At 44.4% G+C, this 72,089-nt stretch overlaps 2 protein-coding genes across 2 annotated transcripts in view; both read left to right on the forward strand.

Annotated features, from left to right (window-relative positions):
* Positions 1-1,787: 1,787 nt before the first annotated feature.
* On the forward strand, positions 1,788-56,818 carry pfkmb (phosphofructokinase, muscle b). The gene is made up of 23 exons (XM_039746725.1): positions 1,788-1,937; positions 6,986-7,087; positions 24,048-24,121; positions 24,208-24,285; positions 27,064-27,253; positions 27,351-27,516; positions 35,701-35,745; positions 35,889-35,997; positions 36,099-36,194; positions 36,636-36,728; positions 36,871-36,996; positions 37,828-37,892; positions 39,471-39,534; positions 39,613-39,759; positions 39,850-39,920; positions 40,013-40,100; positions 42,093-42,245; positions 42,339-42,503; positions 42,923-42,984; positions 47,908-48,019; positions 54,421-54,520; positions 56,188-56,293; positions 56,429-56,818. Exons 1-23 carry the CDS (start codon positions 1,802-1,804, stop codon positions 56,568-56,570), a joined length of 2,490 nt encoding a protein of 829 aa, XP_039602659.1. The 5' UTR covers positions 1,788-1,801; the 3' UTR covers positions 56,571-56,818.
* Positions 56,819-65,207: 8,389 nt separating this feature from the next.
* Positions 65,208-72,089, forward strand: part of endou (endonuclease, polyU-specific) — a 12,658-nt gene continuing 5,776 nt past the window's right edge. Inside the window, exon 1 of the mRNA XM_039749893.1 lies at positions 65,208-65,427. Coding sequence (XP_039605827.1) covers positions 65,367-65,427 — 61 coding nt within the window. The 5' untranslated portion in view covers positions 65,208-65,366. The remainder of the gene's footprint in view (positions 65,428-72,089) is intronic.

Consider the following 72,089-nt stretch of genomic DNA (forward strand, 5'->3'; position numbering starts at 1 on the left):
CCCGTTGCAAGACTGCACTCGGGTCCCAATCCGGGTAGTTTGTCGTGTGGTGCGAGTGCGGCAACGCTCTGTAAAATCAGCGCATCCTCTCAACCGCTCTCTCCTTTCTATTACAGACAGGTGAAGTGACTTACTCATTGTCACACAGTGCTAGATGGAGGATTTGAACCCACAACGTAAAGATTTGACTTCCAGCGCCGTAATGACTACTTTGCGCTCATTTGTCGCATACGTATTTTTTTACACAATCAAAAAGTGATATCTGTATCTCTCTCTCTCTCTCTCTATTATATATATACATACATATATATACAGTATATGTACTGTACAGTATAAATATATATACAGTATATATACTGTACAGTATATGTATATATGAGAGAGAGAGAGAGAGATATCAATAGATAGATGCTTTATTAATCCCAAGGGGAAATTCACAGATTGAAACATTATCCATATATAAAGTGATGTATATGATATAAACGTAAGATAAGATATTTATAAGCAAGAGCAAAGGGACTCGACTATTTAAAGCTCGCATGTTGACTCATCGTCCTGTAATTTCAGAGTGCTGTTTTTTTGAACCGCGCTTGACTCCTACAGCTGGTGCGTCCCGGACTTGAACCCGGGGCCGGTGAAGGTTAAAGAGAACTGTAAGCCCGGAGCGCGCGCCCCTTCGTCCATATGCAGCGAACTTTAAAGGAACGCGCGCACTTTTACTTAAATAAACGGCGCCCAGCCACTAACAGCGTCCACTCGGTATCGTCAGAAATCGATGTCTTTTGGGCGTGGGTGAGGACCCCCCTCGGTGTCCGGAGTATGCGCCCCTTAACTTTTAAATAATGGCGTCCTTCAGATGGTGACGACCGATATATCTCCTAATGGATTGACCGGCTTGAACAGCTCTCGTCATGTACACGTCTAAGTTCCCCAGGTTAAACTAAATGCTGCGTCGGGGACTTAAGCCACTGATCTACACTCTTAAAATGGTCTCCTTAATGGCATTTTGCTAGGCGATGTGGTTCCTCGTATTGGTCCTTTGTGACAAAGAACCATTTCAAACTGGAAAGACTTCCTCATATGAAGTTGGTTCTTAGATCGTTGAAAAAGCTCCAAATATGTGAAGAAAAGAGTATAACGTATAGTAGGCGATCAGATCTAGAAAACCTGATGTGAACTTGTGTTATTTCATATAGCGAAAACATAAGCACCCCACTGATATTGTAGAAGTATGGTATCATAGTTTATTATGTTAATTGGTTCTTTCTGGAACCAAAAATGGTTCTCTTTTGGCATCGCCCATTACAAACCGCTTTGGCATTTTTTTTAAGAGTCTAGTGGCAAGCCCCAGATCTTATTTTATATCATATGCACTATAGCCCCCCACCACCCCATCCCGGTTACGTACGACTCCCCGGTCTTCATGTTTTTATCCCCATGTTTAACAGCACGCGACAGCCACAGGAACAGCTAAGGTCCTGATTCTGGCAAATCCCACAAATGCCCCTGGCTCTAAACCGATCCACTATTTAAAGTGTTATTGCGCCGGCGTCCCGTCTAAGGTTCCTGACTTTTCTAGCCTTTAATCCTGAGATGGATAAAACCAAAAAAGTCTCTCGTTCGTGATGACGAGTATCTTTGCACCAGATTGAGTTCAGGAGAGGACAGCCGTCTTCTTGGATGAGAAACTCTACCAACCTTTAGCGGGACACTTGCTGGCGCTTCGCCGGAGGGGCGGGGACTGCCGACGTAAGCAACCCTTGGGGGTGATGGGAGAGCGCCCGTGGACCGGCTCCTCTTGATGTGGGATCCCGGGCAGGTCGCGCTCTCTGTCGGTCTTGTGCTCTTCGCAGCTCTCGCCGCCGGTTTCGCGCTCCACTTCTTTGCGGGACTCTTTCGCTCGAGGAGGAAGCCGGCACTTCTGGATCCGCCAGCAGGTGGGTGGCTTTATCAGAGGGGGCGCGTGAACTGCTTTAAAGTCACTGAGCAGTCCGACTGTTGCCGGTGCCGGGCGTGGAACTAACTGTTCAAACTGACGGGAGATTAGAGGGGCTGATGGGAGACACCTGTCCAAATGAGCGCTCTGAAAGGACATTTGTGGGTCAGGTGAGCAATGACCCACCCCACCTTCTGGAGGTCAAATGAGACCCCAGCCGAAATGTCTACATTTCGAGGCACTACCAGCTCTTGATTTGTGATTTTAGCTGCCTTTACTGAACTTCAATTCACTTAAAAGCAAAGATCTGTCCAGGTTTAATTGAACCCGGGACCCCGGCTATAGCCCACCTTTCTAGAGGTCGACTTACGAGAATATATAAGACATACAAACAAACACCGTCCTGGGGCGGCGAGTAATAAGAGCCATAAGCTGGGGGGTTCTCTCTAATGGCGGGGACTCACAGAAGCGTCTTGCGGTAAAATGCGTAGCAGTTCTTACTGCGCAAAGCGGACTTGAACCTTTCACTGCATTACCGCCCCCCACCTCAGTCTGGGGGGCGCTATTCAAACAAGGATATGTGTCTGAACTGCGAAGTACCGTTAAATGTCACGACAGTACTGGCTGTGAGAGGCGCTGTAAAACAATGATTAATATATTTAGAAAAACTTATTTTTTTAAAAAATAAAATCAGATTGGATAGCCATATATAATTCTACCTATCTTGCTCTCTCCATAGCTTATAGTGCCTTTTATGTCAATCTGTCTATCTGATCTACCAAATACATAGCGCCATTCAAGTTCAAGTTCAAAGTTTATTGTCATGTACAATGAAATTCTTTCTTTGCTGTCCACACCAAATGACAAAACCAACGTATAAAGATAAACATAAATAATAAGTAGCAGATAGATAATAAGTAACAGAGGCAGCATAAAGTATAAAAACAGAATAGAAGTATAAAGTGTAATTGTGCAGCTAGGTGTGTGATGGACAAGTCAAATACAGTTGTGTGAGGTAAACAGAATGAGGTGAACCATGATTGTAAACTCCAGTCAGTTTTTTAGGAGTCTAGTGGCCTTGGGAAAGAAAGAGTCCTTTAGCCTGGAAGTCCTGCATTTCATACTCCTATACCTCCTGCCTAATTGTAGAAGTGTGAACAGTTCGTGTTGGAGGTTTGGTGGGGTCCCTCCCTGAGGATTGAGGCAGTTCTCCTGTGGACTCTGCAGTCTTCTGAGCAGTCTTTCCCACCATCTGCAGGCGTTTGCGGTCCATCACAGTAGTGTTGCCGTACCACACGGTGATGCAGCTGGTCAAGATGCTCCTGACAATGCAGCTGTTAAAGTTGCCCAGGATCTTAGTCAACATACCAAACTTCCTCAGCCTCCTCAGAAAGTACTGCCGCTGTGGAGCCCTCTTGACCAGCTGTGTGGTGTTAAGTGCCCATCTGAGGTCCTCACTGATGTAGACACCCAGGTATTTAATGTTGCTCACCCTCTCCACTTCAAGCCCTCGGTTGAGCAGTGGCCGGTGAGGTCTCCTCTCCTTTCTCATGTCCACTATCATCTCCTTTGTCTTGTCTGTGTTGAGGGTGAGGTTGTTGTCCTCACACCATGACGCCAGACTGTCTACCTCCCTCCTGTAGGACACCTCATCCCCACCAGTGATGCGTCCAATCACTGCGGTGACATCTGCAAACTTTAGGATGATGTTATATTTGTGGGAAGTGACACAGTCCTGGGTGAACAGGGTGTAGAGGATGGGGCTGTGGACGCATCCCTGTAGGGTGCCTGTGTTTGTGATAATGGTGGCTGAAATCCTATTACCAATCCTGACAGACTGGGGCCTACCAGTCAGAAAGTCTAGGAGCCAGTCAGAGAGGGTGGGGTGCAGGCCAAGTGCAGACAGTCTGTGGGGGATAACCGTGTTAAAGGCGGAGCTGTAGTCAACAAAGAGCAACTTGATGTAGGAGTCTTTGTTCTCCAGATGGGAGAGGGAATAATGTAATGCGTCCACGATGGCATCTGAGGTGGACCTGTTGGGCCGGTATAGTGCCATATCTATTATATAGTGCCTTTCATATTAGCTCACCTATCTATCTGATATAATGCAATATCTTTTATATTGTGCCTTTCATTTCTATTTATCTGATACAGTATACAGAATAATGCCGTATATTCGATATAATGCCGTTCATATCTGCGTTGCATTTGTCATTCCAACAGATGGAACATTACAAACATTTGTAGTAATAAAGGGCATTGAATTGAAGTTGTGCAAGCCACATCAGCCGACCTCTTAATGGCATACAAGGGGTTAAAGTTACTGCTTTTCACAAAAATAAAAAAAATGACTGGTAATATTGACATGTGGAGGGTTGTTTTATGCTATTTTGAGGTTGATGATCACATTTTTGATATCTGACAGTTTACTGGTGGTCCTAGCCCCTCTAAGAGCCTCTGAGAGAAGGTTAAAAATGACAACGTTCAGACCTAGGCATGTGGGGTGTCGTTTGAGACAGTTTCAAGGTCACTGATTACTTTTTGTGACATTATTTTGGACTGTTGATCCTTTACTAGTCCTCTATGGACTTGTCAGAGGGTGAAACATGAATTTCTGTTAGAACTGAGAATATTTCAACTGTAAACATTTCAATTGAAGCTCACACTTTAACATTTTAAATATTGCATGTAACTCTACTTGTTGATGATTTACACCTTCCTCATGAGGTGCATCATCACCTTTCTTATGAACACCCCGAGTTAGGGGGGCCTATACTAAATCAGACATTTTGTTTTGGCATTGGTTACCTGTGGTTGACTTTCCAGTTTGAAACTGTAGTTTAGTTCGTGCGCCATCTGTTGGAATCTATTTTGTAATGCATGGAATAATAAAATGCATTGCATTTGTCATTCCAACAGATGATGCACTACAAACATTTCTAGTAATACATTTAATTGCTACACATGTTTGTGATGTGCCATCTTTTGGAATGATAGATGCAATACCTTTCATCACTACATATGTTTGTGATGTGCCATCTGTTGAAATGCAAACTGCAATGCTTTTTATTACTGTAAATGTTTGTGATAGGCCATTTGTTGGAATTACAAATGCAGTGCTGTTATTAAAAATGTTTGTAATAATGCGCCATCTGTTGGAACGACAAACACAATGTATTTTAGTACTACAAATGTTTTTGCCATCTGTTGGAATAACATTTCATCACTACACATGTTTGTGATGTGCCATCTGTTGGAATGATAGATGCAATGCCTTTCATCACTACACATGTTTGTGATGTGCCATCTGTTGGAATGCAAACTGCAATGCTTTTTATTACTGTAAATGTTTGTGAGGCCATTTGTTGGAATTACAAATGCAGTGCTGTTATTAAAAATGTTTGTAATAATGCGCCATCTGTTGGAACGACAAACACAATGTATTTTAGTACTACAAATGTTTTTGCCATCTGTTGGAATAACATTTCATCACTACACATGTTTGTGATGTGCCATCTGTTGGAATATTAAATGCAATACAGTTGACTTCCCAGTTTGAAACTTTGGCCTTTAGTTTTCTTCTTTTCCCCTGGTTACTCATAAATGTTTCTTGCTAGTGTTTCTACCATAGCAGGGTGTTCTGAAATATTGGATTCTAACAGCTCAGTGTTAATTTAAATTGGTGCAGTTGTACGGTGTAGCATTTGCCCATGAGCGCCTTGGCCAAAACCCGGATTTGTGGAACAAAGAGCCTTGAACACGTGAGGCAAAAATAAAGTTGTTTGGCCACAGCACAGGAAGACCAGCAAGGTGGACCTCTAAAGACAGAACTTGACCCCAGCTATGAAGCTCATTGGTGGTGGAGATGTTCTGGTTTGGGGCTGCCATGCTACATTACATCAGGGCCTGGTCAGCTCACCATCATAAAATCCACTAGGAATTCTTCCGTGCACTAGAAGGGGGCTTGAGGATAATGTGAGACCACCTGTCAGAAGACTGAAGCCCACTTGAGAGTCGGCCTTGCTGCATGGTAATGAACTTAAACGCAAAATCCACCATGGAGTGGCTGAAAAGGAAGAGATGGAAGGTTCTGGAAAGGTCAAGTTACAGCCCAGATTTGACATGCTGGTGGTTGCGGGGGCTGAAATGAGTTATTCACCCAAGACCCCCATCAAAGCATCACACAGCTCAAAGAAGTCTGCGTGGAGGTGTGTGGAAAATTGGCAACCAGTCGATGTCAAAGACTGCAAGATGGTGAAACACCAATTTGAGGGGGCATTGCCAGCTGTTTAGAGCCGGACAAGGGGTGCACTTTTTCCACAGATCCAAATGTATGTCAATTCATTGTTGTTATTGCGGAGTTTTTTGTTCACCTTTATCTAAAGATCCCATTTAAATGAGGATCAGATCTCAATATGTCCACATGCCGTTTGCTGGAAAACGTTTCATGGGATGCACTTACTTTTTCACACGGCTGTAAATGTTTACTCCGTTCCTTTTTGTTTACTGCTTTGTTGAAAGAGCTGAAGCCATTTATTGTGACAAACATACAAAAGGGGAGTCGGTTGAGACTTTTTCACAGCACTGCCCCGAATCCCAATGGCCAGCAGATTCCACCACTTTGCTGTGAGAATCACTTACTGACTTGTAAAATGGATCTGCCAGCAGGTGGCTTGGCACACTAAAGGCATGAAGGGCAGGTTTGGCTGCCATGGTGGTTGACGTCCATAATCTACCCAGAAGCCTCTGTGGACTGGCATCAAGATGTGCCACTTAGTAAGCAACACTTTCTGTGGTGATTTGGGTGCGAGTCGTTCGTATTCGAGAGTCCAAACTGGCACTGCAGCCATAATGTGTGTTTTGCGGAGGCCGGCGTGACAGTCGGATTAATTTTAGTTCCTGAAAGCAGATACCCTTGTGGCGTGACCACCCCCTGAACACGTACACACACACCACGTCTGTTTCCCAGATTGCAAGTGGTCAACGTGCAGCCGGCAGCTCCTCTCTGCCCCGTCTCACTCTCGGCTGCCTTTCTGCTTTGTCTTGCAGGTGCTGCCAACATGTCGAACCCCAGCGAGAAGCAGCAGGATGCCACCACCCTCGGGGTGGGCAGGGCCATCGCGGTGCTGACCTCTGGAGGAGATGCACAAGGTGAGGAAAGTTTTATTGTTTCAAATTGTGGGCTTTTGATGATGTGGTGGGTGCTGTTTATGGCTATATAGCACCTTTCACTGACAAGGCAATGAAGTGATGGGCGATAGGAGGATTACTCTAACAACAGTGTGGACAGCCAGCAACACAATGGCCTCTACGGGCCTGGGACTCCTGCAAAGGGAGGGCACCGTGACTGGGCATGGGCAAGGCTTTCATGTTGTGGGCAAAAGTGAGCCCACAACCCCCCCACCCCCTCCCTCCACCTTTCTTCTTGTGGACCTGCCATCGCCTTCGACTCGGTGTGTGTTTCTCTTGGCCGCCTTTGCGCTGTGACCTTCTGCTCTTTGCCTCTAATTTTAGCCGTGCTGACCTTTTAGCTGGTATGAGGGTTTATTTGACAAATCTATGCCAGGCACCCAGCTGTTGGCTCGACTGAAATAGACTCAGTGTGACGGGCCGCTCAACCGCCACAGGCTAGCACTGAGAACTTGAGTGACCCAGGTGGGTGGCAGCCACCATTTTGACAGGCAAATGTCATTCACTCGGGCATGTGATTAGAAGCAATGCCAGCGTGCCACATGCACACCTACCCAGAATCCAATAAACTGAGTCATTCTTGGAAATAACAGGAAGCTCCCCATAATCCACCAATACAAAAAAACCCCAAAAAAACTACCCCTTCCCCCTCCTCGAAGTGCTAAAATGAATTGAGGCTAGCAACACTAGTCCCCCTCTACCTAACATGCACAGGTGGTCATAATGCTACATTAAATAAAAAAGCCCCCAGTGTCAAAGTGCCTAATGGCAGCAGTCAGAGAAGACCAGCAAAGGCGCTTTAAATCAAATAACACCATAGAGGAGTGAGCCTGTAGCTAATAGTGCTCCATGACAACGCCCTCTGGTGGGGAAGAGCGGCATTGTTCATGACTCCATCTACCTATCTATTTATCTAGCTATCTATCATATAGTGCCTTTCACATCTATCTATCTATCTATCTATCTATCTATCTATCTATCAATTATATAGTGCCTTTCATATCTATCTATCTATCTATCTATCTATTATATAGTGCCTTTCATCATATCTATCTATCTATCTATCTATCTATCAATTATATAGTGCCTTTCATATCTATCTATCTATATCTATCTATCTATCTATCTATCTATCTATCTATCAATTATATAGTGCCTTTCATATCTATCTATCTATCTATCTATCTATCTATCTATCAATTATATAGTGCCTTTCATATCTATCTATCTATCTATCTTTCTATCTATCTATCTATCTATCTATCTTTCAATTATATAGTGCCTTTCATATCTATCTATCTATCTATCTATCTATCTATCTATCTATCTATCTATCTATTAATTATATAGTGCCTTTCATATCTATCTATTATTATATAGTGCCTTTCATATCTATCTATCCTATCTATATCTATTATATAGTGCCTTTCATATCTATCTATCTATCTATCTATCTATCTATCTATCTATCTATCTATCTATCTATCTATCTATCTATCTATTATATAGTGCCTTTCATATCTATCTATCTATCTATCTATCTATCTATCTATCTATCTATCTATCTATCTATCTATCATATAGTGCCTTTCTGTTCTATTGATTTCATGCCCTTTTGTCACTAGTAGTCAGTGGCTCTTATTTAGTTGTCATTCGGAGCTCTGATGTCTGTTTCATGTTTTCTGTGTTTTGTCCTAAAGGGCAGTCAGGCACCTTTCATCTTGCAGGATGGTTTCAAACTGCTGAGGTGCAGGATGAGCAGAGCAGCTGGGTTTTGTTTAGTATTCAGTTTCACAATTGCAAAATTTATAGATTTGTTTTAAGCCAGTGGTGAAGACTTTACACATTTATGTTGTTTTAATACTTAATAATAATAATAATAATAATATCTTTATTTATATAGCAGCTTATCATACATATACATGCACCTCCAGGTGCTTTCCACAGATTAATCAGATATACCACATTTACTTGGATTATCATCATTAAATACTATGATAATTTCTAATAAATGTGTGTGTATGACATATCAATATATATATATATCATATAAGAGTTCATGTTACGGACCCTCCTGAGTTCTCTGCTGGTATCGATGTCCTCCAGTGCTGGAGTTCTGTTCAAATGAAATTTTGTGCTGATTTTACCAGCCGCTGTAGAGCCTTGCGGTCCCGTGCTGTGCTGTTCCTAAAGCAGACTGTGACGATTCTCTCAATTGTGTATCTGTTGGAGTTGCTGAGGATGTTGCCTGATGTGCTAAACGTCCTCGGCCTTCTCAGAAAATACAAAAGCTGCCAAGCTTTTCCCGCCACGTGTGAGATGTAGTTGGCCCAAGTGAAGATCCTCAGAGATGCTAATGCCAAGAAATTGAAATGTGGCCGCTCTCTCCACCTTCGTCTCTCCAGTGCACAGTATTGGGTGCTGACCTGTCTTCCTCCATGAGTCAATCGTCATCTTTTTTTCATTTTGCTGGTGTTAAGAAAGAGATTACTGTCCTGACGCCACATCACAAGGCCTGCCACCTCCATCCTGTACGCTGATTCATCACCCCCAGAAATCAGTCCAGTGACAGTGGTATTGTCCGCAAATTTAATGATGCTGTTGTTATGCTGGGAAGTGAGACAGTCGGGAAGTGAGACAGTCACGAGTTGAAGACATTTTGCATTGTATATGGTGATCTTAGGCTCAGCCATGGAAACCCATTTGACAGCGCTCCTGATGCAAAGTTACTTTGGAGAGGCTATTTGGAAGTCTGTTTTGGCGGATGCCACAGAGGAGCAGCCATTGTTATGCCCTTGAGCACTTGGAGGCCCCTTTCTGTGAGTACCCCCAGATATTGGTAACATTTATGAAAGTAAAGGGGCACATGCTATGAATGGCAAGGAGAAAAGATCTTTGAAGTCTAAAAATACCGACTATGGACAATGAGGGGCGATGTCCATCAGCCCCACCTCAGGCTGCAAAAGGGCTTTGATTGGCACATTTTAGTCATATTCAGAAATAAGAGCCTGAATAGACTGTAATGGCACCTACTAGTAGTGTCCATACAATGTTGTACAATATGAAGTGTCTGACATTGCTTCCCTAGACAGACGATTCCAACTCAAGTGAGGAACAGTTGCAAGAAAATGTTAGTGAGCCCTTTGGAATTCCCAAGATTTCTGTGTGGAATTCTAGTAAAAAGTTAGTGACCCCTTTGGAATTCCCAAGATTTCTGCTTGGATTCCTAATAAAAAGTGATCCATTTGGAATTTCCAAGATTTCTGCATGGATTCCTAATAAAAAGTTAGTGACCCCTTTGGAATATCCAAGATTTATGCTTGGATTCCTAATAAAAAGTGAGTGAGCCCTTTGGAATTCCAAAGATTTCTGCATGGATTCCTAATAAAAAGTGAGCCCTTTGGAACTCCCAAGATTTCTGTAAGGATTCCTAATAAAACATCAATGTTCTCAAGGCATTCAGAGGTTCTGAGGCAGCAGGGCAGGTCTAAACCAAGATGCTCCGTCCACATTGCTTCACAGTTGGGTTGGTGTCCTTTGCTCCTTTTTCGTCCTAATGTAATGTTGTGCATTCCCAAAATAGTTCAGCTTTTCTCTGGTTGGTCTGCAGAATGTTTTCCCAGCAGTCTTCAGCAAACGGGGTGCTATAATATTTTTATGCTGTTGTGATAGCAGTGACTTCCTTCCTGGTGTCTTTCCATGAACACCATTCTTGTTCAGTGTTGTTCCAATGGTGGACACGTGAAGACGGACTGTCACACTGTGCTGACTTTTCTGGGGGGGTCTTTTGCTGCTACCCTTGGGTTCTTTTGCCCCTCTTTCAACCTTGTCCTTTGTGTTTCTGGAGTGACCTTCACAGGACGCCCAATCCTCAGTAGGGTAGTTCATACAGTTGTGAGTTTTCTCCACTCGTCTGACTGTGAATCGATGAAGACTCGGGTCTGCAGCAAAGCCTTTGCAGTGATTTCCAGCTTCGTGCTTCTCTTTCATGCATCTCTTCTAGAGTCCAGTGACGGATGTTTGGATGGAGATATGGGCCACACTAAGCAGCCTTCTTTGAGGAGATGAGATTTTTCAGCACCCTGGGCTGAGCGCGCCTCCATTTAAAGTGTCTCATCTCCTTCATTGAGATGCCTTTGTCCGAAGAGAAGCCATAAATCCTAAGGGTCACTTCCTGTGAGTGTTGACTCCACATTCTCCATAAAGACCTGAGAAGTCCTAAATGATGTGCGTGTCCTTCGTTTAGTCAGGTTGAGTTTACCCAGAGTTGTGTCTTGCCTGACGGTCAGATCACATTTTTGGTAGGAATCCATGCAGAAATCCGGGGAAGTCCAATCCGGGAGAATTCCAAAGGCTTCACATACTTTTTCTTGTGTGACGTTCTTAGCTGCTGGACGTGGAGGTCTGTAGCTAATTGGAGTTCATGATGGAGATTTGACGTCCGTGCTGAAGTTTCAAGCTAAACTTGCTGGCTGCGTCCGAACATAACAGATCGCGGATCACCGTTGCACTTTGGCAATGAAATACTGAGTCACTCGTGAAACGTGCGAAACCCCGGTCCTAAATAAAATGCAAATGACAAATAAGTTAAAGAGAAGGAGCTGTTGACACTTCTTTAGTGCCCATAGAAGTCCTCGTGTATTTAATTACTTGTGGGGGATCATCTAGAACAGGAAGACCTTTTCCGTTTCGGTAACGCAATTTTTGTTTCCAACGTTAAAAAATACAACTTGACATTCATCATATTGCTGATGTAACTGGCTGGGCTGGTTCAAAATTCCTTACCCTTACCAACCAATTACGTCAGGTGGTGCCTGCCTCAGCCAGGAGATGGACACGAATAGATATGCTGGCATCCCGAAAGGTCTTCATAAAGGATCCTTAACCAGCTGGGATGCCAGTACGATAGAATTACAGGGGGATGCAACTAACCTTGAGTTATTTACTCCTCCGAAACACTAGATGGCCGTGTTCCCTGGGTTATGGCGCCTCTACGGATACCCACAAGGCATGCTGGGAGCTGTAGTCCCGTGGGTCAGCCTTGTTAGGTTTCCTTGGGTGCCACGGTGGGTGGGTTTCTGAAGATATTAATGGTTGCTGCTTCACAGCAGGCTTCTTCCTCACCCGGAAGTGAATTGTCATGGCACCGGAAGTTACACCCGGGTCCTGGATCAAGGAAGCCGCTCTGCTTCAGTAGAATCGAGTCGAGTCGGAGTCAGGAGAGGAGCTGGACGACACTCGTCAGGGAGAAAAGAGGGAGGATAACATTTGTGGTTTTTATGTTATATTAGACATAGAGAAAGAACAGTCAGTGTAGTTTTGTAACATAAATGTTGGTGTTTGAAGCTGGTACTGTGTTTTGGGTTTGGGGTGCTGCAACGCCCCCTACTGGTCACATTTACTAAGTAAGGGTTTTCAAAGAAACATCAATGTAAGGATCCAACAGCAATGCTTGCATGTGGCTAGAAGTTTTGACTGTGTGGCGATCATCACGATTGTCGCTGTGCCTTGTGCATCCTGGACTTTGTCTTGCATGCCTATGAGCCATGGTGGTTGTCTGCTGCTCAGACACCTCATTACTTTGTAGCAGGGCCACATAGTGTAGTGTTTTCAATGTTTGTACTTAGTGCGTTTTGTTTCCATCGTCTCGTTTGCTGTCTATCATTTGTGTGTCCGTGAATGTCATCCCTGTAAGTGCAGAGGGGGGACGGATGATGGAGGGAGACCGCAGCCCCAAGATGGAAAGCACCTGCTCACAATTAATCAAGTACAGCCAGCTCATCACTATGTAGCCAATCAGGAGGGAACAGAGAGGGGGAGGAGAAAGACGGAGATCCCGATTCATGACCACAGACCACCAGTACCTGCTATGTTTCTATATCGCGCTTTGGGATCCTGTTTGTTTTTCATTCTGCCGGACTTGCATTGATTCAATCATCACCAGGGACCCCGGGGTTGAACTACATTGTCCACCATCCGCCGAAGATTCACACTGAGGTTGCTTCATATTTTTCCGGGAAATTCAAGCAAATCACTTACGAGGTGTGGCAGAAAAGTGATGAGACTGGCAACACTGCAAGCGATCTGGCAACGCTGCGCTGTTGTCCTTGATAGAGCCCGTGTATCAGTCCCCTCCCATAGCTCAGTGCGAGTTTCAACTCCTTCCGTTAACTACGTGATTTTGTGACTGCTATTAGCGAAGTTGTGTTTCTGGTTGTGCGTCACGCAAAATGGAACAGCGGAATTTGGAGCAACGTTGTGCCATTAAACGGCAAGTGTGACGTTTGAAAAGTTAAAACAGGCCTATGGGGAACATTCTTTATCCCGAGCTCAAGTTTTTCGCTGGCACAAATCATTTTTGGAAGGCAGAAAACACGTTGAAGATGAACACCGTTCAGGGAGGACTTCAACTTCGAAAACCAATGAAAACATCGAACGTGTGAACACTCTTGTGAGATCAGACCGTCGTTTAACATTACGAATGTTGAGTGAACAATTCAATTTGAACAGATTTACCGTTCATCAAATTTTGACTGAACATTTGCACATGCGGAAGGTCTGTGCCGAAAAACCTCACAATTGAGCAGAAGGACAATCGAAAAAACAAGCGTCTTGATCTTCTTGACAGAGTCGCTAATGAGCAAGATTTCTTTAGTCGTGTGATCACAGGTGATGAATCATGGATTTTTGAATACGAGTACGATCCTGAGACCAAGAGGCAAAGTCAGGAGTGGCACACTGCAAACTCTCCTCGACCAAAGAAAGCTCGAATGAGCAAATCGCAGATCAAATCAATGCTGATTTGTTTTTTGACAATCGTCCACAAAGAATTTGTTCCTCCAGGACAAACTGTCAACCAAGTTTTTTTATAAAGACGCCCTTGAAAGGCTCAGAAAAAGGGTCATTCGCGTGAAACCAGACATTGCAGACAAATGGATGCTCCATCATGACAACGCCCCATGTCACACTGCCCTCTCCATAACAGAATTTTTGACCTCAAAAGGCATTCATGTGCTTCCCCAGCCCCCTTATTCACCTGACCTCAGTCCGTGTGACTTTTTCCTTTTTCCTAAACTGAAAAATGTCCTCAAAGGACGTCATTTCGGGACTTTAGAAAACATCCAAAAGAGTGTAACGGACATGCTGAAGACCATACCGGTTGAAGACTTCCAGCGCTGCTACCAACAGTGGGAACAACGTCTCCATCGGTGTGTAGCTGCCCAAGGGAACTACTTTGAAGGGGATAACATTGATGTTTGAAAAAAATAAAAACTTTGGTAAATAAAAAATCAGTCTCATTACTTTTCTGCCACACCTCGTATCTGTTGAACAGTCATCCATATTCAGGACAGTTTTATACTCTGACTCAAATTCACGATCATTGGCATTTCCGTATCCATTTATCTTTATATATATATATATATATATATATATATATATATATATATATATATATATATATATATACAGTACGGGCCAAAAGTTTGGCCACACCTCCTCATTCAATGTGTTTTCTTTATTTTCATGACCATTTACATTGGTAGATTCTCACTGAAGGCATCAAAACTATGAATGAACACACGTGGAGTTATGTACTTAACAAAAAAGGTGAAATAACTGAAAACATGTTTTATATTCTAGTTTCTTCAAAATAGCCACCCTTTGCTCTGATTACTGCTTTGCACACTCTTGGCATTCTCTCGATGAGCTTCACCAGGTAGTCACCTGAAATGGTTTTTACTTCACAAGTGTGCCTTCTCAGGGTTATTTAGTGGAATTTCTTGCTTTATCAATGGGGTTGGGACCAGCAGTTGTGTTGTGCAGAAGTCCGGTTAGTTGGACGATCATTTAATTTTCAACAGGACAAGGACCCCAAACACACCTCCAGGCTGTGTAAGGGCTATCTGACCAAGAAGGAGAGTGATGGAGTGCTGGAAATGGTCATGAATTGAATGAGGAGGGGAGTCCAAACTTTTGGCCTGTACTGTATATATACTTATTTTTTTCGTGTGAAAGATGTATTTTTTGTTTTGTTATTATTTCATTTCATATAATTAATCACTTAATTTTACATATCTGCTTTTGTGTTCCTACGTTTAATCCGTCGGTTGTGGGAAAAATTGTATTTGTTAGAGGTACGGCTTGATTTTAAAAGATTCACCTCAGCAATTTATCCAGGCCACAGGTCTTGGAGGTGTAGCTGCCAGCTGGGTAACAGGTTGGCCGTTACAACTTCTTTTTCTTAGTGTGGTTTATCAACTTCTTGTCTTATTGTTTTTCGTTCTTCATCACTTTACCTCCTTGGCTAGTGTGACACGGGCTTGGAATTCTTTGTAATTACGGTTAAGCCCGAGTCAGAGTGGTGTGTAATGATCTGCTTTTACGGTGTAAAGCCCAAGTTACTCTCAGGATGGTATTCTGCTGCCATCTAGTGGATAAAATTACAGTAATCTGCAAAAAGGCAGGGCCTGCTAAAGCCCATTGCAGCCCTCCTTGTGTGATTTTGGGCTATACAAAAATAAATTCTAGTGTAGTGTACAACAACAACAACAGCATTTATTTCTATAGCACATGTTCATACAAACAGTAGCTCAAAGTGCTTTACATAATAAAGAATAGAAAAATAAAAGACACAATAAGAAAAACAAAATAAATCAACATTAATTAACATCGAATGAGAGTAAGGTTCAATGGCCAGGGGGGGCAGAAAAAACAAAAAAAACTCCAGATGGCTGGAGAAAAAAATAAAATCTGTAGGGGGTCCAGACCATTAGACCACCCAGTCCCCTCTGGGCATTCTACCTAACATAAATGAAACAGTCCTCTTTGGATTTAGGGTTCTCACGGAAGGATTTGATGATGATGATGGTCACGTAGACTTCTGCCTTTTAATCCGTCCATCATTGTAGTGTATTGTAATGCTAAAGGAGACAACAGCAGCTTCTGAGGCCAAGGGTGGGCTTACTCCCCCTACCCAGGCCATTCAATCTATTGATATTTTACTTGAATCATGGATTTAAAATGCACATTTTCCTTGTGTTTGTATTCAAGTATCTATTGGCACAGTTTCCATGAAGCTCCACTGCGCTCCTACGCAAATATATCGGAGAAGTCAACCGTTTCTGTGGGGTGTTCTTACTTTTTCACACAGCTGTACAGATTGTGGTCTTCACTTAATGCAGATGTGAGGCTCTTTTCATTGTAACGCACACACCGAGTGGTCACTGCATTATAAAGTGTCACCAAGCCCACCATACCCACATCCCTTAATTTCTATACACACTACCGACCAAAGGTTTTAGAACCCTCACCACCACAACCCAACTTGTTCAGATTTATGGCAATTTTATTCATTTCACGTTTACTGAATTACCGGGTGGCATGGTGGCGCAGTGGTAGTGCTGCTGCCTCGCAGTTAGGAGACCCCGGGTTCTCCTCGTGTCTGCGTGGGTTTCCTCCCACAGTCCAAAGACATGCAGGTCAGGTGCATTGGCCATCTGAAATTGTGCTTGGTGTGTGTGTGCCCTGCGGTGGGCTGGCATCCTGCCTTGTGCCCTGTGCTGGCTGGGATTGGCTCCAGCAGACCCCCGTGACCCTGTGTTAGGATATAGCTGGTTGAACAATGACTGACTGACTTACCTGAAGTGGTAAACTGAGTGAGTTTAACAAAACATGAAGGTTTAGGTTACCAAAATTTTAAAAGTTGTGTCATTTTTGGTCCTTCAAAATGGCCTTTTCAAAGAAACAAGTGTTGGGCTACCAACTTGACGGTTTTTCTGCGTCGATGGAAGTGAATGAAGTCTTGCTAACAATTCCTGCAGGTGTCCCCAGTTTTGTCGATTACTTCCAAACTCTCTGTCCATTGAAAAGCAGTGAATGAACAAACTGTGCCGCTGCCCCCCTGAAACTTTATTTGGATAACATCATACTGTACATGGTGAGCAAGAGGCGATTAAGGAAGACAGACAGACAGCCCATAATACCACTTCAAAATGGGGGTCTGTCCTGGAGAGAAACTGTAAAGGAAGCCAAAGACGTCAACGAGCACAGAGTTGCACGCCGTCAGCAGGAACGTGGAGACTGGAGGGGCGTGATGGCCGGCTCATGGGACAACAGCCTCAAGTGCGACTGAACCTCTGCCTGTTCCAAGATCCTTTCTATGGTGCAGGACCCTCGACTCACTGGCAGTTCTCATCAATCCTTTGGGACGAGTTGCTGCCACCTGCTTACAACTGTGATGGTGACATCACTGCAAACAATATGGTGGTGGACATCACAGTATTCCATAAAATGGTGACATCCAGTGCCATCAAAAAAGACACCAACAGAACAGGGAAAAAGAAAATAATGAATGAATGAATGAATGAAAACACAAATTTGACAACCTGATGAAAAGTATGGCGACGTGCTCCTCACATCTGTCTGTCCATGTTACTGCTGGAGCAGTGCCTTTCACTGGGGGTCAATGAAATGAGAACTATCTATCTGTTATATAGCGCCTTTCATACTGTATATAAACTGCTCAAAAAATGAAAAGAGCACTTTGAAAACAAATCCGATCTCAATGGGGAAAAAAATCCTGCTTGCTATCTCTGCTGTTATGGACTGATATGGTGATGTGTCAGGAACGAAAGGATGGAAATGAAAATGATGAACCGACAGAGAGGGGGCCGAAATCAAAGACACCCCGAAAATCAAAGGGAAACAATGATGGGACAGGCAGGCGAGTCCATTTGGCCAAAATGTCATTGCAGCAACTCAACTCCAAATTGTACTCAGTAGTTTGTATGCCCCCCACCCAATGCCTGACAATGTCAGATGAAATGACAGATGGTGACCTGGAGGATCTCTTACCAGATCTGGACCAGGACATCACTGGGCTCCTGGACAGTCTGAGGTGTCGGATGGACTGGCACATAATGTCCCACCCAGAGCTGGTGTATTGGATTGAGGTCAGGCGAGTGAGCGTGGGGTTTCAGAGGGCCAGTCAATGGGATCAGTTCCTTCATCCTCTCGCCACATGAGGCCGGCCATTATCGAGCACCAGGAGGAACCCAGGAGCCACTGCACCATCTTAGGGTCTGACAATGGGTCCAAGGATTTCATCCCGATCCCTAATGGCAGTCAAGGTGCCGGTGTCTAGTCTGTCGAGGTCTATGTGTCCCTCCATGGATATAAACCACAGACCAAGCGAGACCACCAAACCGGTCACGCTGAATGATGTCACAGGCAGCATGATGTTCTCCATGGCTTCTCCAGACCCTTTCACGTCTGTCACGTGTGCTCAGGGTGAAAAGGACAGGGCGCCCGCCAGTGGTGGACCTGCCAATTCTGTTATTCTACCGCAAATGCCAACCGAGCTCCACGATGCCCACTAGAGGAGGTCGGACCTTCAGACTACCCTCATGAAGTCTGTTTCTGCTTGTTTAGACAGAAACATTCACACCAGTGGCTTGCCTGCTGGAGGTCATTTTGTAAGCTCTGGCAGTGCTCATCCTGTTCCTCCTTGGCCAAAGGAGCAGATACCGGTGGGTCCTGCTGATGGGTTAAGGACCTTCTGTGAGGGACCCTGTCCAGCTCTCCTAGAGTCACTGCCTGTCTCCTGGAATCTCCTCCATGCCCTTGAGACTGTGCTGGGAGACACAGCAGACCTTCTGGCAATGCCACGTATTGATGTGCCTGCCATCTTGGAGAAGTTGGACTACCTGTGCCAGCTCTGTAGGGTCCAGGTATGGCCTCATGCTACCAGTAGTGACACTGACCGTAGCCAAATGCAAAACGAGTGACAAAACAGATCATGGAGAGGGCACCCACCGTCTTATCTCTGTTGCATGTTCTAGTGCTCTCATGTAGTGCAGTGAGACCCCCACTTACATGTAACGCGTCTCCACACTCGAGCACCATAACAAAATAAGAACGTATTAAATTACGGAATTCCATTCTAATTGATACAAAATGCCAGTCATCCCACCTGATGTCCCCTGCCCTCTGTTTCCACACCCCCTGACCAGTGACGCTCCCCTTTCCCAAAAACCTGGAGGAAAACTTCCAGAGAGAAGAAAAAAAAAATCCATCTATGCTTAATTTTGCACTGCCGTGTGTGTGTTTATGTTGGATGCACTCGTCCTTTCAGTCAGGGGCAAATGAATACAAATGTGAAAGGCGCTATATACTGATAGACGGATATGTTTGCCTCGCTGGCCTCTTCTCCAGTCTTCCCCTGTTCAATCTCTGTTACTTACGCAACTCTTAACCACATTAGAGTCACTGAAAGATCTAAAGAGTTATGACAGCAACTGAGAGGGCAGGGACTGAGCTGGGATTTGAACCCGAGTCCTGCACTCTGTGAAGCAGAAAAGCTAAGCACTGGGCCATCATGCCACCCATACTGTACAATGTGTGATCAAAAAATATGATGACTGTTTATATAAAATAAAAAATTGATTACAGTAAATACACAGAGCCATGAATCCTCCTCAAAATACTCCTCCCTCACTTCAAACACACACTTACAGTGGCTTGCAAAAGTAACTTTTCCACATTTTGTCACATTCCAGCCACAAACATGAGTCAATTTTATTGGAATTCCACGTGAAAGACCAATACAAAGTGGTGTACACGTGAGAAGTGGAACGAGAATCATACATGATTCCAAACATTTTTTACAAATAAATAACTGAAAAGTGGGGTGTGCGTACTTATTCAGCCCCCTGAGTCAATACTTTGTAGAACCACCTTTTGCTGCAATTACAGCTGCCAGTCTTTTAGGGCATGTCTCTGCCAGCTTTGCACATCTAGAGATTGAAATCCTTGCCCATTCTTCTTTGCAAAACAGCTCCAGCTCAGTCAGATTAGATGGACAGCGTTTGTGAACAGCAGTTTTCAGATCTTGCCACAGATTCTCGATTGGATTTAGATCTGGACTTTGACTTTGTGTCCATCTAACACATGGATATGTTTTGTTTTAAACCATTCCATTGTTGCCCTGGCTTTATGTTTAGGGTCGTTGTCCTGCTGGAAGGTGAACCTCCGCCCCAGTCTCAAGTCTTTTGCAGACTCCAAGAGGTTTTCTTCCAAGATTGCCCTGTATTTGGCTCCATCCATCTTCCCGTCAACTCTGACCAGCTTCCCTGTCCCTGCTGAAGAGAAGCAACCCCAGAGCATGATGCTGCCACCACCATATTTGACAGTGGGGATGGTGTGTTCAGAGTGATGTGCAGTGTTAGTTTTCCGCCACACATAACGTTTTGCATTTTGGCCAAAAAGTCTGACCAGAGCACCTTCTTCCACATGTTTGCTGTGTCCCCCACATGGCTTGTGGCAAACTGCAAACGGGACTTCTTATGGTTTTCTGTTAACAATGGCTTTCTTCTTGCCACTCTTCCATAAAGGCCAACTTTGTGCAGTGCACGACTAACAGTTGTCCTATGGACAGATTCCCCCACCTGAGCTGTAGATCTCTGCAGCTCATCCAGAGTCACCATGGAGCCTCTTGGCTGCATTTCTGATCAGTGCTCTCCTTGTTCGGCCTGTGAGTTTAGGTGGACGGCCTTGTCTTGGTAGGTTTACAGTTGTGCCATACTCCTTCCATTTCTAAATGATCGCTTGAACAGTGCTCCATGGGATGTTCAAGGCTTTGGAAATCTTTTTGTAGCCTACGCCTGCTTTAAATTTCTCAATAACTTTATCCCTGACCTGTCTGGTGTGTTCTTCGGACTTCATGGTGGTGTTGCTCCCAATCTTCTCTTAGACAACCTCTGAGGCCGTCACAGAGCAGCTGTATTTGTACTGACATTAGATGACACACAGGTGCACTCTATTTAGTCATTAGCACTCATCAGGCAATGTCTATGGGCAACTGACTGCACTCAGACCAAAGGGGGCTGAAGAATTACGCACACCCCACTTTGCAGTTATTTATTTGTAAAAAATGTTTGGAATCCTGTATGATTTTCGTTCCACTTCTCACGTGTACACCACTTTGTATTGGTCTTTCACGTGGAATTCCAATGAAATTGATTCATGTTTGTGGCTGTAACGTGACAAAATGTGGAAAAGTTCAAGGGGCCCGAATACTTTTGCAAGCCACTGTATTATCCCGTCGTTCTTGCTACGTTCTGAAGCTGTTTGGAAGTTGTGGACACTTTTTCTCTAGTGTCGTTTCTTGTGACTCAAGACAGAGAGATATAATTAAAGTTAGTAAAAAAATCTTTTATTAATACACACCAGGCAAAGGTAAGAATGACAGAGAAGCACAGTCCTAGGACACCTGCCCTTCATCTGCCCCGAGAAGTCGGTGTCCTAAATCTTTTATAGGGCAAAGCTTTGTCTTATGACTTTAGTTGCACAAGAATTTTGAGACATTACATCTTTACAACAATTTGCTTGGATCAACATTTTTAAAGTTCATCAGTTGATTTTAAAGTTCATCAGTTGGTCACTTGTGGTTTTTTGTCTGTTAGGAAAAAACAGGAAGTTGCACTTGCACTTATAGACATTTTGCTTAGCACGCACTTCAGTTCTGATCATTAATTCCTATTTTCCAATCTCATACTTTGGTATCTGTATTTTTCTATTTCACAAAGTCCTCTTCCTGGTCATTTTAACTTTGGGGAAGCGCCGGAAGTTGCAAGGTGCCAAGCCTGGTAAATAAGGCGGACGAGGACACACCGGGATGTTTTTTATTTGACAGAAACATTCGAGTGTCTTGTTCAAATCCGTTGTTAACATGTTTTTCAACTGAACCATAAGAGATGTTCAGATCCTCAGAACTTTCCCTAATAGTCAATCACCTGTTTGATCGAATCATTTTGCTTACTTTTTGACGTTGAAGGACATCCCGATCTCTCCTCTTCTTTGAGTGATTCACTACCATTACAAAATCGCTTGAACAATACGATTCATTACAATACAATTTATTTTTGTATAGCCCCAAATCACACAAGGTGTGCTGCAATGGGCTTTAACAGGCCCTGCCTTTTGACAGACAATCCAGCTTTGGCTCTCTAAGACGACAAAAAAAAACTCCCAAAAAAAATTAAAATGGAAGAAACCTTGGGAATGGCAGTTCAGAGAGAGACCTCCTTTCCAGGTAGGTTGGGCATGCAGTGGGTGTCAAAGAAAGGTGGTCAATACAACACAATACACAGAGCAGAGCACAAGTCATCCTCAATACAATATAATAGTACAATAGAAATATTACAAGTACAGAGTGGAATCCAACAGTAGATGATATCCCATAATACAATTTGGATTTGTTCAGAGAGTCCTGGAGACCTCGGCCATCAAGCTGCCTCCCCCTATTGGCCATTCCACAGCTGAGTCAGCGCTGGGCCAGCCAATCCGATGAAAGGACCCCTCTACCCGACGATTCCTGCAATCCTCCATCAGAGATGGCAGGCAGAACAACTTGGCAGGTGGGCAGTGGCACCAAGTGGCACATCTGAGTACTGAGAAGTGAAACAGAACAGGTGAGGAGGGTTAGTAGCAAATGATAACTATCATATTCCTTATGTTTTAGTGCTAATGGCTGACAACAGAGATGCAGTCTGCACAGTTAATCAGCAGCTCTAGTCAGGGTGTGCTGAACTGAAGTAGTGAGTCTACAGCCAGGATTGGAAAGCTGAGACTGAAGGGGCATCTCTAATAGTAGCAGGCAGACCACTCCACAGTTTAGGGGGTCCTGTAACTAAAAAATCGACCTCCCACTGTTATTTTATTAATCCTTGGAATCCTAAGCGGACCGACATCTTCAGATCTTAATGTGCGCTCAGGTTTGTAAGTCATCATAAGTTCAGACAAGTAAGCCGGACCTCAGCCATTTAATGCTTTATATGTTAAAAGAAGGATTTTGAAATCTGCCCTACACTTAACTGGGAGCCAGTGTAAGGACTTGAGGACTGGGGTTATGTGTTCGTATTTTCTTGTAATAATTCTTGCAGCAGCATTTTGGATTAACTGGCATCTGAATAAAGAACAGTTTGAACAGCCAGTGAACACCGCATTGCAGTAGTCAATCCTACTAGAAATAAACCCATTAATCCCTTGTAACCCCTTGTAAACAGTCATCACGGTCACCGCACCATCATCATAAACTCATTTTAACATTTTGGGTGTTTCTTGACAACTTTTTTTTTTTGCAGTTTGAAACATAAATTTCATATCAATGCGTTGTTTCGTAATCCGACTTTAAAACGCACCTTCTATCAGCCGTAGCTCACCACCGACTGACTGCACCAAACGAGTCGAAACTTGTGACACACGCTCACTAAGGTTCAATGAGCCGCTTCCCACATTGAGGATCCCTGCCTTTCCATTGGGTGGCGCTCAGCAGCAGCAGCAGCAGCATTCTCTGTACTTTATGATCACTTCTTCTCTTCTTCCTCTTTGTCTTTTCCCACTTCTGTGTGGGCTCGATGTGACCGATTGGCCTTCTCCATTCAGCCCGGTCCTGCGCCCGTTTGGAGCCTTTTCCTTCAGATGGTCTTTTATTTTCTCCAATGCTTTGGCCTCTCGCTTTCCCTTCCCCTGAACTTCTATTTCCTACATATTCATTGTCTATCCTTCTCACATGTCCACACCTCATCCCCCAACTTTCCTGCACTTTCCTTGCTACCTCTCACACTTTTCTTGTACCTCAGGATCCTCTCGTTTCTTATTCTGTCCTTTTTTGGTGCCAGCTGCACACGCATTCTCATCTCTGCCACCTCCAACTTCTTCTCCTGCTGCACTCCCTTCACTGCTCATGTCTCGGCTCCACGCATCATTGCTGGACTTTAAAAACCTGACTTTTAACCTTTACCTTAATTCTTGGATCACCCAGTCCTCCCAACAGCACCCATACTGTGTAGGCATATGAAAGTAACAACTCTTTGGGTCGAAACGCTTGAGCCCTGTCTCTCTCTCTCTCTTTCTTTTTTAGGGATGAATGCGGCAGTGAGAGCGGTGGTCCGAGTTGGCATTTACACGGGGGCCCGGGTCTTCTTTGTCTATGAGGTCAGTGGCATTGTGGGAGGTGGATTCTGTCAAAGGTTTCACATGACGGTGATGCTGTTGTCTTGACATTTCCAATCACGTGACAGGGATATCAAGGATTGGTGGATGGAGGAAACAACATCCGGGAGGCCTCCTGGGAGAGCGTGTCCATGATGCTGCAGCTGGTAAGTGAGACCCCCGACTTGCTGCCTTGCCAGGGCCCCTCGCCCTTCAGCATTCTCACCCCAAATAACTATTCTTAGACGTAAAGCTTCACCTTATTAGTGTTTGGCTTTGTCACTGTATAGGGTCCTTATTGTCCCCATCTGAAGTGTCCAGTGGACAACAGTATCATTTATTGCTTAGCACATTTTCATACTCGGGGATGGAGCTCAAAATTGCTTTACAGGATGTCAAAAAAAAAGTTATAAGAAAAGAAAAACAAATTAAATTAAATAAGAAGAATAATAAATAAACAACATACAAAAACTTAAATCAATACGCACTTAATCAACACTCTCTGTTGCCATGATGTCTGACTTGAATGACACTGTCCACCATAATGTCTGGCACAAAGACAGATTGCTCTCTTTGATTTCCCCCTCTGCTCCACAATTTAAAATTCCAGACGTTGTGATTAAAGTGCCCACTGCAGATTTTCATTTAAGAGGATTTGCTTTAATTTTGGCCCCACCATATAGAAATACTTTGTCTACAGGGTCCCCCCATTTCAGGGCACCATAGTGTTTGGGCCAATTGGCATCACAGGTGTGTGTGATCACTCAGGTGGGTTTCATGGCTTCATCAGAACCCTCGGTTTGCTTCTCCCCTTTGGAGTCTGTAGCTGCCATTGGTCAACATGAGGACAGCAGCTGTGCCATTGAAAGACAAAGAAGCCATCATGAGGCTGAAAAACGAGAATCAAACCATCAGAGACATCAGTGTGGCCTTATAGGGTGACCGAAATCAGCTGGAATATCATGAAGAAGAAAGGACACACTGGTGGGCTCAGTCATCACAAAGGGTCTGGTGGGCCGAGGAAGACCTCCACTGCTGACGATAGGAGAATCCTCACTATGGTCAAGAAAAAGCCCCCAACGCCTGTCTGACAGATCATACACAGTCTTCAGGGGGCCGATGTGAGTGTCAGAGACGACTATCAGCAGAAGACTTCATGAACAGAAACACAGAGGGGGACACACTGGAAGATGAAGACCACAAACACAGGACGGCGGGTTACAGTTTGGGGAAAAAGGACTTAAAAGAGCCTGCAGAATTCTGGGAAAAAAAAACTTGTAGACGAATGAGACGAAGATGAACCTCATCAGAGTGATGACGAGAACAAAGTGTGGAGACGACAAGAAGGAGCCACCCAAGAGCCAAAGCAGACCACCTCATCTGTTACACATGGCGGTGCTGTTGATGTTATGGCTTGGGCATGTATGGCTGGCACAGGTTCTGGCACACTTCTCTTCACTGATGATGGAGCTGCTGATGGCACAATGAATTCTGAGGTGTAGAGAAACATCTGACCTGCTCGAGTTCAGTAAATGAGCTCCAAACTCAGTGGACGGCACTTCATCCTACAACGAGATAAGAAGCCACACAGCCTGCTGAGGACACACAGGAGGAGATTATCAAAGCTAAAAGAGGCCATGACAGTCACCTGCTTTCAGTCTAACTGAGCAGGCCTTCCATCTGCTGAAGAGAAAACTGAAGGGGATCTCTTATATAGTATCCTATCTATCTATCTATCTATCTATCTATCTATCTATCTATCTATCTATCTATCTATCTATCTATCTATCTATCTATCTTATAGTGCCTTTCAAGTCTATCTATCTATCTATCTATCTATCTATCTATCTATCTATCTATCTATCTATCTATCTATCTGTTTCTAAAAGTGATTGAGTTTAGACTTGCAGGTGATGACTAAACGTGTTTTTCTTTAGTGACTCGACAGCCCCTTTCTACTAGCAACACCCCCATCCTCAAGTGTCCCTCATGTCACTTTTAGTGTAACCTTTTTCTTTTAAATGTCTCTCAGATTAACACGCCATTATTCCAAAGTTCACACTCCCTAAATGACCTTTGCCCTTTGCCGTGGCCCTCCATCTTTTCGCAGACTGTAAACGGACACCTCCTCGAGGGTCAGCTGAAATGCCACGCTCTAAATGAAGAAGTAATTCCTGCTGGCTGGCATCACATGAGATTTATTCTGACTCGGTGCTGTTGGCCTGTGAGAGGGGAGGGGAGGGGGAGGGGGTGCTCCAGTGTATCCATCTGGAGAAAAGTCTTTTTTTAAATTAAAACATTGGCTGGAACAACACAGAAAAGTCAACATCTCACTGCCTGACATCTCGCTGAACACAAACTTGTATTGATTTGTCTGTTTGTACTAAAGACACTTTTAAGTAACATCCCTTTATATGGCCCCCCTCCTCAAGGTGCCATACAAGCACGGGGTGAATGGACGTTTGTTGGCACTGTTTTACAGTTGGATCACCTCGGGTCTGAGGTGGGAACTGAACTGGCAGCCTTGAGGAGTATAAAGTCCAGGGTGGTACACCCCCCCCGACCCTGACCCATGGTCTCCTCACCCAGAACTGCTTCTTTCTTCCCAGCTGGACACCAAAGTGGGTCCTCTCTGATTGGACTCTCTGGTGCCAACTGGTGGCTTAAAGGAGTAAAGCAGGCACCGGCTCTAGTGATCTGTTTCATACAGCTCTCTCTCTTCCAGGGTGCCAGCCACACTACATGAAGGCTCTTTTTCTTCTTGTTGTCCAGTGGTTGACCACCTCTGATTGGCCCTTACGTCTGCTATGTGCCTTCTCTTTTCTAGTCTTAAATCCTTTCATTTTGACTTCAGCGCCGCTTCCTCTGCCTTATAAGCCTTGCCTGGTTGTGGTGGCTCAAAGCCGTGCATTAGTGTTACTCTCTGTGGTTCCTTTGCTCCTCAGGGTGGCACAGTGATTGGCAGCGCCCGCTGCAAAGACTTCCAAACCCGAGAAGGGCGGTTGGCAGCAGCCTGCAACCTGGTGAAACAGGATATTACCAACCTGTGTGTGATTGGCGGGGATGGGAGCCTGACGGGTGCCAACCAGTTTCGCACCGAGTGGAGCGGACTGCTAGATGAACTTGTCAAGGCGGGTAAGGTGGCGGTGGTGGTGGTCCTCATTTTCTAGTAGGCTGTGCGCCTCGGGCAGATACAGAAAAGCTTGACGGTTTGCCCCTCATTAACACGCAGGGCGGATTACAAGCGGCGAAGCCAAGAAATCCAGTCACCTGAACATCGTGGGGATGGTCGGGTCGATTGACAATGACTTCTGTGGCACAGACATGACCATCGGGACAGACTCGGCTTTGCATCGCATCATGGAGGTGGTGGATGCGATCACCACGACTGCACAGAGGTAAGATGTGATGGCGAGCTGGAGGGGTTTGTGTGTGTTTTGTGGGGACTCTGCATACATGTGCACGTGTAGGTGTGCACCAACATGTAAGCATTAGGGAAAATGTGAAGGAGAACAAATGACAGTACAGTAACGCCACAATTAATGTGTTCCAGGACTTTAGTTTGTTATCGTTGGCACAACTTTAAGAGAAATCTGGAGATGTATTGCAGTGGGGGGCCAGGATTCCTTTTTCTAATCTGCCTCATGCACAGCCTGCAGATTCACACTACTGGCTCCGACTCTCATTCCCACCTCACTTTGGGTCACAGAGTTTGTCACTGAGTATGTCACATTAGACGACTGATAGGACAGGAGTGCACCACCAACTGTTTTCAACTGCCTAAGACTATGTAAATGAAGTCTATGATTGAAAAGGGTCTAATGTGACATCATGGCCTTAACAGAAACATGCAACAAAAGGCAGGGACGGGTGCTGAACTCGCCAGAGATGTAACTGTTTGTACCGCGCCAGCTTTGTCAGGCAGCACACTATTGGCTGACAGAAGAAAGGGGCGTACACAATTGCGCTGGACGATCGACACTCATTCAGTAAAGGTGACATGGGCTGTGATTTTTCAGTCGTGTTAACAGAAACGGTGCAATGACGAGGTCAGTAACTCCGATCGGCAAATCTGACGTGCCTCATGACAAAATGTCGCATAATGTGACATCAGCGTGACTTAAAGTACGGTAAGCACACAAGGACAAGATAGGTTACTAAACAGGACGAGACAATGAGACTAAACTTTTAATCATTCAGTACGGACGTTCTCACAGTCATTAGAAGGATCAGGTTGCCTGCTACGCAGAAATACCAACTCAAACGAAAATAAAATGGTTGGTAGCCCATAACTGATCCATGTAGATTTCATAATTCACACACACACAAACAGCAGCCTTTGTGTTGATTCTTGCATGTAATGTTTAAGTAGTGGAGAGTGTGTGAAGCAGATGGCTGAGGGCTTACAGTGCCACACACACACACACACACACGTAGTCAAAGCACACTGAGATGCTCCACTGCTTGAACATTCATCCCGGGAAAACCAAACCATTTACAAACAGTTAAGCTAACCCTGACTGCTCCAAACGCTTCCTCTTCCGATCCTCGCACTGTTTTTTTTTTCTGGGTGGAGTCAACAAAGACAAGTGGGTGGAGACTTCATGGATTTTATTTAACACTAGCAAAATACCCGCGTTTCGCAGCGGCGAAGTACTGCCTTAAAATTTTTATTAAGAAGAAAATGAAACCTTTTTAAACTGAGGGAAAATATACCAAAAATTATTTGTTAAGGATCTCTTTGTATACCACGTTGTGAGTTCGGCCCTCCGGTTGTAATATGACCAAGCTGTGCGCTGAGCTTACTCTTGATCATGTAACGTACAGTTGGCCATGTGAACAGTAATCTTGTTTCAAATCTCACAGCTTGGATTGCTGCTGTCATAATCGGTTTGAGTTTCATGGTTTGTTTCAATTACGATAGTATTTGCAGGACTTGTGTTGAAGTGACATTCGCTATCTGTCAAGCGTTGTAAGCACACAAACGGTTTCATCGATAACTTCACATCCAGCTTTTGAGAGTTTAAACATTCATAAACATCAAAGTGTCCACTACTAAAATCGTCACCTGTGAATCTAAGATGTTTAAGAGGCATTGGCGGTTGTCCAAAGGTGTAAAATATTTGGCCATTTCGGTACACTTGAAAGCGACAACCGAACAATTCAGCGGCAGCCATCAACTCACATGCAGAACCAGAGGTGAAGGGCTTAAACATTTCACTCTTCTAGTGCTCCTGTGTAGTATAATTATCTCCTGTTTGTAAAATTCAATATGGCGGCCGCCAGTGGCGTCATACTACCGAAATAAGTACGTACATTGGTTTTGATTAGCGCAGAGAAGCCACCTTCCAAATTTCGTGAAGATGGGGTCAGCCTTCTACCTACACGGGAAGTTGGAAAATTAGTGACGTTGGAAAGTTCAATATGGCGGCCGATAGTGGCATCATACCATCGAAATAAGTACGTACATCGGTTTCGGTTAGCGCAGGGAAGCTGCCTACCAAATTTCGTGAAGATGGGGCCATAAATAAGAAAGTTCAACATGGCGGACGTTGTCGACCGTTATCGACCGTTATGACCGTTACGTGTAGAACTTCGAAATGAAACCTGCTTAACTTTTGTAAGTAAGCTGAAAAGAATGAACCTGCCAAATTTCAGCCTTCTACCTACACGGGAAGTTGGAGAATCTGTGATGAGTCAGTGAGTGAGTGAGTGAGTCACTCTTCTAGTGCTCCTGTGTAGTCTAATTATCTCCTGTACGGTCATCAGTCCACACCTTGAACCTGTCCCAGTCATTCAATACATAAGACACAATGTTCCTCCGGATATCAAGAGTGAGCCTGATATGGCCGTGCAATATGTAACAAAGAGAATGGAAACCACTCAGTAAGTGACAGTTCTTTGATCGATGGTGATCACCTCGATAGACATGTTAATGGGGGTACGGTTGGAATGATTAAGGAAATGGGTACCTGAACAATGTAAAGTAAGTCTAAAATACCTAGACAATAACTATAATCGTAATAAACGAACAATAAAACAGCGGAGTAGCCGTGGATTAAATAAAAAGGCTGTAGTTATCAGCAGGGAGACGTCAATCCCGTGGCGTAGCAAGGAAGGGAATGAAGAGACCGGAGCGACGGACGGCCTTATATAGGCAGGCAGCCAACAACGTGGGAGGCATTGAGATGGGGGACCCAACGCCGCCTCACATGGTGACCGAGCTGCAGACTATGGACGTATATATGTACGTAAGTAGGATTCAGTTAGCGTTGGGAACCTGCGTATCAAATTTCTTGAAGATGGGCCCATAAGTAAGAAAGACTGTTGAAAAGTTCAATATGGCGGCCGAAAGTGGCATCATACCACCGAAATAAGTACCAAATTTCAGCCTTCTACCTACACGGGAAGTTGGAGAATTAGTGATGTTGGAAAGTTCAATATGGTGGCTAGAAGTGGTGTCATACCTCCGAAATAAGTACGTACATTGGTTTCGGTTAGTGCAGGGAAGCCTCCTACCAAATTTCGTGAAGATGGGGCCATGAATAAGAAAGTTCAATATGGCGGACGTTGTTGACCGTTATGACCGTTACGTGTAGAATTTCGAAATGAAACCTGCTTAACTTTTGTAAGTAAGATGTAAGGAATGAGCCTGCCAAATTTCAGTCTTCTACCTACACGGGAAGTTGGAGAATTAGTGATGAGTGAGTGAGTGAGTGAGTCAGTCAGTCAGTCAGTGAGGGCTTTGCCTTTTATTAGTATGGATTCAGAAGAAGTTATGAAAAAAATCCAAGAAAAGAGTTGAACGTTGAGTTTTACACATTGATGTTTATGAAAAATCGAGTTGGAAATTCGATATACGCTATTGCCCGGCCTGCACGTAAAAGAGTTTCATTGTACTTTGTGCACGTAACAGTAAATCTGAACTGAACTGATTACACTGCATTTCTATTATCTACTACATAAGAAGACGCTACCGTCTGGGTGGCCAGTCCCACCGAGCCATCTGATTGGTGGGTTTGGCATTGGTCTGATTGGTCAGTTTCGCTTTGGTTGTTCATTCAAATGTTCAGGCGGGTTACCGAGAAGAGGTGCGAGGTTCAATTCCTGATTGTGACCATTTTTTTCAGGTTTTTTTTTTTGCTAAAACTGAGTTAAAATGGAGCATTCAAATGACAACAACGAGAATAACATGCCGAGCGACATTGAGGTTAGAAATACTAAAAAGGCGCAGCCCGAGATGCTGTTCAAAAACGTGAAGGATTAAGGGACAGGAGTGATCAAAGCTACTTGAAATGAGGAACAATCGTGCCCAAGGCTACTCAAAATAAGGGACGGGGGGACTTGAATGTTTTCCAGGTACGGTGAGCTCAGCCCTTTTGGTTTATTTTTATTTATCGTTTTTCCATTCCTGTAATGGGATGCAACATGAGACCTCAGACAGGAGCTTCTCTTCTGTTTGCTCAGCCCAGAATGCCTGTATTCATATTCCTCATCACTGCATTCTACGCATTGTACTTGCAGGTGGGCTCTCACTGGTTGTCCTCTCTCATATAAATGGAGCCCACCCATGCATCTAAAGATAAAATCAAACCTACACTAAAAGATTACAAAATATGGAAAAAAAAGAGTTTCTAATAAAAAGACAGAAATAGAAGAGAGCAGTCAACCCACCCAATCTCTGAAAGCAAACCTGTGGTCAAACAGTAGTGAAACTAGGGTCCGAGGATGAAAGGTAGATAGATAGATAGATAGATACTTTATTAATCCTAAGGGAAAATTCACAGACTCCAGCAGCAGCATACTGATAAAGAACAATATTAAATATCAGAGTGATGACAATGAAGGTATACCAGACAATAACTTTGTATAATGTTAACGTTTACCCCCGGAGTGGAATTGAAGAGTCGCATAGTGTGGGGTCTCCTCAGTCTGTCAGTGGCGCAGGACGGTGACAGCAGTCTGTCGCTGAAGCTGCTCCTCTGTCTGGAGATGATCCTGTTCAGTGGATGCAGTTGACTCTCCATGATTGACAGGAGTCTGCTCAGCGCCCGTCGCTTTGCCACGGATGTCAGACTGTCCAGCTCCGTGCCTACAATAGAGTCTGCCTTCCTCACCAGTTTGTCCAGGCGTGTGGCGTCCCTCTTCTTTATGCTGCCTCCCCACCACACCACCGCGTAGAAGAGGGCGCTCGCCACAACCGTCTGATGAGACAGCCAACTCAAAGTGATACGCCTCCTTTCGGGAATGCCCAGCTTGATAGGACCTGACCCGGAGGGGGAGGAGTCAGTTGCTGTTGCTGGGTGTCTTCTCGGATTAGAGGAGGCGGAAACGGGTGACAGCGCCCTCTTTCTCTGTGGGGTAGGATTACGTACTTTAGCTGAGCTTGACGTGCACGTCTGACAAATCATAAATGCTACATTGCCAGTAATGGAGTTTGTGACTAAAAAAAAAAAAAAAAGATTGTAGCAAAGTACAGAAAACTCCTCACCGGCAGGACTGACGGCGACAAGCACTTCGGGGTTTCGGCTGGGCGAGATGATTGAGTTGCAGCAGCCCGTCTGTCAAACCAAAAGTAGCACATCCTTTAAATCAGAATAATTCAAGAAAGACGGCAGAGACTTTAATGAGACATAAGACACGTCTGAGCCCAACGCAGATACTGGTGCTGCCCCCGTGGGTATTACTACCTCCCTGATTATACTTTGTGTGATGGTGATTTCCATTTCTTTGATACCAAAAGTGTTCGCACTGTGAACAACATGAGGCTCGATGCTTTCCGTGGCCCGTGATAACAGATGAGTGACGTCCTTGGTCTTATTAAACATTTAAGGTATGATGTTGCTGTCCAATAAGCAGATACATCATTGCGATAAACGGGCGGCTGTGCGACCGAGAGGACTTCGATTCCCAGAAGTCTGCTGGGGAGTAAAGGGGCTGACGGGAGGAGGAGGAGGAGGAGGAGTTGTGGCTGCATGCAGTTGGTGTTCGGCGGGAATGAAGTAGAGCGGAGTGTCCGCGGTGAGTCACTTACATTTCTACTGATTTGCCTGGCAGACGGTTTGATCCAAAGAGACTTCCAATCGAGCAAACCTCGTAGGTATAAGTGTGATAGGACATGGTTTCCAAATTGATCACCGCAAGTAAAGAGCTTTGAGCAGAAATACAAGCGAGTAACAATCCCAGCTGATATCAGTCAGAAATTCACAAAACAGGAAGGTTTTCCACAACTTCTTAAACACATCGAGGGAGTCAGCAGTTCAGATGGAAAGTGGGCAGCTCATTCAACCAGTCAGGAGCTACACATGTAAAAAATCTGGACTAAAATCTGATGCCACACAGAAGTGGCATCACCAGGTGGCATTTATCAGCAGACATAAGGAAATTAGGAGGTGCAGAGGATCTCGCAGAATGGCCGTGTCAGTTCTAGCCCCCTAATCATCCCCTGTGTCTAATTGGATATCTCTCTCACGCCTCCGGCATATCTGATAGCTAATGTATGGTGAGTGTACTGGTGCAAAAAAGGCTGGTGATGCCCCATCCTGGTGGGTGAAGTTGGCCCCCCCACTGTCTATGTAAAGCACTATGAATAGCGAGAAAAGCACTATATAAATGTAATTAACTATTATTATTCAATATAAACCAGGAATTGCATGCAAATCATAGAGCAATGCTATTTGCATTTAAAACAAATCATTTCTTCATCACTCTTCAATACACGTACAGTTGTGCTTGAAAGTTTGTGAACCCTTTAGAATGTTCTATATTTCTGCATAAATATGACCTAAAACATCATCAGATTTTTACTCAAGTCCTAAAAGTAGATAAAGAGAAACCAGTTAAACAAATGAGACAAATATATTATACTTGGTTATTTATTTATTAAGGAAAATGATCGAATATTACATATTTGTGAGTGGCAGAAGTATGTGACCCTTTGCTTTCAGTATCTGCTGTGACCCCCCAATAGCTGCAACTAAACGTTTCCGGTAACTTCTGATCTTCCTGCACACCGGCTTGGAGGAGTTTTAGCCCATTCCTCCATACAGAACAGCTTCAACTCTGGGATGTTGGTGGGTTTCCTCACATGAACTGCTCACTTCAGGTCCTTCCACAACATTTCGATTGGATTAAGGTCAGGACTTTGACTTGGCCATTCCAAAACATTCACTTTATTCTTCTTTAACCATTCTTTGGTAGAACGACTTGTGTGCTTAGGGTCGTTGTCTTGCTGCATGACCCACCTTCTCTTGAGATTCAGTTCATGGACAGATGTCCTGACATTTTCCTTTAGAATTCTCTGATATAATTCAGAATTCATTGTTCCATCAATGAAGGCAAGCCGTCCTGGCCCAGATGCAGCAAAACAGGCCCAAACCATGATACTACCACCACCATGTTTCACAGATGGGATAAGGTTCTTATGCTGGAATGCAGTGTTTTCCTTTCTCCAAACATAACGCTTTTCATTTAAACCATAAAGTTCTATTTTGGTCTCATCCGTCCACAAAACATTCTTCCAATAGCCTTCTGGTTTGTCCACGTGATCTTTAGCAAACTGCAGACGAGCAGCAATGTTTTTTGGAGAGCAGTGGCTTTCTCCTTGCAACCCTGCCATGCACACCATTGTTGTTCAGTGTTCTCCTGATGGTGGACTCATGAACATGAACATCAACCAATGTGAGAGAGGCCTTCAGTTGCTTAGAAGTTACCCTGGGGTCCTTTGTGACCTCGCCGACTATTACGCCTTGCTCTTGGAGTGATCTTTGTTGGTCGCCACTCCTGGGGAGGGTAACAATGGTCTTGAATTTCCTTCATTTGTACTCAATCTGTCTGACTGTGGATTGGTGGAGTCCAAACTCTTTAGAGATGGTTTTGTAACCTTTTCCAGCCTGATGAGCATCAACAACTCTTTTTGTGAGGTCCTCAGAAATCTCCTTTGTTCGTGCCATGATACACTTCCACAAACACGTGTTGTGAAGAGCAGACTTTGATAGATCCTGTTCTTTAAATAACTGCCCACTCACACCTGATTGATTGAAAACACCGACTCGAATTTCACCTTCAAACGAACTGATCATCCGTGAGGCTCACAAACTTTTGCCACTCACAAATATGTAATATTCAATCATTTTCCTCAATACGTAAATGACCAAGTATAATATTTTTGTCTCATTTATTTAACTGGTTTCTCTTTATCTACTTTTAGGACTTGAGTGAAAATCTGATGATGTTTTAGGTCAAATTTATGCAGAAAAATAGAAAATTCTAAAGGTTCACAAATTTTCAAGCACCGCTGTAATCTGTCATTATTTCAGTATTTAGGGAAAGCAGGATTTTGTTGTCATCCATTATTAAAATGTGTGCCCTCATGCACCCTGTTCTCCTTTATGATGTCAGAGGCTGTGCTTAAAGCTGATTGGTTGAAGGTGAATGACAGTCCCGGAAGAAACATTTAGATTTTTTTTCATGGAGGACAGAAAAAAGACCAGCTGAGATGTGCGTGTGCTCGCTGACACACTTGTGCGTGTATGGTGTGTGCTCCCGGCGCTGACCCTCTTCTTGCTTTTCTCTGTTCACAGCCACCAGCGGACGTTTGTCCTGGAGGTGATGGGCCGCCACTGCGGGTAGGTCCACACTCGTCCATCAATAAATGAATGGAGTGCACTTCTGACTTACACCAGCAGATGGCAGCATGCTGGTTTCCTGCATGGCTTGTGTGTCAAATGTGACGGCAGATGGCGGCTCCACTTGTCCTTCTCCCTCTCAGGTACCTCGCTCTGGTGACCGCGCTGGCCTGTGGAGCGGACTGGGTGTTCATTCCCGAAATGCCTCCGGAGGACAACTGGGAGGTGCATCTGTGCCGGAGGCTGTTGGACGTAAGGCGATGAGTCCATGATGCGGGTCCGAGGCTCGGAGTGGGTGGTGCGGCAGACATTGCCCACTTGGGTCACTCTTGTTTCTTTGCTTGTTTTGGCAGACGAGAGAGAGAGGCTCACGGCTGAATGTGATCATCGTGGCAGAGGGGGCCATCGACAAGTCCGGCAAACCCATCACCTCTGACATGGTGAAAGACGTAAGTGGTCAGCCCATAGCAAATGCAAAGTGTCCAGCTGTGTTTGGTGACAACCTTTGTAAGGACCACCACTGATCACACATCTCCTACGAACAAGAGTGGTCACTAGGGTGTGGTCAGCAAGTAGTAAAGTATTCATCGTAACTCATCCGCTGTGCACCACCTCTGTTTAGCGATTACAGACACAGTGAGCACCTCTGACTGGCCACATCCCTGCTGATCAAGTCGAGGTGGGTGGCAGCGATTGAGCATTTAGCTGGGACTCAGCTGGCTTTGTCTCTTCGGAAAACACTATGCTAGCCAGGAGGTGCGGTCATCAAGCTTTGTGCTGGAAAGCCACTGCTGACCTGCTTTAAAGCCACAGCAGACGTATTCCTGTTCTCCACCCTCCTGTCAAGCCAATGAACTGACCGGCATCACTGTCTGTTACTCTCACTACAGCTGGTGGTGAAGAAGCTCGGCTACGACACGAGGGTCACCATCCTGGGACACGTCCAGAGAGGTGGCACGCCTTCCGCTTTTGACCGGATCCTGGTAAGACTGAAACCTCCCTTCTCTCTACCTCCTCTTGTTCTCTTTCACCCTTCCTTCTCTTTTCTCCATCCATTTCCATTGTGTGCCCAGTTCTTCAAGCTGTTTGTAACAACTGCTTACTCTCCTCTCACCCCCAACACAGGCCAGCAGGATGGGAGTGGAAGCCGTCATGGCACTCCTGGAAGCCACGCCAGACACCCCAGCCTGTGTGGTCAGTCTGTCCGGCAACCAGGCCGTCAGGCTGCCGCTCATGGAGTGTGTGCAAGTGGTAGGTGATCGTGGGCCCCTGTATGACTACCTTTAGGGGGGCACTGTTGAGTCAAGTGTCTAGTGGAAAGACCTCATCAACAGCCACTGTTTATCTGCCTTTAGTGGGCACAGATGAGTCACACATGTGTTGCGTGATGTGCTGGTGGCAAATGCTTGATGCCCTCTTTATTGACCTTCATGGGGTTTGGATGAGTAACATCTAGTGGGTGGTGTGCAAGTGGTAAGTGATTGAAGGCCACCATACGTGTAATTTTAGATGCAGCAGTGGCAAAGTCAGATTTTTCAAAGTGGGTGGGCATACAATAAGGCTTTCCAGGATAGGCCCCCTTTCAAGTCTTGCGTTGCTCTTTTTATTGATGAATAAATTAAGGTCTGGTGGGGTGGGACACCATGACGTTTCGCCCCTAGGGTGCTGTTGAGTCAAGTGGAAAGTGCTGAAGAGCCACCTTATCTCCACATTAAGTGGGCACATTTGAGTCCTACATCTGTTGGGCGGTGTGCTAGTTGTAAGTGCTCTGGGACCACCATATGTTTACCTTTATGGATGCAGTTGTGTCAGGTGTCTAGTGGGCCGTGTGCTACTGGTAAGTGGTTGGTGGCCACCATATATCTACTTTTAGGGGGTGCATTTGAGTCAAACCTAGTGGGAAGTATGGTAGTGGTAAATGCTTAAGGCCACTGTTGTAAAGGGTTTAGCTGAGTCAAGTGTCTAGTGGGCAGCAGTCTGGTCTCCCCCACATCGGGGGGCCCTGGTTATATAGCATCATGAAAGGCACTATATTTGTAACGTCATACACAAGCCTAATTTATCTCGCCCTGTGTGTTTCAGACTAAGGATGTGACCAAAGCCATGGCGGATGGACGATTTGAGGAAGCCATCAAGCTAAGAGGACGGTACGGCGGGTGTCCAGAGAGCTCACTGTGGCCTTTTTTAAGTGGCTGCATTCTTCGTTTGATCCTATCTTTTCTTTCTTTTTCTACTTTGTCCTTTATATCTTTTCAGTTTCTCACTTCCTTCTGTTTCTTGTCTTGCACTTTTCTTTTTTCTCCGTGTGTTTACCCCATCTTGTTATCTTGTATCTTTTTTCCCAGTTTGTTCCTTTTTTAATCTCTTCAGTTCATTTTAATGCCCACCTCCTGCTCCTGTTTTCCTGCTCCTCTTCCTTGTACTTGCACTCTTTTTTCCATTTTTCCCTTCAGGTTCATTCACCCATTCTGACGTTTTTCCTCTTCCTATTTGCTTCTCTCTGTTTTCTTGCTCTGGCTCCCTTCCTGCTCTCCTCTTCATTTCTCACTCCTTTTACTCTCCCAAGTGTCCTCTGGTCTGTTTTATTTCTTTTCTGTTCTCCTGCTCCTTCTTTCCTGTCTTCTACCCTTATATGTTCTTCCTCTTTCCCTTACCCACTTTTCACTCCTCTTGTTCCACTTTTTCATACCCATTCTACTTTTCCTTTAGTTCTCTTTTCTTCTCTGTTCTACATGTCTTTTATTTAGTGCCTTCTTTACTCCTCCATTTTTCTTTTCTCTCATGCTGTTCTTTAACTCTTCACTTTTTTATTCCTTTATGCTAGTTACTTCCTCTTGATTCCTTCAATTTTAATTTTTTTCTTTTTCTCTTGATTAGCTCACTTTCTTTCTTTTTGTAATGCTCCTCTTGCTCTTTCATTCAGTTAGTTCCCTTTTCTTTTTTCCCTCTTTCCTTTTTCATCTCATTCTCCTCGCCTCCCTTCCCTTTCTGTTCCCCTCATTTTCTTCTTTTGCTCCTGTCCTCCTCTCCGTCCCTGTTGGTTCACCTCCCAAGAAGACGACAAGTACAGTACTGTGCATGTTGCTCTCCTTCTATATCTGTGCATTGGTGGGAAGTGGTTGGAAAGCGTTTCCCACAGCTGAAGAAAAGCCACGTGCATTGCTGGACTTGTGTCTGCACCTGTCTGTGTTGGGTTTGAGCCTCTGCTGGCCACATGTTCAATTTCCTCGTACTTCTCTTTCCTTTTCTACCTGCTCTCTCACTCTTTCCATTTTTTTCTTCTCTTTCTTCTGACCCCTGTCCTCCCTAGTATCCCTTTCTCCTCCTCCTCTTCTTTTTTTGGGTCCTCTTATTGCTCTCATTTTCTTTTTTCCTCCTCCCAATTTTCTCTTTTTTTTTGCCATTCCTTCTCTTGCTCTTTCCGTATTTCTGTTCTTTCTCTTTTGTTTTTTTTTCTCTTACCTGCCTTCTTTTCTGTTCTCCTCATTTGCTTCTTTTTCTCCCCTCCTCCACTTGTTCCTTCTTTATTAATTATTATTTTTCTTTTTTTCTAGTCCTCTAATTGCTCCCATGTGTTTCTTTCTCTTCCTCTCTTTATTCCTGCGCATCCTCCTCATGCTCTTTCCGTTTTTTCTGTTTATTCCTCTTTTTTTCCTTCTTTGCAGTGTTCTTTTCTTTTTTTCCTCCGTCTTTTATAAGCTTCACTTTCTGTTTTCTTCTTTCAGGAGTTTTGAGAACAACTGGAGCACCTACAAGATGTTGGCACATGTGCATCCGCCTGAGGGCAAGGTAACGCCTGGGCATTGGCCCTAATGTCGTGTGTCTGGTGGGCAGTGTCATGGCGCTCACCTCTCTCCTGTCTTGTAGAGCCCTTTCAACATTGGCATCATGAACGTGGGGGCGCCGTGTGCTGGAATGAACGCAGCCGTACGCTCGGCAGTGAGGATTGGCATCATACAGGGGCATCACATGTTTGCTATTCATGATGGCTTTGAGGGATTGGCAAAGGGACAGGTAACCTGCCACAGCTGCTGGGGTCCAGGATGGTTGGTTGTTGGGGAGGCTCTTCCTAACCTTTACCCACTTTATCTCCACTCTGCACAGATTGAACCCATCAACTGGACAGGTGTTGGTGGCTGGACGGGAAAAGGAGGGTCCAACTTGGGCACAAAGCGGTAGGCAATCCAGGGGCAGCTCGGCCATCTTCTGTAAATGGCAGCCGCCTTGCTGGGTTTGCACCTGACTGACGGCCTCCTCTTATTTACAGCACCTTGCCAGGGAAATACTTTGAAGAAATCAGCGAAAACATCAGCAAGCATAACATCCATGCCCTGGTGGTCATCGGAGGCTTTGAGGTGGGTATCTATCTATCTATCTATTATGTAGTGCCTTTCACTCTATCTATCTATCTATTATGTAGTGCCTTTCACTCTATCTATCTATCCATTATGTAGTGCCTTTCACTCTATCTATCTATCTATCTATCTATCTATTTTATAGTGCCTTTCACATCTATCTATCTATCTATCTATCTATCTATCTATCTATCTATCTATCTATTTTATAGTGCCTTTCACTCTATCTATCTATCTATTATATAGTGCCTTTCACTCTATCTATCTATTATATAGTGCCTTACACTCTATCTATCTATCTATTATATAGTGCCTTTCAAGTCTATCTATCTATCTATTATATAGTGACTTTCATATCTATCTATCTATCTATCTATCTATCTATCTATCTATCTCACAAATCTTTGTCTTAGATGGCTATTTGAAGTTTTCTAGATTTCTGTTTCAATAGCAAAGGGCACATATTTTAAAATTCCAGTCATTCCTCCTATAAAAAATGAAACAACACAGTAAGATAATTGAAATGAAGTGATAAACTAAAATCAGAACAGCTGTCAACTCATAAAGGGATACAACTGGGCAGGGAACCCCAGACTCACAAGGGTCAATATGGCGGTTGACGCCATGACAAACATCAGCCTAATGACATCCTGATGCTCTTTGCCAAACCGACCAGCTTATCCTGATGTGCCAGTCCATCTCTTCTCCTGAGGCTCAAAAGGGAAAGTCAAGGCTGAGGATTGGAAACACAGAGGTCGGCCACCCAAACCAGGTACAGCAAATGAGAAATCCCTCGGGCTGACTTCCCTTTTTAATCAGAAGATGTCCAGCTCTCCTATCGGTTCAGAAATGGCAGACAGCCCTTGGAGGCTAATGCAGCCATCTGCAGTCCAGGCAGGTCTTATCGGAAGTTCCCCAAAGGTTGATGTAAATCCAAATGACTCCTGAAAATTTAAGGACTGGGGTGCAGTCAAATGGTAGGAAGTGCTCTGGACTGATGAGTCAAGATTTGATATTTTTGGCTTTCAGAGGCCACTGACGGGCTGGAGATCAGTATATGGATTAATGTCTGCAGGCCACTGCTTGGATTTCCGAAAAAAAGACTCAATTGTTGTCTCACCAGGAACAAAGAATCTTAGAGCCAGAGCGGGTGGTCGTGTGCCTTCTACTCCAGAGTGGCTTCTTTTTAACCAAAAACAGCTGATTGATGGAGGGTTTCTAAGGTGGTCATCATTCTGACAGGTTCTTCTATCTCGTCTCGGGGTAGGTCTTCTGAAGTTCTGTTAGAGTGACCGGTAGCCTCTTGACCACGTCCCTGATCAAAGCACTTCTTGCTCGGTTACTCAGTCTGGCCAACAAAGGGAACTTCTAGGAAGGCGAGATTTCAGAGTTTGAATGTTAACAAATTTACAAACCCTTTTGGGAACCGCAGCTGTTGCGTTGTCATTATGGACTACTGAGGGAGGATTAAAGGGCAAAAATGGCAAATGTATTGATCTGAAATCAAAATAAAGTCTTAATCCACCGTGTATGGGGACAGGCACTCCAAAATGTAAGAAGGCACAAGATTATTCAGTTTTTTAAATCTGTATTTATTAATCACTTCTAAAGGACACGGGTAACCAGTGCAGGGATGCTAAGACTGGTGTAATGGGCTCAGATTTTCTTTTTCTGGTCTCCATTCTTTCTGCTGCCCATTGAACTCGTAGCTGTCAATTGATGTCCTCCTTAGGGTGGTCCTGTCGGGAGTGCATTCCTGTACTCGAATGAAAGCGTGAATAGACGTCTCAGCATCTTGCAGGGTCATAAGGCGTCTAACGCTTGCTTTGTTCCGTAAATGAAAACGTGCAGGCCTAGTCATCTGGCTGATGTGTGATTTGTGAAGTTTCGGTCCACGATTACATTAAATTCTTTACTTTCACATTGATTTCTGCTGACCAAGTTTATCCTGATGGATGTTTTTTAATTTATCTTTCTGTCATCCGTCCACAGTCCTTCACGGGTGGTCTGGAGATGGTGACGGCCCGCGAGAAGTATGAGGAGCTGTGCATACCCATTGTGGTCATTCCGGCCACTGTGTCCAACAACATCCCTGGATCGGACTTCAGCATAGGAGCAGACACAGCCCTCAACACCATCACGATGGTCAGCACCCCCGCTCATCTTCAGTTTGGTCTTCATAGGGGTCTCCGGCTTGGCCTCACCTCAGGTTTCTCATTTTTCTTTCATCTCCTTCAGACCTGCGACCGAATCAAACAGTCGGCTGCCGGCACCAAACGGCGGGTCTTCATCATCGAGACCATGGGTGGCTTCTGCGGTTACCTAGCCACCATGGCTGGACTGGCAGCTGGGGCTGATGCTGCCTACATCTTTGAAGACCCTTTTACCATCCATGACCTTGAGGTGAGCCAGGGGTCTTGTTCCAGGGGGTGTGTCAAAGACTGGAAAGGATGGGGTGGGGGGTGTTTGGGCCTAGAGGTTTTGTCAGACCCTTTTAGCATGTGAGCAACCCCAGAATCTCAGAGGGGTGAAGGCGTCCATTACTCCAGTGATGACCTCTCAGTTTGGCGCCAATCCAAAGCACAGTGGAGTTTTGTAGGCCTGCTCTGTGGGAATGACTCTCGGCCCGGGGCAGGTGTTACCAGTGCAAATATTTACCGGGGGTCTGATAAAGTGTAGTCTTTGGCAGACCTTTAAGCCGTTCTGGCTCCCGCCCAGTGTCTTGTGACGAGGGGTCATCAGGTTCGATCCCCAAGCTGAGGTGGACCATCCTGTTTTTTTTTTTCTTTTCTCAAATGCCCTCCTGTTTTTAACTTTGACAGCTCAACGTTGAACATCTGGTGCAGAAAATGAAGACGACTGTCAAGAGGGGTCTGATCCTCAGGTAATCCCTCAAAATGCATGGGGGTATTGTGAGCAGTAAATGGGCCCCAGAGGTGTCATCAGGTGGTATAGATGAGACACCTGGGGGGGACACCAGATTGGTTCGCTTCACATTCTGATACTGTGATCTCAGGTGGTCCATTATCACGTATACCGCAAGTAATCAGTTAGTTAACAGGTAATAGGACAAAAAAAAAAAAAAATCATAGTAGTACCTGGATAATTTAGGGTGAGTTCAAACAATCTGGAGGTGTCACTCTGTTGGGTGTATTCAGCCTTCACTTCTGTAGTGCGCCATCTGTTGGAATGTATTGCGTAATGTATATAGTAATAAAACGTACTGCATTTGTTTTTAGATTCCTGTTAGTGATGGGCACTTTGGTTCACTTTCCTGATTCGATTGTTTTGAATTACCTGTTTAAGCGATTCATCAGTAGGATCAGAGACAGATGGATAGATAGGTAGATGTGAAAGGTGCTATATGATAGACAGATATGAAAGGCACTATATAATAGCTAGATAGATAGATGTGAAAGGCACTATATAATACATAGATAGATATATGTGAAAGGCACTATATAATAGATAGATAGATAGATAGATGTGAAAGGCACTATATAATAGATAGATAGATGTGAAAGGCGCTATATAATACATAGATAGATAGGAAAGGTGCTATATAATAGACAGATAGATGTGAAAGGCACTATATAATAGATAGATGTGAAAGGTGCTATATGATAAATAGATAGATGTGAAAGGCACTATATAATAGATAGGAAAGGTGCTATATGATAAATAGATGTGAAAGGCACTATATAATAGATAGATGTGAAAGGCACTATATAATAGATGTGAAAGGTGCTATATGATAAATAGATAGATATGAAAGGCACTATATAATAGATAGATAGATACTTCATTAATCCCAAGGTGAAATTCACATACTCCAGCAGCAGCATACTGATAAACAATATTAAATTAAAGATTCATAAAAATGCAGGTATATCAGACAATAACTTTGTATAATGTTAATCAGGGGATGGCAGTAGGAAAAAAAATCGTTTTGGTGAGGAATTGGGGTCTCCTGTGAATGAATGATATCGCATATACACTGCTCAAAAAAGTTAAAGGACCCCTTTTTAATCCGAGTATAGCATTAAGTCAGTGACACTTGTGGGCTGTTGATCTGCTCAGTAAAGTAGCAGAGGGGCTTGTTGATCAGTGTCAGATACTTTGGTGCACTAGAGGGGCCACAATGAGATGACCCCTAAAACAGGAATGAATGGTTTCACAGGTGGAGGGAGGCCACTGACATTTTCTCTCCCTCCTGATCTGTTTTGTCACTCGTTTTACATTTGGTTATGGTCAGTGTCACTGCTGGTAGCATGAGGCCATACCTGGACCCTACAGAGCTGGCACAGGTAGTCCAACTTCTCCAGGATGGCAGGCAGATCAATACTGGCATTGCCAGAAGGTCTGCTGTGTCTCCCAGCACAGTCTGAAGGGCATGGAGGAGATTCCAGGAGACTGGCAGGCAGGTAGTTACTCTAGGAGAGCTGGACAGGGCCCCTCGTAGAAGGTCCTTAACCCATCCGCAGGACCCACCAGTATCTGCTCCTTTGGCCAAGGAAGAATAGGATGAGCACAGGCAGAGCCTACAACATGACCTCCAGCAGGCAGGCAGGCAGGCCACTGGTGTGAATGTCTCTGACCAAACAATCAGAAACAGACTTCATGAGGGTGACCTGAGGGCCCGATGTCCTCTAGTGGGCACCGTGGAGCTCGATTGGCATTTGGCATAGAATACCAGAATTGGCAGGTCCACCATTGATGCCCTGTGTTTTCACACATGAGAGCAGGTTCACCCCGAGCACATGTGACAGACATGAAAGGATCTGGAGAAGCCGTGGAGAACGTTATGCTGCCTGTGACATCATTCAGCATAACCGGTTTGGTGGTGGGTCAGTGATGGTACTTCTGGGGGGGCATATCCATGGAGGGACGCACAGACCTCTACAGGCTAGACAACAGCACCTTGACTGCCATTAGGTATCAGGATGAAATCCTTGGACCCACTGTCAGACCCTATGCTGGTGCAGGGTGTCCTGGGTTCCTCCTGGTAATCAACAATGCCCGGCCTCATAAAAGAATTGATCCCATTGACTGCCCCCCATGCTCATTCGCCTCACCTCAATCCAATAGAACACCTCTGTGACATTATGTTTGGGTCCATCCAATGCTGCCAGGTTGCACCTCAGACTATGCAGGAGCTCAGTGATGCCTTTGTCCAGATCTCTCCCCCAGGACACCATCCGTCGTCTCATTAGGAGCAATCCCAATCAACATTGCTAGGCATGCATACAAGCACATGGGGGGCATGCAAACTACTGAGTACGATTTGGAGTTTCTGCAATGACATTTCAGCCAAATGGACTCACCTGCCTGCCCCATCATTTTTTCCCTTTGATTTTCGGGGTGTATTTGATTTCAGCCCCATATTGGTTCATCATTTTCATTTCTATCCTTTCATTTCTAACACATCACCATATCAGTCCATAGCAGTAGAGATAGCCAGCAGGATTGTTTTTCCCTTTGCGATCGGATGTGTTTTCAAAGTGTGTCTTTAATTTTTTTTGAGCACTTTACATAATCACATAAGTAAATAATTTATTTAACATGCTGATAATTCATATTTGTATGACAAAGTTCTCATAAAGCATGACAACAGTTAAAATACATAATTAAAATAAGATGATATAAATCGAAAGGAATGAGAATCTTATTCTCGGGTAATGATTCAGTTCACAAAACAAATGAATGACAGTCATGAGATTTGTTGAGCGAGTAACGACTAAGTTGTAAGTCCAATAAATGCGAATCATGTGCCTCGTTTGTAGGTGCATTATCCATCCACCCATCCATTTTCTAACCCGCTGAATCCGAATACAGGGTCACGGGGGTCTGCTGGAGCCAATCCCAGCCAACACAGGGCACAAGGCAGGAACCAATCCAGGGCAGGGTGCCAACCCACTGTAGGTGCATTAGCATTGTAAATTTAACTGCTGACTTTTGGCTCTCTATTTTGTATCTCTGTAAGTATTACTTAGTAATTTTCTAGTGTTTTTTTCATTGAAACATTTGTTTCAATGTTATGTTTAAAAGTCAGCCCTGAGTCTCTGATTATCTGCCATGAGTTTAAATACCTGCTGGTTGGCCAATCACTCTCTCTCTCTCTCTCTCTCTGTTCTCCAGGTCTCTTTTCCTCTTTCTCACACTTGCTTTTTCATTCATCCCCATCCATTATCCAACCCACTATATCCTAACGCAGGGTCACAGGGGTCTGCTGGAGCCAATCCCAGGCGTAAGGCAGGAACAAACCCCGGGCAGGACAGCCACCGCAGGGCACACACACACACACACACAGACCAGACTAGGGACAATTTAGGATGCCAATGCACCTAACCTGCATGTCTTTGGGAGGAAACCCACGCCGACACGGGGAGAACATGCAAACTCCACGCAGGGAGGACCCAGGAGGCGAACCCAAATCTCCTCACTGCGAGGCAGCAGCGCTACCACTGCGCCCACCGTGCCGCCCGTTTCTCTTCCTCTTTCTCATTAACCACTTTCAGCATGGGAAAGGCTCTATATAAATTTAATTTATGCTAATGTTTGTTTTACTGTTCCCTTTTAAACACTTTGAACCCGAGGTACGAGTGAAGTCGCATCTCCTTGAGCCTGAACGCGACATATGAGAGAAGCCGCACCTCAGAGTACAGCCGCTCTTGACTCGGCCAGCTTGCTTTGTCTTAGTCACCTACGATAGTGCTGCCATCTGGTGGATAGCTATAGAATTTTTATTTATTTATTTGGTGGCAACTGCTTGTAGAAAATAGTGCTTTAAATAGGCAGTCGTCGCGAAAAGGGTATAAAGCTGTTGCTGTTTTGAAACAACTCGAATTGTTGCAAGATGAATATTTTGAAGATCGTAAGAGTGTCGAGATAGCGACAAGCAATTGAATATTGTGGAACCTGTAGGCTCTGACCCTGGTGCGGATCGCGGCCCTGATTTCCTTTCTTCATCTCAAGGCATCCGACTCGTCACGACAGCACAACGTGGACATTCTGATTGCCGACAGTCACCATCTGCGTGGTGCAACAAGCGTGGGCAGAGCAAAGAATCGCGTCCTATTCGAGGCACGTGTGCTTCTAAGCCTCCCTTAGGGACTTTATTCATATGATTGATTCATATGCACGCTTTTAGTCGTGTTATTGGTAAAAATAAAGTATTGAACATTTTCTTGACATTTCTGGCTAATTTACTGTTGATAACAAAACCGTTGCTTTCTGATATATTTCTTTACATGTATTGATATATTATGAGTTCATTTTTGATCATATAAACACATCGTACTGGAAATAAACGATCCAGCGGTCCGCGTGTTAAGTCCCTCTTTGCCGTTTTCTTAGAGGAAGAAGGTGAAATCATTCTGTCGAGATGTGTGAAAGACACGGAACACGAGCTCAAGAAAACGACAAGAAAAACGTGGGGGTCAATGAGGCGCTTTGTGAATGTCACGGCAGTCAACTGCATGGTGTGAAGTGGCACTTGAGATTTGCTTATTCGTAGTTTGTGTTGCGATGTGCTCTTCTTTGGCACTTTGATTATACTGACGGGAAAGACGGATTCATGTTTGATTAATAAAGGCAATTATAATCTTTCTTTCTTTTGTAGACTTGAGGACAATAACATGATTTTTCTTGTTTGAAATATAAATGATCTGTTTTTTTTTTCCTTCGGGGTGTGTTTTACTTTTTTTTTTTTTTACTTATGATAAACCAAATAATTTGTTGATTATTTCTTAATAAAGTGCAATTTATTGATTCTTTATTTCTTTCTCTCTCTCTCTGTTGGGTCCAGGAATGAGAAGTCTAACATGAACTACACCACCGACTTCATCTTCAATCTGTACTCTGAAGAGGGCAAAGGAATTTTTGACTGTCGCAAGAACGTCCTGGGCCACATGCAGCAGGTACGAACTGTTGGACACTTGTCCTGATTTCTATATTTATTTTTATACTGAAGGAAATGACAACAAAGACGTCAGCCTCTGTCGCTACCAGTAACAAAAGAACTTTCACTTGGGGAGGAATCTGTCCTGTCTCTGCCTCTTGGTGTCTCACCAGGGTCAATTTAAAGACACCCACTGCAGTCGGGGCGGGCAGTTTACGTCTGAGTTCCCGGAAGGGGCGTGGCTTACTATGCACGCCAACCCCCGGACTGACGATACGCGCTAGCCTCTTTGCAGTTCTGCCGCTCGCGTATGGGGATGCGGATGTAGAATTTAAACAGATTGTTATTGTCATGGGAATTGTTACATATGCATAATAGAACTATTTTAAATTACAGCGAGAAATTATTAGCGATATTAAAAAACAGTAAAACATAATAATTTGAAAGTAAATTATGTTTAATGTTGCGTTAGAGGTATTCGTTAAGTAAAACGTTTTCGTTCTGTTTGGCTCTGAAATGAACACGCAAATACATTTAAAACTTACACTTTTACTGTAAAACTTTAGTAGAAACAATTTGGTGAATTAAATTTTTCTCAATATCGTATAAAATTTTGATTCTGTGTTTGGACTTTCATCGTGACAACGCGACGTATAACTTGCCTGTGAGTGAATTTCGTTTCTTTCTCGCAATTAAATTTAAAACTTTTTCGAATGTTTGGCTCAGAGATTTTTTTAATTCTCTTTGCAAAAGCTTTCTAACGTTAAACTGTTCACGTTTTTAATACGAATGGCATATGAAGATCTCCTTTGGTGTCTAATGTTATCCCCTGAAGATGTACTACATTACCTTTCTTGGATACGTCCATCTTTCTACAGTAATTCAGCCAGTGGAAGACCAGACGTTGTTAGCAGTTGTAAGTTGTTGTTTTCATCTTCCACACCATCACCGCCATCTGTTTCAGCAGAGTCTATTGATATTAACCAATTTGCCGTGTAACCGATCGACACTTTTCGTGTTAATCCGTTTGACTTCGTTTCTCGGTGCTAGGATTGCCCGTGTACTCATTTCTTCTGTTGATAACCCTTCGTGATGAAATTCTTCAATAGGATTTTGACACAATAAGTCTTCTTTAATTGGGAACTTAAAGTGAGGAAAACGTAAAAATGTATAAGAGCTGAGAGCACAGGAAGTGTGTCTGACAAAAACATTCACACCAATGAGAGCTGAGAGGAGCGTGGGCGTGGTTTTCTACAGCTGGGAGGAGGGCGGGACTTGAAAAAATCTCATGGGCCAAAGTCTCGTCTCGTTTTAGGATTTTTTTTTTTATATAATAGAGAGATATAAATATATATGTGTGTGTGTGTGTGTGTGTGTATATATATATATATAAAATATATATATATATATATATATATATATATATATTAATCTCTAAGGTCACACAAATGCACCCCGCAACACTTTATTTGATATAAACAAAGAATAAGTGAATGTAAATATAGTTTCTATTTTATTGGAGTTTGCCTCTGAATAATTTTATCTGGCATTAATTAAACTATAACAGAGTATTTGTTAATCTGATGGTAATTTGAATTCAAGCTGCAATGACCATGAAATTGATGGAGAATATCCATCCATCCATTATCCAACTCGATATATCCTAACTACAGGGTCACGGGGGCCAACACAGGGCTCAAGGCAGGAAACAAACCCCGGGCAGGGTACCAGCCTTCCGCAGGGCGCACACACCCACTAGGGACAATTTAAGATGGCCAATGCACCTAACCTGCATGTCTTTGGACTGTGGGAGGAAAACAAAGCAGAAACGGGGAGAACATGCAAACTCCACGCAGGGAGAACCCGGGAAGCGAACCCGGGTCTCCGAACTGCGAGGCAGCAGCTGTACCCACTGCACCACCGCGCCACCCATGCAGAATATCATTTCGACAGTTCAGTTTATTAATTGAATTAGACTTGATAGTCCATTTAATTGGCACTGAACAGGTTAATAAATGACCCTGATGGCTCCCAGCCATTGCACAAGTGCAGAGTTGCATACATTAATTTCAACTTTGCTACTGATTTTAGCACCCCTTCAAATTTTTCTTAGACAATACACTATAAAAAGCAATTCAAGGGACCTCTAACCATCACTTAATCAAATTCATGCTATTATGGTTAAAAATTCAAGTTCAATGATTTTATTAAATATTTTAATTTGAAAGCATTACTTAATGTGTTGAGATGAAAAAATTATATTAGTACATTATCTTAGACGTGTAAGTAATCTAAACTCAAATTCCTTTTTACTGAAAAACAAAATTTTCAGTTTGTCTAACCTAATCTAATGCTATGGCTACTTAATTTCTCTGCTTCGTGAGTGTTAACAAAACTCCGCCCTCTTAATGTGCTGTGCCAAGTTCGTAACGCCATACTGCAAGTGAGTGGTGAGTGACAGAGTGGATATTTTAATTGCTGTCAAAGGTGAATAATACTTAATTCCTCCTTCAGCAATCCTGCATTATTATTTGTGCAATGCTGATAGGACCAGTAAAGTTACTTTATGTCTGTAGGGGTTAAGCTACGGATTCAGACAAGCTAATGTAATGGCTGTCTAACTAACATTGGGCAGATGAGCAGATAAAAGCTAAGTGATAGAGGAGCAATTTTAAGCTAATAATTATTTACATTGCTCTAATATAGTAAATAACATTTACTTATTATGAAATTTAGTGCCGTCCATCTTAACATATTTTCTCAACATTACTTTTTTGTTCCAGCTGCTAATGATTTCTCATGTGCGTTTGTGTGTTGGTTAAGGATTTTAGACGCAATATTGCCTTACTACATGTAAGCCTGATGGCATATTGAGAAGACACTTCATTAATTGTAATAATCTTTCTTTGACTTTACTTATTTTCTAGTTGTTAAGTTTAGAGTATACTCCAAAGCCAGTCAGTCATCATCCAACCTGCTATATCCTAATACTGCCATGGGTTTAAATGCCTGCTGGTCCAGTTGGAGCCGCTTGGCCAATCACACTCACTCTCTCTCTCTCTCTCTCTCTCTCTCTCTCTCTCTCTCTCTCTCTCTCTCTCTCTCTCTCTCTCTCTCTCTCTCTCTCTCTCTCTCTCTCTCTCTCTCTCTCTCTCTATATATATATATATATATATATATATATATATATATATATATATATATATATATATATATATATATATATATATATATATACATATATATACAGTGGGATGCAAAAGTTTGGGCAACCTTGTTAATAGTCATTATTTTCCTGTATAAATCGTTGGTTGTTACGATAAAAATGTCAGTTAAATATATCATATAGGAGACACACACAGTGATATTTGAGAAGTGAAATGAAGTTTATTGGATTTACAGAAAGTGTGCAATAATTGTTCAAACAAAATCAGGCAGGTGCATAAATTTGGGCACCACAAAAAGAAATGAAATCAATATTTAGTAGATCCGCCTTTTGCAGAAATTACAGCCTCTAAACGCTTCCTGTAGGTTCCAATGAGAGTCTGGATTGTGGTTGAAGGTATTTTGGACCATTCCTCTTTACAAAACATCTCTAGTTCATTCAGGTTTGATGGCTTCCGAGCATGGACAGCTCTCTTTAACTCACACCACAGATTTTCAATTCTATTCAGGTCTGGGGACTGAGATGGCCATTCCAGAACGTTGTACTTGTTCCTCTGCATGAATGCCTTAGTGGATTTTGAGCAGTGTTTGGTCGTTGTCTTGTTGAAAGATCCAGCCCGGCGCAGCTTCAGCTTTGTCACTGATTCCTGGACATTGGTCTCCAGAATCTGCTGATACTGAGTGGAATCCATGCGTCCCTCAACTTTGACAAGATTCCCAGTCCCTGCACTGGCCACACAGCCCACAGCATGATGGAACCACCACCATATTTTACTGTAGGTAGCAGGTGTTTTTCTTGGAATGCTGTGTTCTTTTTCCTCCATGCATAACGCCCTTGTTATGCCCAAATAACTCCATTTTAGTTTCATCAGTCCACAGCACCTTATTCCAAAATGAAGCTGGCTTGTCCAAATGTGCTTGAGCAGACCTCAAGCGGCTCTGTTTGTGCTTCCTCTGCATCACTCTCGCATACAGCATCTCCTTGTGTAAAGTCGCCCAATGGTTGAACGATGCACAGTGACTCCATCTGCTGCAAGATGATGTTGTAGGTCTTTGGTGCTGGTCTGTGGGTTGACTCTGACTGTTCTCACCATTCGTCGCTTCTGTCTATCCGAAATCTTTCTTGGTCTGCCACTTGAGCCTTAACTTGAACTGAGCCTGTGGTCTTCCATTTCCTCAATATGTTCCTAACTGTGGAAACAGACAGCTTCAATCTCTGGGACAGCTTTCTGTATCCTTCCCCTAAACCATGATGGTGAACAGTCTTTGTCTTCAGGTCATTTGAGAGTTGTTTTGTGACCCCCATGTTGCTACTCTTCAGAGAAAATTAAAGGAGGAGGGAAACTTACAATTGACCCCCTTAAATACTCGGATTCACCTGTGTATGTAGGTCAGGGGTCACTGAGCTTACCAAGCCAATTTGAGTTCCAATAATTAGTTCTAAAAGTTTGGGAATCAATAAAATGACAACGGTGCCCAAATTTATGCACCTGCCTGATTTTGTTTGAACAATTATTGCACACTTTCTGTAAATCCAATAAACTTCATTTCACTTCTCAAATATCACTGTGTGTGTCTCCTATATGATATATTTAACTGACATTTTCTATCGTAACAACCAACGATTTACACAGGAAAATAATGACTATTAACAAGGTTGCCCAAACTTTTGCATCCCACTGTATAATATATATATATATATATATATATATATATATATATATATATATATATATATATATCTCCTAACACAGGGGTCTGCTGGAGCCAATCCCAGGCGTAAGGCAGGGACAAACCCCGGGCAGGACAGCCACCGCAGGGCACACACACACACACACCCCACACCCACAGACCAAGCACACACTAGGGACAATTTAGATTCGCCAATGCATGTCTTTGGACTGTGGGAGGAGAGCGGAGCACCCAGACACGGGGAGAACATGCAAACTCCACGCAGAGAGGACCCGGAAAGCGAACCCAAGTCTCCTAACCGCGAGGCAGCAGCGCTACCATTGTGCCGCTGTGCCACCCTTACTCCGAAGCTGCATAGTAAAATGTTTTTGAACCGTGCAATAGAAGTCAGGTTTGACATATTTGCCAATTGTACTTTACGTTGAGGCCTATATTTTTGCTGCTGCAGTATGGCTCTTTGTTAGACAACGTTTTTGAAAGATGTTGGAAAATGTAAAATTGCAACATATTTCCAATAAAGCAAATTTTGCGACACTTTCATTCTTTAAGTGGCTGTAGTTTTAATAATTTAATAAGTAATTAAACTTGATAAAGCTTAAAATTATAGGCAGAATATTGTTCTAATGTTCTAAAACACTAATTACACCAACTTCATTTTTCACATCATCACAACTTTAAAATATATTAATAATTAAGTATGTGGAACTTAAAAGTGTCTTTAAAAAATGTAGTGTAAATGAGTTTAATTTTAGTTTTGTTTAATTTTTTTGTGCAGTGAATTTAAAAAGTTGTGTGTATCCTATAATATTTTAAGTAGATGGTGCTTAAAAGTAATTTAAGATCTGAAGTAAAAACCTTTTCCAGTTACTCAATGTTCTACATAATTTTAACCAGAAGTTGCAGTGACTCGAAAGGCTTGATGGCAGAGCATTGCGTTCATTTTTTTTGATGGCCCAAAACAACTGTTTTTAGAGTTTATGCTCCCTCTGTTGAAACTTTTCTGGAGGCCCCACCATTCCTTTATAGCACGTTGCATCCCATCTGAGCAGAATCTTGTAAAAGCGAGACAGAAACATCACGCCTGCAGCCCCCAATTGATGATGAGTGTCCAGTCCGCGACACCAGATGGAGTCAGAGTCCCAAATAAAGGAGGATGAAAGTCCAAAACACTCAGCAGTAAAGTCGGACCCTCTGAGACCCTTTGACTGAGGTCGGACCAAGAATGTGAGGGCGAGGAGCCTCAGTCAAGATCTGCTTTAATTCTTTAGCCCCTCCCATCATGCGACTGTTACCTCATTAATGTTGCATAGCAACAGGCATTAAGTAGAGGAGGAGGAGGAGGAGTCAGAGGCAGAGTAAAAGTGAAAGGAGGGGTGAGGGGGCGGAGCGAGAAGCAGAGCCTGAGAAAGTCGGAGGTTCAGATACGGCAAAGGAGACTGAAGGGCTCAGCAGAAAGACATGGGGTGGGCGCAGGGGGCTACACTCAGGTGGGGCATGGTGGGCGCTGTTCTTTAAGTGCTCAAGTGAGTGATGATGTGCTCCCTTTGTCATTTTACTTGGCAGGGTGGGACCCCCACCCCATTTGACAGGAACTTTGGCACCAAGATGGGGGCTAAGGCGGTGTTGTGGCTCTCAGACAAACTCAAGGAGTGCTACAGACACGGTGAGTAAAAGAAGCCCCCAACCCATCCCCCTGGTTTTTTTTTACATTTTGCAACTTTTAAATGGAATCGAGCCAGCTGATCAGATTTTGGGGATCAAGACAGGCCATCCCATGGTGTCATCACAGATTTTATTGTATTGTTGCTATGGGCAGACCACCACCCATTAATGCATTAGCAGGTGGCTGGGACCACCGTGAGGCTTCTCTGCAGCAAGTACACTCTTTGAGTACCCCTGAAATCCATCACCCCTGGGCACAGACAAGAGAAGGTAAGGCTGGTGAAAAGGGTGAAGGGACTGCGCTGATGCCGTGATAAAGAACATGGTGGCTGGCGTGGTGACCAGGAGGAAATGGGGGACTGAGGAGCAGGTGGACAAGGTGCCATCAAGGCTTCATCTCCAGGAGATAATGGGGAGGGTCAACACATGGTGTGCAGGACTTAAATGGTGTGATCCACACAGCTGGTGGTTAAAGGTCAGGAAGAAAGGGAGGAAGAACCTTATCAGTAGGTGAGGAAGAGGATGACAGGCACAAGGTTAACAGGGTCATTGGACAATGTTGTGGGGAGTTGATTGGTACATTGAGCAGACTCCTGGCAGCGGCCACAGGCTTGGCTCAGTTGCCCTATCAGACCTACCAACGAATCTCCAGTATGGCATTGAGCAAGCCTGTAACCTACAAGATGTGGGGCCACCAATCCCACCCTCAGACTCATTCCCTCTGGCCGTAAACTTTAACTGGTGCAAGGTTGGTTCAGATGATGACATGACCAGGCATTCAAAGCTGGCATGAGTGGTAGAGAAAGGATGGCTTGAAGCCCACCCATCTCTTTCCTAAGGTAGGGAGAGCCCGCAAATGGCTGCAGCAGTAGGCCACCACCCAAACCTCTGACTCCAGGAGCGAAATGGAAGATGGAGGTGAACCCTCTGCAGTACCTGACTGTGGCCAGACGTAACGCTGTGGGCTGCAGCTGCCAAGTCTGTACTGCTGATCGAGGTGACAGTGTCAATTGAACGAAGGGACAGAGGTGACACTTGAGAGGAGGAGACCTGGTTGCAGAGCGGAGGGGAAGCCGGATGATGTGGGAGGGTCTGCCCAGTTGAGGTAGGAACCAGAGGGGTGTATGGACCCTCAGTTTACAGGGAGGCAGAAGGCCATCAGGGAAACAGGCGGAAGCAACGGAGAAAGGGAAGCTTCAGGCTGTGGCTGAGGATCAGAAGAGACAAGGCCTGTGACTCCTGAGGAAAGGTCGGCTGCCGGGGGGTTTCAGGGAGACCTCCCTGTTCACTGCTCCAACCGCCAGTAAGGAACAAAACATCATAAAATGGCGGACCCCAGTAGATGACCCCTGCAGGTACAAATGGAGGCGTGGCAGACACAGAGTCAAGCAGGAAGGTTCACAGACATCTTGCTTCTAGAACTTTCTAGTGAATTTCCCTAGGGATACATGTCAGTAGCCAGTGCCACCCCCACCATGCAATCTATCTCCTCTATTGACTCCTGTGATATACCAGACCCCCAACCGACTTATCGGCCATCTTTGTCCAATTTTCAACTGGTGTGCCTTACTTGGTGCAAAATGAATACAGTTTCCCCTTTCAGATGCCCCTCTGCACGGCCCAGACCTCCACTTTAATGCCAAGGCTGGTCTTCTTCTCCATCAACAGGTCGCATCTTTGCCAACACTCCAGAGTCGGCCTGCGTTCTTGGCATGAGGAAGAGGCATCTTGTCTTCCAGCCGCTGCAGGAGCTGAAGGCCCAGACGGACTTTGAGTGAGTAGCCTCATGTGACTGAGCCCCTCGGCCGTTAGGAAGTGGTCAGCCATTTGGGAAGGTAAATTGTCCTTTTTTTTTTTCCTGTGTTATCCGTACCCCCACCCCCTTCTCCCCCTTCACAACTCCATACAGGCACCGTATCCCAAATGATCAATGGTGGCTGAAGCTGCGCCCCATCCTCAAGATCCTGGCCAAGTACAAAATCAGCCTGGACTACTCGGAAAAAGCGCACATCGAGCACATCGTCCGCAAACGGTCGGTGGAGAAGAAGTGAGTGCTGCCAGTGGGCACCATGCGTGGCGCAGCCGTCAGCCTGCCACGGGCCTTTCAGTAGACACTGTGCCAGGTGGACTCATTGATTGCACCGGGCAGGAAAGGCTGCATTGGGGGGGGGGCTCCCATAGACTCCAACAGACTGAACAGAAGAAGCACTTAGGCTTGCCCCCCCCAAAACCTACGTGGACTTGTCATGTGTGTGCAGATAACCCTTAAACGTTTAATAAATGATTGGTTCATGTTCTACACAGGGATGGTCTTGTGTGTGTTTGCGCGTGTGTGTGTGTGCGTGTGTGTGTTTGCATGTGTGTGCACATGTGTGTGCGTGTGTTTGCGCGTGTGTGTGTGTGCGTGTGTGTGTGTGCGCGTGCCTGCCTCTTATACATTGGGAACTTCTGTTGGAGGGATGGGTAGCAGTAGCAGGGGCTGGAAACTCAGGAACTGTAGCAACACTTTGTTGAAAAGAGTCCATTCTATATAGCGCCTTACATACTCGTCAGTTTGCACAATAATTGACATGCTAGTTTTTTTTTTCTTAAGGTGGGAACATTTCATTAGAAATTGTTTATTCTATATAGTACCTTGCATAATAATTTTCACAAAGCAATTCACAGGTTACCACATCTTTCAAGGCAGCAACACTATAAATTCCATATAGTGCCTTACATACTTGTCATCGTCACAAAGCATCGCCAAGTTTTTAAGGCAGCAGCACATCGTTAAAAGTATTTATTGTATATAGTGCCTTATATGCATCGTCACCCTACCAAAGCAATTTACACATTGCCAAGTTTTCATCAATGCGTTTTTATCACATCTAGTGCCTGACGTATTAATGACTGTCACAAGGCAGTTCGCACATCACTCAGTTGTTTTAAGGTGGCAGCAATTCATTAATTCTGCATCACGCCTTCCATCTTCGTCACGGTGCCAAAGCACTTCACGCGTCGCTCGGTTTATTTTTAAGGTAGCAACAGTTCATTTACATATAAGTGCCCGACATACTAATAACTTTCACAAAACATTCCACACATTAACACTTTTTTAAGAGTAACAAAACTTAATTAAAAGTCTTTATTCTGTTTTGCCAGTCAGTCATTCTCCAGCCTGCTATATCCTAAGACAGGGTCACGGGGGTCTGCTGGAGCCAACTCCAGCCAGCACAGGGCGCAAGGCAGGAACAAATCCCGGGCAGTGAGCCAGCCCACCGCACGACAATTTAGGACCGCCAATGCACCTAACCTGCATGTCTTTGGACTGTGTGAGGAAAGCGGAGCACCCGAACACGGCGAAAACATGCAAGCTCCACGCAGGGAGGACTCGGGAAGCGAACCCAGGTCTTCTTACTGCGAGGCAGCAGCGCTACCACTGTGCCGCTGTGCCACCCTTACTCAAGCTGCATAGTAAAATGTTTTTGAACCGTGCAATAGAAGTCAGGTTTGACATATTTGCCAATTGTACTTTACGTTGAGGCCTATATTTTTGCTGCTGCAGTATGGCTCTTTGTTAGACAACGTTTTTGAAAGATGTTGGAAAATGTAAAATTGCAACATATTTCCAATAAAGCAAATTTTGCGACACTTTCATTCTTTAAGTGGCTGTAGTTTTAATAATTTAATAAGTAATTAAACTTTCTGCTTTGTGTCTTGCATATTAATTATTGTGACAAAGAAATTCGCTTTCCCTAATTTAGTTTAGCACGCGACCTCAAGCAGTGCTTACTCTATATAGTGCCTTATATTCTCATCACTGTTCCCAAGAATTTCACATATCGATTTTTTAGTGACACTTCACAAAACATCACCACGTTTTTAAGGTAGCAACACATCATTGAAAGTGTCCATTCTCGCCTTACGTACTCTTCAGTTTGCACAACAATTGACATGAGAGATTTTTTTTAAGGTGGCAACACTTCATTAGAGGTTGTTTATTCTATATAGACGAGACGCCATTCTCTAGGGCGTCCGTTCTTTTATAGTCCTTTATGGCTATTAGGGGCGGGGTCAACTGCCGTCTTCTTGCTGCTGTGCGTGACATAAAGACAAGACTGTTAGTGACTACGCCACCCTTCTCACCCAGAGCTGGTATCGCTTACCTCCGATTAAACCTGGAAGGGATCCTCCGACGCGCATGCGTGACACGCCGGAACCAACTTCCAGGATGCAAGGTTTTAAGGTTGCAAGACTTAATTAAAAAGTGTTCATGTTTTATAGTGTCTTACATACTCATCAGTTTGACGCTATATACATGTAAAGCATTATTATTATTACATGTCAAGTATTTTTTTAAGGTAACAAAACTTCATCAAAAAGTGTTAATTCTATATAGTGCCTTAAATATTATCCCTTGTACCAAAGTAATTTACATATTATTGATTTTTTAAGGTAACAACACTACATTAAAAAGTGTTCATTCTTTATAAGGTGATCGCCTGGGGTAACGCTGCACTCGGTGCCGGGTAAGGTCCTCGCTAGGGTCGTCTTTAGTAGGATCTGTGATCGCTTGCTCACCTACCAGTGACCGGTACAGAAGTCTACCATCGATCGCATCCTGGCACTGAGGGTTCTTATGGAGCGCAAACGCGAATATCGGCAGAGTTTCTTTGCAGTCTTTGTCGATTTTCCTAAAGCGTTCGACTCAGTTGATCCAGCTGCACATCCTGAGACTTTATGGGATTCCCACAAGGTTGCTGGATATCATGACCGGCCTGTACACTGGTACTTGTGAGCTCTGAGAGTTCGTGGATGGTCTCTGTCCAGGGCTGTTGCATCTCATTGCAGCTATGTGTGACCGAATGCGGGAATGACAGCTGCAATACTCCCGAGAAATCTTGGGGCACCAAACCCGGGTCGTTTCGTTTATTGACCGTAGATAAAGTAAATAAAAACTGAATGAACACACTGTTCGGCGTACGTCCCGTTATGCGTGAGCAAAAAAAGCAGCGTTATTTTAAAAGTGTTGCGCTGAGTTAGCCCAGAAGGGTTTGCTGGGCGGAGTTACATGCGACGAGTCGCGCGTATTGCGTAAATGACGCCTGGGGCGGGGAAGGGGCGGAGTCAGTCGGACTCACTGGGCGGGGTTGACCATAGACATATATTAGGTAGACGCCGCATTCACTGTGTTGCCCAGTCGACACGATACGTTAGTGTTGGCTGGGATTGGCACCAGCAGACCCCCGTGACCCTGTAGTTAGGATATAGCGGGTTGGATAATGGAGGGATGGATGGATTTCTTGTGATAGATTTACATGTTTGTCTGTCTGTCCCCACAAAATCGATCAATCACAGCTGTCAGTCTGAGGATATTATAAAGACAATGCAGTTACCATGGTAACACAGCACGTGGCGTAGCTAAAGTTAAGATTATAAAACGGGATTTTCTAACGGCCAAATATAACCAAAACAATTATTCAGCCTTACCTATGAAATGTAATCCCCCGGGATCCGGTTTGGAGCGTACAGCGGTTTGTACAATCCCAAGCAGCACATGCGGCGTCTAGTAATTCTATGTCTATGCATTGTCAGGCAACCGGTGCCAGTGCACCGTGGAATTTTCTAGGGGTGCCGCTAAAACTTTTGTAAAATATTCAAAATTGCTAGTGTTTTTGAACTTTTAGTTGATTGAAAAGATAATGTTTAAAATATATATTTTATGTTGGAAAAACAGATAACGGTTAATCAGATTGTCGAATAAACGAATGTATTTATTTGAATGCAACTTAAAATTTTCGCTGTTCACCAGTCATCATAATATCAACGTCAAAAACGCATCTCGTGAGACTTAAAAAGTCTCGTTAGAAGATCTCGCTCACTGTACGGATAGAAGAAGGCGGAGTAAATATAGAACGAGAAAATACGAACGCTAGATGTCGGTTCTTGCCGATGAGAGAGTATCGCTGTAGCTGCAGCTCTCGCCACTTAATCGTCTGAGTATTTCTATGGAAAAATGAACCTTTTTTTCACTCTGACACCGCTGATCAACACAGTAAACTTTTCAAGTTCTTTGTGGTGAAAAACATTTTGTTGTGACGCAAACATTCGATACTTCCTTGTAATTTAATTCATAAAATGTCTGTCAAACTTGTAAAATTAACTGTTTTTATTGGCGATTGTCCATAGATTGTGTCGTCACGACTTTATTTAATGGCAGTCCCTCAGGTGCTCCGCGAAAGAAAATTCTTGGACTTAGTGCGCCGCAACTCAAAAAGGACAGCCTTTCACTGGTCTATGGTGGAGACAGGGTTGGCGGCAGTAACCCCTCAGATTATTATATACCCGGGTGAGCCTGTGTGGAGGTCCTCTGATGCGCATGTTTGACACGTTACCCTGAATTGAATTAGGTGGCTTTGAGAACGTCGTTTTATTTAGTGCCTTGCATGTTAGTCGCTGTCATGAACTTTTAAAAAACATTTGCTCCTATTCTCTTCAATGATCAATTATATATTGAACGTTTCCGATATATCAAATTCAACAGAATAGCAGAGAATATTAAAAGCAGAACCAGTGCCCTGAAAATGCCCACCCCATCCGTGCTAACAGAAGCATCGGTGAGCAGCAGAACGCCGTCATTTGATGGGCTGGGCAGCGGCAGACGCGTAGTGTAGACGTGTAGTGTTTATGGATGCAGATCCCTCAAAGTGTAAAATGTAGAAACTCCATTGTCATTTCTGACCGACTTGGGGGATTTCCAGTTGTGAAGCATGATGGCCTAAAGAGACGAGGGTCCACTGGAGGGAGGTGACAGGCAGGGAGGACAGATCTAAAAGGAGGAGAGGTTTGGACAAAGAAGGGATGACAAGGAGTGAAATATAGGGGGTCCTGGTGGTTAGACACAGAACATATGGAGAAAAGAGATAGGGAGCATCTAGTGGGCAAAGGCAACAAAGAGGATCAGGTTCAGGTCCCATCCCAGAAGCACTCATGGGGAATGTGTGAAGGAACTTGAATTGGCTTTGCGGATTATTAGGATTGTGGGGTCTGTGTTTATGAAACGTCAGGAGAGGAAAGGGGAGAGAGATGCTGCACAATACAGAACAGAGGCTCAAGACGGGACATGTCATGGGGGGCTTCATACAATGAGTGGGCAAAGCGGAGCAAAGAAGGACACTGCAAGACCTTAATAATGAATGGATTTGCAAATAAAAGAGAAGGAAAGAAAGGATGAAGAAGGAAGAGGACAGCGAGAGTGACAAGAGCCCAGCATCAGGAAACAGGTCAGTACTTCACTGCTTTGTTGAAAATAAACCTCCATTTATATAGCGCCTTACATACTGAGGGCACTCATGAAGATGTTTGTGGAAGCTTCTTGCTGGTCTGTGTGCTTCAGCATCTGGTCTTGTACTCCTTTGTTCTTCGTCTTTTATTTTGTGAATTTTAAAATGTGAATTTCCCCTTGGGATTAATAAAGTATCTATCTATCTATCTATCTATCTATCTATCTATCTATCTATCTATCTATCTATCTATCTATCTATCTATCTATCTATCTATCTAATTGCTTTCTGCCATTTGCTTGATGCTCAGCTGATGTCGCTGCACTTCTTTTTCTTGCTGCCATTGTGATGGTTTGCTCTTTGGTTTTTGAACACATGGCCCCAAGTCACTTTGCTGTCCTTTATGTACATTCTATAATGTGAGATATTTGCTGATCAATAAATACAATACTTACAGACGTGGACAAATGTGTTGGTACCCCTCCATGACAAAAGAAGAACCCACAATCGCCCCTTGAAATAACTTGAGGAAGCTGACAAAAGTTATCGGCAGCCATCATGGTTCATTCCGTATTTAACACAAATCAGACTTGGCTTTCAAGTTTTGATTCAACAGAATATTTCAAGTAAGGACACACATGAGGATGGCATGGGCATAAATGATGGGACCCTGTACCTCATATTTTGTTGTATAATCACCGGCCACAAGCGATTCCTGGAGCTTTCCATGACATGTCTGTCCACAGGTCGTCCTGAGCAAGCTGCTCCAGCTGTGTCAGGTTTGAAGGGGGACTAAACTTCATGCTTCAGATGTTTCCAGATGGTCTATAAGATTCAAATCAGGGCTCCTGGATGGCCACACTGTTGTGTTCTTTGCAATTCTTGGTGCTTTTCCCTGTGTATTTTGGCTCCTCATCCTTTTTAGAGGGCCCGTGACCCGTGACTGAGACAGAACTTCGTGACGCTGGTCAGTACGTTTCACTCCAGAATGCTGCGACAGTTTCATCTACGTTACAGTAAGCCACGGTCCATACATTTGACAGATGACAGTGAAAGAGGGTTTTATATTCTCAAAGACAAAATCACGGACTCTCTGTGAAACATGGAGGCGGCCCACTGATTTTCAGGGGTTGCTGTGCTGCCTTTGCCACGAGGCGCCTTAATAATAATAATACTACATTTTATTTATATAGCGCCTTTCCCATGCTCAAGCAGGGCACAAGACATTAGAAGCTTCATAAAATGGCTGGTGTCAGAAAAGTGGGCCACAGTCGCAGGTCATGGGTCCAAATGACCCAGAAACAGACCTCAAAAAGTACCAAGAATGGACGAGAAGGAAACATTAGGAGGTTTTGAAGTGTGGCCTTTGAACATCCATGGGAAGATCTGGACATCACATTTGAGAGAAGACGGCCATGAAACCGGAGGGGACTGAAGAGGAGTGTGCCCAAGTGCCAATCGGGCGACGTAGTTGTCTCAGTCAGAGAGCTTCAGAAAGTGTTTATTTCTCTAGAACAGTGTGTTATAAAATATGAGGTTGGTAGTCCCGATAATTTTGCAGATACCAGTTTCCTTAGAAGGCTGGCGTCCTTCAACATCTGCAATAAGATGCTGCAGATGTTCTATCAGACAGTTGTGGCGGGCGCCCTCTTCTATGCGGTGGTGTGCAGCATAAAGATGAAAGACACCTCACGGCTGGACAAACTGGTGAAGAAGGCAGGCTCTATTGTAGGCACAGAGCTGGACAGTCTGACATCCGTGGCAGAGCGACGGGCGCTGAGCAGACTCCTGTCAATCATGGAGGATCAACTGAACAGGATCATCTACAGAGAGAGGAGCAGCTTCAGAGACAGACTGCTGTCACCATCCTGCTCCACTGACAGACTGAGGAGACCCCACACTATGCGACTCTTCAATTCCACTGGGGGTAAACGTTAATATTATACAAAGTTATTGTCTGTTATACCTGCATTGTTATCACTCTTTAATTTAATATTGTTTATTATCAGTATGCTGCTGCTGGAGTATGTGAATCTCACCTTGGGATTAATAAAGTATCTATCTATCTATCTATTATATAGTGTCTTTCATATCTATCTATCTATCTATCTATCTATCTATCTATCTATCTATCTATCTATCTAATTTATTTTATTATTATTATTGTTAATAATTATATGTGTGTTGCGTCGAGCAAATAAGGCTCTGCAAGTGTGAGGAAATCCTGAGGCGCCCAGCCGGCCGTCTCCGTTTATTTCTTAAAGCAGCACAAAACTGAAAATGAAAGGGGCGGCGGTAATTAATACTGGCCGCTATCAAAGGGTTAACTTCATGTCATCCTCCGTTTGGGTCCGTTGGTCTCTCAGCTGCTCTGCTCGATGTCCGACGCCTCCTCCCGCACGGCCGCGCTTTGATTCTCCGTCGATTCAATTGCCTTCGTCGGGCGGCTTGCCTGCGCCGCGAGAGAACGGAAAAGACGAAACTGTTTAGCGCGCGCGCCCCTACTGGTTTGCTGCGGTATTACATAACCCGGAAGATGAGCCTGTGACGCGCATGCGTGATTTTTGTTCAGTCCAAAAGCATAAGTAAAGCGTCTGCTCTGTGCAAAGTGGAAAAAGGAATGGTGGGCACCAACTACTTTGGTCAGTTTCTGCTTATTTCACGGACAATTAGGATTCTTTTTTTTCTAATAGTGGAAGGTTACCAATACTGTTTATTATTCACATGAGCCCTTGTAGTCGGATGTGCAAGAATGTTGTTAAATCAACTTTATTTTTATTTAGTCTTGTTTGTGGGTGCCCATTTAGGATAAGGCTCAGAGCTAATGCCTCCTGTCAGCTCCACCACTGCGCAGATCATCAATCAAAGAGCTTCCTCTGATGGTTACTACACAAGAACTGCCTGTCATATTAAAAAAGTTGCTAAGAGAGACCCCCATAGGTTCTGCAGTGGCCCACCCAGGCAGCCCCTAGAGAAGTTTTGGCAGCCATTACGTTACCCAGAGGTCGAGGGCCCCCTCCGGGCCAGACAAGTTGGGTTACAGTGTTGAAGTGAAAGGCGCTATATAAAATTAAGACTTGCTCTGTCACATGACCCAGCTGTGGTCCTTGTTGGTCTGGGGAGGTCACCTGGATTTGGTGTCAATGGGACTCCTTAACTTTAGGGGCCCAGTGGGGGTTTAGCTGGCTGCGTTCCCCCCCAAACACACACACACACACTTTTCCTCACTCAAACCAAATCTTCACTTCTGCTGTTTGCTTATGAGATTAGCACCACTGAGCCTGAGAAAAAAGCCAAGTGTTCCTGACAGCTCGATCGACACTCAAGGGTCCCTGCCATTTCCGCCCCCTATAGATACACCCATACCCTGAGTGTCTGTGCCCACCTCATTCACGCCAGGACCCACCCCTTGTCAATAACTGACACCTCCGGTGTCTACCAACATTCCGCTCATGCCTCAGCCTGAAGGGTTTCTGCACAGCCCACCTCCTGACGGGGGCCTCTCGCTGGATCTCCCCGCCCCCCGACTGGACAGAGGGGCTTTATAAAAACGAGCTGGGCAGCCTGAGCAGGAATTCAGAGATGAAGCTGCCTCTGCTCTCCGTTCTGTGGGTCCTCGTCGGCCTCCATTGGCTGCAGTCAGGTAAGTCCGTCGCCGCTTTTCTCGGATTCTCTCGCTGGCTTTTCTTCACTGAATGTTAATGAAATAAAAACGCTGAAAGACAAGAAGCCCACCACCGCCACACGAGTGTGTTTGTGTGTCTTCGTAAGCGTCTGGGTGTTCATGCATGAGGCTTTTCGACTAAAGACATCTAATCTGAGGCTGCAAAGTGGGACAGCTGGAGCTCGTGTGCCCCTAACACGTCGCAGCATCACTGGAGGTCTTTAGTGCCGCGTGTGCAACCAGCAGAGGGCAGCAGCACTCGCCGCTCAACTGCCCGCCTGGGGCCGACTCCCCGTCAGCGTCACGCCCTGCCACCTCTTAAAGGGACACAAGCAGGGTCTTCTTCTTCCCTCCTGCCCCTTCCACACTAAGCACAATTAAGTAATGTTTTGAGGGGGGGCACGAAGGTTCAGACTGGGATGCCATCACCATTTTGGTTGGTATGGGAATTGACCATCTGCTTCCTGTGAGGATTAGATAAGCGAGGGGCCACAAGCGAGGATGGGAGCACAGCCGCCAGGTCACAGAGTTTTGGGTTTGACCATCCACTGTGACAGAGGACAGCACACATTCAGGTCACAAAGCTGTGACTGGACGAGACAAAATCAGTTTTTGTTAGAATCGGTGTTGTGTTTTCCATGATTGCTCCTCTTTTCCTTTATTTAGCCACTTCAGAATGAGCCCCTAGGATGTCGCAGTTGTCCATGTGCTTTAACATGATATCATGGCACTGGGTGGGTCCAGTCTGTCACCTCAGACCAGTAAGTCACCTGCCATCCATCTTAGGCTGTCCATTCAGATCCACAAGGCGTACGTCTTCACTCCAACCAGTGGGCCAGGTGTCATCACCAATGGGGCTTCCTCTCCGGTTCTGCATTCACAGCCATAACGCCCCATTTTGGCAATCCCTGTCATGCCAATTTAACCAGTAACTCGAAGGCCATTCTTCTAGCCTGCCCACACCAGCCAATAAGCCAACTGCCCCTTATGTCAATCCTCCATCGACATCAGTAAGACAAACCACTCAAACCAGTAAATCACATGCCCTCCATCCCAGCCCTGCACCTACTCCCATAACTCCCCCTACTACAGCAATGTCAGTCATACCCCTTCAACCAGTCAGTAACATGCCATCCATCAAGCCTGTCCACCCCAAATAATAAGCCAACTGCCCGTCATCTCAGTCCTCTTATTTACATCAGTAAGACACACCTTGTCCTTTTATATTGTCACCACTTAAACCAGTAAGCCACAAGTCCTCCATCATTGTCCTCCATTTGTGCCTGTAACCCACCTTTCAGCTCTGCCACACGCCTTTAACCAGTAATCCAAATGCCACCCATCTAGGCTGTCAACTCAAAGAACTAAGCCAGCTGTCCCTTATCTCAATCATCCTATTTAAACCAGACGGACGCGCCTAATGCATTACAGGCTCACCATTCAACCCAGTAAATGATATGTCCTCCATTTGTACCTGTAACCCACCATCAGCTGTTCCAGTCATACCTTTTCAACCAGTAAGCCAAATGCCATCCATCTAGGCTGTCAACTCCAAATACTAAGCCAACTGCTCCGTATCTCAGTCCTCCCATTTAAATCAGCAAGACAAACACCTTCCTTTCCAGTCTATCTTCTCAAACCAGTAAGCCACATGCCATCCATCTAGGCTGTTGACTCAAATTACTAAGCCACATGTCATCCATGCATATCCGTAAAGCCAGATAACCACATGCCAATCATCTCAGAATGCCTGGTTGTCCCTTATCCCAGTCCTCTCCTTTACACAACTAAGTCACAAGTCATCCTCCTCATTCTCAATAATCAAACCAGCAAACCATGCATCTTCCATGCCAGTCCTCCATTCACACCAGTAACCCACTGGTCTGCCATCAAAGTCATACCCCTATAAACCAGTAAACCGCCTGGTATGTCCCTTATCCCAGTCCTCTCATTTACATCACAAAGTCAAATGTTATGCTGCCCACCTCAAACCAGTAAGCCTCCTCTCTTCCACCCCAGTCAGTCTTTCAGACCAGTCATTCACACCAGTAAGCCTTTCATTGTATTTCTTATGCTCTGACCAGTAAAGCATATTGTTTCCATCCCAGTTCACCCACTAATATGAATAAAGCACTGAGGTTGTAAGTTATGATCAACTACTTCAGATGGCACCAGTGTAGTTTGCCAGTTATCCTGTTTTCCAGTCCTGTCATTCATGCCACCAAGCCACATAGTCTTTATTCCACTCCCTATGTTCATCCTAACAATCGACATTTTCTCTTGTTTCATATATATATATACTGCTCAAAAGAATTAAAGGAACACTTTTTAATCAGAGTATAGCATAAAGTCAATGGAACTTCTGGGATATTAATCTGGTCAGTTAAGTAGCAGAGGGGGTTGTTAATCAGTTTCAGCTGCTGTGGTGTAATGAAATTAACAACAGATGCACTAGAGGGGCAACAATGAGATGACCCCCAAAACAGGAATGGTTTAACAGGTGGAGGCCACTGACATTTTTCCCTCCTCATCTTTTCTGACTGTTTCTTCACTATTTTTGCATTTGGCTACAGTCAGTGTCACTACTGGTAGCATGAGGCGATACCTGGACCCTACAGAGGTTGCACAGGTAGTCCAACTTCTCCAGGATGGCACATCAATACGTGTCATTGCCAGAAGGTTTGCTGTGTCTCCCTGCACAGTCTCAAGGGCATGGAGGAGATTCTAGGAGACAAGCAGTTACTCTAGGAGAGCTGGAGAGGGCCATAGAAGGTCCATAACCCATCAGCAGGACCAGTATCTGCTCCTTTGGACAAGGAGGAACAGGATGAGCACTGCCAGAGCCCTACAAAATGACCTCCAGCAGGCCACTGGTGTGAATGTCTCTGACCAAACAACCAGAAAGACTTCATGAGGGTGACCCATGGGCCCCATGTCCTCTAATGGGCCCTGAGCTCACTGCCCAGCAGCATGCAGCTCGATTGGCATTCACCATAGAATACCAGAATTGGCAGATGCACCACTGGTGCCCTGTGCTTTTTACAAATGAGAGCAGGTTCACCCTGAGCACGTGACAGAAGTGAAAGGGTCTGGAGAAGCCATGGAGAACATTATGCTGCCTGTAACATCATTCAGCATGAGCAGTTTGGTGGTGGGTTAATGATTGTCTGGGGAGGCATATCCATGGAGGGTCACACAGACAGCTACAGGCTTGACAAAGGCACCTTGGCTGCCATTAGGTATCAGGATGAAATCCTTGGACCCATTGTCAGACCCTATACTGGTACAGTGGCTCCTGGTGCACGACAATTCCTGGCCTCATGTGGTGAGAGTATGCAGGCAGTTCCTGGAGGATGAAGGAATTGATACCATTGACTGGCCACCACACTTTCCTGACCTAAATCCAACAGAACACCTCTGGGACATCATGGTTTGGTCCATCCAATGCCACCAGGTAGCACCTCAGACTGTCCAGGAGCTCAGTGATGCCCTGGTCCAGATCTGGGAGGAGATCCCCACAACACCATCTGTCATCTCATTAGAAGCATGCACCGATGTTGTCAGGCATGTATACAAGAACACAGGGCCATACAAAGTGCTGCGTACAATTTGGAGTTGCTGCAATTAAATTTTGGCAAAATGGACTAGCCTGCCACATAATTTTTTCACTCTAATTTTTGGGGCGTCTTTGAATTCAGGGCTCTGTAGGTTGATCATTTTCATTTCCATCAAACAATGTGGCATCCTTTCGTTCCTAACACATTACCCAGTCTATATCAGTATAGATATCCAGGAGGATTTCTTTTTCCCATTGAGATCTGATGTGTTTTTAAAGTGTTCCTTTAATTTTTTTGGCAGTTTTATATATATATATATATATATATATATTTATCCATCCATCCATTATCCAACCCGCTGAATCTGAACACAGGTTCACGGGGGTCTGCTGGAGTCAATCCCAGCCAACACATAGCACAAGAGGAACCAATCCCGGGCTGGGTGCCAACCCACCACAGTATATATATATATATATATATATATATATATATATATATATATATATATATATATATATATATATATATATATATATATATATAAAATTTGCTTTTTTCTGAACAGAGCAGCAGAATAACACTAGAAAACTTACCAGCTCCACTAGGGGGCAGCATTTATCAGTTAAATGAGCCTCGTTCAGTTTTATGAGCAGATGGCAGCAGCACCGATTGGTTCCTCAAATTGATGGAGCACAATCTGCCATCCCTGCCCAGACACCTTCTGCTGCAGCAGTTCCTTGCATATCTTGCTGCGAGTGAAGCCCCCTGGTGCCTGAGATGCTAAACTGCTAAACCTGAGTGCATAGCCTCCATCGATCACTTGCCACATGTCCAGTTGTTTTGCATGTATACCTGTGTAGCCAAAAGTGTCATAAATGCAAAGTGAGTAGGAGGGGCTTATATTATATAAAATAAAAAGTTGATGTTTTCAGTTTGCACTTTCACTGGTTGCCACCATCAGAGCATCTTTTGAGACTCCAGCAGCCTTTAATGTTCATTGGGTACATTTTGACACCTGGGAACGCCGGCCACATGTGAAAAAGACATGAAGGTAAAAAGTTCACATGACAATAAACCTGAACTTGGGTTTAAAAACAAGAGGATTGTGAGGCTGGGCAAATGACTCTGAATCATTTTGTACGCAGCTCCACCGGCTGACCCCAGGTGAATAAAAACAGGTGGTATCAGTCAGTGAGTGCCTTGGACCCAGAAAGCAGGAGTTAAGGTGGTATGAACTTCATCACGGGATTGTGGACGGGGCGTGTGGGTCAGACAATGTAGGAGATTGCTCAGAGCTCAGAACTGGCACCCAGGGTAGTCTCTATTATAAAGGATGTTGTATGGTCCCCTATGGTTTCCATAAGGTATTCCAGGTGCGTGCCACCATCCACCAAAACACTCCATGAGATCCCACCACTGCTTTTTGATTACGATTAAAGACGTGTTTTCATTTTTGATTGCCCACCCTCAACCAGACTGAAGAAGAGCCAAAGCCTGTGCCGTTCTGTGTTTGCAATGCACAACCAGGTGCTCACAAGGACCACTGGACCCCTAGTGTCAATTAGCTGCAATTATTATGAGGTTCTACAAAAGAACTTGAGATGCCAGTGGAGCCCACAGGAAATGGTCCCCATCTTTCTGAATGGCCTCAGATGGGCCTTCTTCACAATTCTTCTGCACAGCTCCTCACCTGCTGTCCCCTTTGCTCTGTCACAGAATGTCCCGCTGTCTACTCGGAGGAGCTAACCTGCCCCTCTCCATACCTATCACAAAAGTGTGGGACCTTCAGAACTGTGGAAACCACTTGAACATGCACTGCACCCACCTGGCACTCCTTGTCTGCGTCTTCTAAATGGAAGGATGGCTCAGCCCCATGGCTCTCGATATGTCCTGAGCAGATTTTAATGGGAGTTCATGATGTGACTGTCCACATGACTCTTCTATTCTCATCACCATCAGTGGCCATCCCATTCTGCTATCTCACAGCATTAAGGGACGTTACCGTCATTACATTCCCACTGCTGACACCAGCACATTGACTAACACAACAGTAGTGAAGGAAGGTATGCCAAGCAGTGGATCGGCTGCTTCAGGTACCACCAGAGGTCAGTAGAACAACAGAGATGGCCCACGATACTGCAAAATCAAGATAGATGTAAGTGGAGGTCTCCATAGCAGTGAAGGGTGGATGGATGGTTGACTGAAGTCAAGGCGATAATTTGAAGAAGCTCATAGTGTCCACCACAGACACTGAGTGGGCCACCATCTCTTTTGTCAGCAGACGGTGTACTCACAGGGGGCTGGGGTTTGTTTAGGGTGGCTGCTTTTCACTTTCTGTTCAGGATGACTTCTCTGGCCTGTAAATTACAACTCCTGCCACTAGCGGGCAGTCATAAAAGGATAAATCAGCACCCGGTGACCCCGGAAACACAATGGTCATCGGAAAGGAAAATTTGGTTTGTTTTAGGTGGGTCATAAAATGAGAAAGTGTAGATGAAACACCACCCCATAGCAAAACGTGACCACAATGATCAGAATCACTTTAATTCTACATGCGTACTCCCATCAGGACAAATCTTTCTTTGTAAAGCACCATCACTAGTGGGCCTTTTCTCCCCAATAAGTTGATTTCCATCTCGCCCTGAACCCCCAAACCACATATTTTATTTATTGCATTCTTTACACTCAAACCAGTAAGCCACATGCATCCACCTCACACCTCCCAGCTGCCCCTTATCTCAGTCCTCTCCTTTACACCACCAAGTCATCCTCTCCAGGCTCACCACTCAAACCAGTCAGCCACATATCCTTCGTACTCACCAGTAAGTCACGTGTCCCCCAGATCACCCTTCTGAGCTCTTTGTCACCAAGGCCTTTATTCAGAACAAGTGCCTTACAATGTCATTCCTGTCCAGAGTGGCACCTTTCTTAGCTCTTTGTCATGAAGGCGTTTGTTTTGTATAGTGCCTTACATTGTAATCCATTATTAGATCTTTGTCCCAAAGGCCTTTATTTTATATAGTGCCTTTCAATGTAGTCCTTTCTTTGATGTGGTCCCTGTCATAGCACTTGTCTTATAATGTA

This window comes from Polypterus senegalus, chromosome 3 (genome assembly GCF_016835505.1).
Source record: "Polypterus senegalus isolate Bchr_013 chromosome 3, ASM1683550v1, whole genome shotgun sequence".
Classification (NCBI taxonomy): Eukaryota; Metazoa; Chordata; class Cladistia; order Polypteriformes; family Polypteridae; genus Polypterus; species Polypterus senegalus.

Bases quoted from the DNA above. Each gene is read 5' to 3' on its own strand.
- pfkmb (XM_039746725.1), top strand. From the start codon at position 1,802: ATGTGGGATCCCGGGCAGGTCGCGCTCTCTGTCGGTCTTGTGCTCTTC. The intron at 7,088-24,047 runs GTGAGGAAAGTT...TTTCTTTTTTAG, and splicing joins CTCTGGAGGAGATGCACAAG to GGATGAATGCGGCAGTGAGA. The intron at 37,893-39,470 runs GTACGGCGGGTG...TTCTTCTTTCAG, and splicing joins GCCATCAAGCTAAGAGGACG to GAGTTTTGAGAACAACTGGA.